Source organism: Sylvia atricapilla, chromosome 19 (assembly GCF_009819655.1).
Source record: "Sylvia atricapilla isolate bSylAtr1 chromosome 19, bSylAtr1.pri, whole genome shotgun sequence".
NCBI lineage: Eukaryota > Metazoa > Chordata > Aves > Passeriformes > Sylviidae > Sylvia > Sylvia atricapilla.
This window is the reverse complement of record NC_089158.1, coordinates 7,639,891-7,698,064: the sequence shown is the minus strand read 5'-3', so window position 1 is coordinate 7,698,064 and position 58,174 is coordinate 7,639,891. Positions and strand designations below refer to the sequence as shown.

Sequence of the window (58,174 nt, the reverse complement as noted above, 5' to 3'; positions counted from 1 at the left end):
CCTCTTGTCAGGTGCAGAGGCAGGAGCTGATGGGGTGATGCGATGGCAGGGGGCTCTGACATCATGGGGGGCCAAAGCAGGTGGAGACAGGTGGCTGGGGAAGAGCACAAACCTGGGAATCTCTGCTGTTCTCAGCAAGACAAAATTCTGCAATTGAATCCAGTGAAGGCGACTGAGGTGCTGCAGAGACAGGAGGAGGAGGAGGCAGTGGGGACTTCTCAGGCTCCTGCCACGAATATTTGGGATCAGCTTGGGGACCATCCAAGAGAAAGAACCTCCATAATCGTGGGGAAGAGGCAGAGAAAAGCACCTGGTCCCTCCATCAGGACCAGAGGGTGGCTGGCACTGAGCTGAGCCTCAGAGCATCCTGCTGCAGCCTCCCCCTGCAAAGCTGCACACACGGGGTCCTGTTACTGCCAGGGAGCTCCAGGGAAAAGCTAACCCCAGGGAGAAGGCGAGGAAAAGGCTCTGTCCTTAGGAAGGGGAAAGGAGGGCACTGGGCAGGCGATGCCAGGGTTGTGTTGTCACTGTGCCTGAACCACTCCCAGGGTCTGCCACGTGCAGGAGTTGGTTTGGAGAGCCCAGACTCCGTGTTTTCCTCTTGGAACAAAGCCCTGCACGAGCAGTAGGATCCTTCAGCAATATTAGCTGCTGCACTCTTTCAGGTCAGTGAGTATTTTATTGCATCTCTGGAAGGCCACACGCTTGGGGTGTGTCACATCCACCAAACTGCCATTGCCAAAGGGAGTTTGAGGATAAAACCATCACCAGCATCCCTCAGGCCGGTGGGTTCCACTGGGAATACCCACAGGGAGCTGGGCAGTGTTCCAGCAGCCCATTGCTCCCAGCAGTGCCCAGGTTTGGATGTGGGCTGAGCTCATGGATCAGTCTCAGCTGGGAGATTCCTCCAGGGTCAGGAAAACCAAAGGGGAACCTGCCCTGGGGATGGAGCAAGCTGGAGGTGGGGTAAAAAAACCCCTAGAGAGCAGCTTTGGATGCTGAGTGATGAGAAGATCATAAAATATTCCTGGGCAATTTGATGCCAAGTTCTGAGTCAAAGGAGAAAACCAAGAATTTGGGTTTGCAGGAGTGGGAATGCACGAAATCCCCGAAGGATCGACACAGGGAATAATCCAGGTTGGTGGTGGAGGGAAGCAGGTGAGCACACCTGAGCACTGCACTGAAAACCCACGGGTGATTTGGCTCCTGGCTGCTGCTGGCTCTGTTTATCCCCCAGACTTGGCAGGCACAGGACACTTCCCAAATGTTGGGGTTGATGAAAGTTGTGGCTGGCCAGCTGCCAGGTCTCGAGGCTATCAACTGCCTCCCAAACTGTGGATGCTAATTAGCACTCGCCTTCTGTAAAAATTTCTGTTGCAAAGTCTGGGGAATCCGTGTTTGTACAGCCCCTGGCACGGCCAGACCGTGCTCACCGTGGACGTCTTGTACATCAGTGCAGTACAGAAATACATTATAAAAACATTTTTCTCCTTCACAGAATCCTGATCTTCCTGGAATTGCTCTTAGAATAAACAAGCCTCGTGTTAAAATAAAAAAAAAAAAAAAAACAAGCTCTGTACAAGGCAGCCCAAGCATTTGCTACGTCCTTGTTATAACATTGTTTTTCCTTGCTCCTTATCCTGAGCTCAGCTCCGGGAGAATGGTTTTGACACCTCCCTGGGAAGCGAGGAGGATGTTTATTGCAGTACCTGAGGCCAGGCGTTGAAACCAAAATGAATGGGCCAAGCAGAGAACCTCCATCGTTCATATTTCTGAGCGAGGATGCTGTGACAAATTGCCAGATGATGACGTTTGACCTGCACAAGTAATAAAAAGCTCAAATTGGTTGAGTTTGTTTTTGGGTTTTTTTTTAAAGCACAGCCCTTCAATATCTTCTGCACGTGGTTCAAGCAACCTTGAAGAAAAACTCGACAGCAACCACGACACAGGTCAGTATTAAGTGATTTGATATAATAATTAAATAGTAATAATCTTAAGTATACTCCTTCAAGATGAATTGTGGTTTTTTCTCCTCACCTTCATTTCTTGTCATCACGGTGAGTGCTTCTCCTTTCAGATCTCTGCTCAGGCTTTTGAACTGCGTGTAAAGTGTGCTGGAACTGCTGGCGGTGATCAGTTTATTTGGGGAGCAATTAATTAAATGCAACTGTTTCCCTGTGTATAGATTAAAGGAGTGCTACGAGCGATACCATCTCAAATCGAGCAGATGTGCTATAAAAACACTGATTATTCTCATCAGCTGAGAGGGACAGAAAAGTATCAATAGGCTGGGATTGCTGACGGGAAAAATTAAGTTAGTTCTTGGGAATGAGTTTCAGTGCCAGGGAAATGAGTGCTGCAGGACGAAAGCCACACGTCCCCATGGACAGGGACAACCCAGGGGCCTGCAGAGGGGTCTCTGCTGCCTGAGGATTTGACAGCTTGGGTGGCAAAGGCCAAGGATGGTGGCAGGGGACTCAGCAGAGCCTCCTGAGACACACTGAGCACCCTCTGTGCCCAGGGAAGCTCTGCAGGGAGCCCGGGGATTGCAGAGCTCAGGGGGAGCTGGGACAGTCTGTGCTCCCGTGTCACACCAGCTTGGGGCTGGGGGAAAACCTCCATGGCTCCTGTGGAGGTATTTCTGCAGGTTGCCCACTTGCCAGAGGGGTAATGCTCCTCCAGAATTCAGGTTTTGTCCCAAAATTTTGCTTTTCCAGCTCTGAAGGGTCACCACTGCCCCAGCAGTAAGGAAATTTTGTGAATCGCTGCTGCTGAAAATCAGCACTTTGGGGAAAAGCTGTGGACAAGGACTCTAAGCTGAGGTTGTGCTGGAACGGATTTGGGAAGAGCAGAGACATTCCCTGTTCTGTTCATGAAACCAAAACCAGCTGAAACCTCAGCACAGCTCCTGAAAAACGGAGCAGGGGACAAACTCCTGTCACCTATAAAACGCCCTGGGGGCCGTGTGGGATCAAACAGGGGGTGCTGTGGGGTTTGCCTCGGCTTTTCCCTGCACTGGCCATGGGCAGGGGGATTCTTTTCCTGTGCCAGCGCTGGGGGTGAAGCTCTCTTGTCCAAACCAGCTTCCCCTGGCTCTGCGGTGGGTGACACGGCTCTGTAGGGGGGTAATCCTGGTACAGAGGGGGTGACCCCACTGTGTGAAGGGGTGATTTGGGTATAGAGGGGGTGACCCCATTCTGCTGGGGGATAATATTGGTATAGAAGGAGTGACCCCACTCTGGTGGGGGGTGATTTGGGTAGAAAGGGGCTGACCCGGCTCTGTTGGGGGGTGATTCGGATACAGAGGGGCTGACCCGCCTCTGTACGGGGCTGGTCCGGGTCCGTAGCGGGATGACCCATCTTTCTTTTGGGGCAACCCAGTTCAGGGGACAATCCCCCATCTCCCAGCGCCTCTCTGCCTCTCCTGGATACCCGGACCAGCCCCTCACGCCGGGCCGGAGCCCTGCCGCCGCATCCCGGGCTGGGCGGGGGGAACGGAGCCGCATCCCCCCGGTGGTGCAGCATCCCTCCAGTGGTGCCGCATCCCCCCGGCGGTGCCGCATCCCCCCGGTGGTGCAGCATCCCCCCGGCGGTGCCACATCTCTCCGGTGGTGCAGCATCCCCCCGGCGGTGCCGCATCCCCCCGGCGGTGCCGCATCCCCCCGGTGGTGCAGCATCCCTCCGGCGGTGCCACATCTCTCCGGCGGTGCAGCATCCCCCCGGCGGTGCCGCATCCCCCCGGCGGTGCCGCATCCCGGGCTGGGCGGGGGGCGGCGGGTTTGGCGCTGCCCGTGCGGGGCCGCTGCGGGGTTTCGGGGGCCGCCGCTCGGTTCGGCCCCGCTCCCGGGCCGTCATTGGCGGCCCCGGCGGCGCTGGGAGCGGGGCGGGGAGGCGGGAGCGGCCCCCGCAGAGCCGCCGGCCCGGCCATGTGCCGACAGGGGTGGCTGCTGCCGGCTGCCTGCTCCGCGCCCGCCGCTGCCGCCCGCCTCCTCAGCTTCCTTTCTACCGCTTATTTTTAATTTTTAATACATTTTTTTTGGTTGGTTGACCGTTATTTAATTTTTAAGATTTTTTTAAAAAATTTATTGGTTTATTAATTCTTTTATTTTATTTTGGTATTGATGCTCTCCGAGAGGGAGACTTCGGGAGACGCGGTCCTCACCTGAGCGAGCCGGCCCCATTCCCCCGTTTGAAGGTAAGCGGAACGGGAGAAGGCACCGGCGCGGGGGCTCCGCGGGACCCCCCCGGCTCTGCCCGGGCCCTTTCTCCCCGTCTCTCCCAGCGCTGGGGTCTCTCGAGGTGTTTTTTCCCCCGTTTGCTTCTCTCCCGCCCCCGCCGCCCGCTTCCCGGCGCATCCGAAAGTGCCCGGGGCCGGTGCTCCGGGGGAACCGGCAGCGGAGCCCGAAGCCCGGGGGATGCCTGCGAGGAGGGCAGCGGGCACAGGAGAGCCCCGGAGTGGGGCTGGGAGGGGATCTGGAGGCAGGGTGAGGAGGGACGTGGAGAACTGCCCGGCATCTGCTCCCCCGCTGCCTGCCCAGAGGGACCGGGCAAGTCCCGCACCTCAGAAAATGGAAAATACCGGGATGCTCCAGGCTCGGTTTTCCCTCATCCTACAGCATCTTCAGCTCTAAAGCCTGTGAAGGGTGTCATGAAAGCACCTTTCAGGGACGGAGTGGGAAAGCTGCCCCCATCCCATGCCTTTCCTGGGCGTGCGGGTCGTGTCCTTCTCTCCCCCTGGGACACCTCGGTCCCCTCTGTGCGCCCCGTGTGGGACTGAGACCGGCCTCTCTTCATTGTCTGCACAGCTCACCTGGAGCCGTGTGATTCACTTTGTTCCCATCTCACGTGCTGGCCCCAAAGGACATCAGAATGCCCCTCTCCATCCCAAGGAGTTTGTAGGACAGCCCAACCCTGGGTTAGGTGCCCAACCATCCCACCACACTCACAATCAGTGGTGATGGAGAGGGAGCCAGGACAGAACGCGAGGAAGGTGACGGCACAGTCACCTGTGGGTTGTTTTTGTCACTCTGAATCCAGCAGCCATCAAGGTCTGCCGCTCTCAGAGCCACATGGATGCTGTTGAGCACATTAAAGGTAGCCTGAGGGCTCCGGGGGGCTGTGGGAGGGAGAGAGAAATCCCCCCAGGGAAGATGGCTTTTCATTTCCCCATATCGACCGCTTTCAGACAGGATTATTTATATTTGACATAACAGATCACCAAACTTGGGAGGCAGTGGGGGTGTGCTCATACTCATTAAGGTAGACAGCTTGCTGGCAGAATAAATTCAAGGTAAGAGAAGACGGCACTTTGAGGCTCAACAGATTGTCTTCCAGCCTGAAACGAGCAGCGAAATCAGCATAAAACCTAGATGGGAAAACTCTGCACTTCAGTCTGTCGTGATGTATGGCTGTCATTTTAGGGAACCTGGTGGGTTATCCCGATTTTTAGAGTGCAGATGGTGCTCCTGGGTGACTTCATTTGAGCAAAAGGACCCAGTAGGATGGGATTTTTAGTCATCACATCTTGTCTTCGCTGAGGAAGCATCTAAATTATAGCCGTGAGGGAAAGCAGTTGACATGAATTGTGCATGAAGTGAGTGCCTGAACTATCCCACACCTGTGTGAGGCTCCTGCCCCATTGCAACGGCTTGGGAATAACTGGAGGTGGTTTGCAGTCTCTGGGGTTGATTTTCTTCTTGCCTGAAACGAGCAGAAAAGGTGCATTAGGGGCTGTCAGTTGGTGAAAAGGGATTTTAAACACCTTAAAGACCGTGCAGCTGTAATTAGAAGTGTAACCTCCTTCCTGTGCGTGTCAGGATTTCTGTGCAGAACGATGACAGGACCTCTTAAGGAATGGTGCTGGTGCTCAGGAGAGATAAAGAACTTCAACAAAATCCCCTGCAAAGCTGCTGATGTTGATTTATCACCCCGCAGTACATTGGTTCTCATTCAGAAAGGATGTGGGGATTTGAGGAGCAGGAAGGAAACAGCATTTGCTCCTTTCTGGTTTATTGCCAGCGGGCACAGATTACAAACACAGGCAGCTCTGAAATACCTGTGCCTACCTGGGCACAAGGAGCTGCTGAACGTCCCCAGTGCTGTGGCTCCTGGCTGTGTCCTCGCTGTGGCCATCGCTGTTTTCCAGCAAAGCCTGGCAGATGGGTCAGGCTGTCACATCTCCTGACCCTTCTCCGTTGAACCTGTGGCAGCCCCTAAACCCTCGTGGAGGTGACAGGAGAGCCAAGCCCGAAGGCTGGACTCAGGGGCTTTGTTCTCTGAGGAGAATGTGTTCAGCAGTGGGGAAGGGACAGAGCCACTGCTCATGGTTTATTGACCCAAACATTTCTAAATGTTTCCCATTCTGAAGCTAAAACACACCCCTGACCCTACAGCCATTCCTCACCACCCCTTTAGGATCTTTAAAAGTTTTGCTGGGTGCCAGACTCAAAGAGATAAAGGTGCTCAGTTCCCTCAGGCATGTCTTTGCTGCATCCTCACAGCCTGGCAGAGTCTGTGCCACCGACCTTTGGGATGTCAGGACGTGTCCTCAGCGCCCACCACGTGGGGCAAGGAGGGGTTTTGCAGCTGGCTGAGCTCCAGGGGATTTTTGCCTGACTCAGAGTTTTCCCTCTGGCTGCGCAGTGCTGGTGGAAGGAGCAGGGCTGGCTGTGTCCCTTGTCACTCGGCCTGTTCCCGTACCTGCCTGTGGTGTTGTCATGGATATGGACAAGGACATGGCCAGGAAAGAGGTGCTGCATGCTGGCAGGGCTCCTGCAGCCACGGCTGGTGATGCAACTTGTGACATTGAGGAGGTGCAGGGAAGGGATGCAGCAGAGGTGGCAGCTCTTGGGGTTGAACTTGTGGCTCATTCCCCGTCTAAATTGCGTTTTCTCCCAGGTCAGAGTGTTTTCTCCTCCTCTCCTTGGGATCTCTTAGGGCAGGGTTGGCTCCCCCTTTGCCTGAGCAAACAGCCTTTATCCCAGCAGTGCAGATGGGCAGAGGGGTGACAGGGAGGTGGGTGATGGACTTTGATCCCTCCAGACCTTTCAGCCACATTCAGCTCACAGCCAGGGCCAACCCGACAGGACTGGGACCTCTGGAACCTGCTCGAGCAGCCCTGGGCAGAGAGCAGCTGGAAAGGTTGGAGAACGAAATTAAAGGTCAGAACAATACTTGGAAATATCCCTGGACCTCTTTGTCCCTGGAAAGGCTAATAACAGCCTTGACCCGCTAATGGCAGCTCAGGGCAGGAGGACCAGGCTCCATGGAGATGTGGTTCCCGAGGTGTCAGAGGCATCACTGAGGGGGACAGGACTTGGCTTAGGCCAGAACAACAATGATGGTGATTTTACCCCATCCTGTGTGTCCAAGAGTACAGAATTCTCTCTGGAGCTGAGCATCAGCAGGGACAGTGCTGGGTCCAGCACCTCCCTCAGCGTGAGCTCCCCTTGGCAGGACAAGGAGCGGAGACAGGACATGAGGCAGGAGCTGGTGAGTTCTGTCACCCTCTCACTTCAGACAGAGTTTTCTCCTGCTCGTTGAGCAATCCCCTGTGATGGCTCAGAGCTGACAGTGAACTCCACTCCTCACAGTGCAGAGGCATCACAGGGCAGCTCAGCCCCTCTCACCCTCTCCAGTGCTTCTCCCTCATCTCCCTCCTGCAGGACAAAACCACCTACAGCCACAAAAAAAAAAAAAAAACACCCTCATTGTGGATCTTGTGAGTGTGCTGAGCTTCTCTGGGCAGCAACACTGATGTTTTCCTGAGCTGGAAGCTGGAAAACACGTGCCCTTGCCCACCTGTCCATGAGCTGGAGGAGGGAGAGATGCAGCTCCCACACGGGACTCAGTGGAAGGTACACGCGGCTCTGCTGCCCTGGGAAATAACTCTCTGCTCCACAGCTTTTATCAAGGAGATGGAAACTTGTCATATTCTTTTTGCAACAATATCTGACATTATCCAAGCAATTTGCCTTTGGTGTGTTTCCAGAAATAGTTAGGCCTACGGTAGGCAGGGGTGACATCTGGATGCATTACTGTTGAGTTCAGAAACATTCAGTAAACAAGACAGGATCCATTGTTTAAAGGTTATTTCAAAAGGCTCCCAGCGACTTATCTGGCCGTGCATTGGTGAAAGCTTTAATGGCACTGTGGTAATTGCCTTTACTGAGGGATGTTTTCAGAGGGAACTTACCAAAAACCCAAAAGTAAGGCTCAGCCTGTCCTGGCCAGGTGAGGGACCTGATCCAACCTGAAAATGTGAGGGAGTTTGATTTTACTTTAGTGCTGGTGGGATCAAACCTGGGAACTGGCTGAAGGAAGAGCAGGCACAGACCGGGGATTCAGGGCAGCTCATCAGCACTCAACAACAAAAAAAGGTCTCAGATCAGCACAACAGGGCAGCAGGATTCACATCAGCAGAGAGGGCGAGAGAAAGAGCCCTCCCCGAAGCACTGAGGAGAAAATAAATGTCATTAGCCGTGGATAAAGCAGCACCTGAGCCGAGGGTGGGAGGATGTGCAGGGAGAGGGGCTGCCACGCTCCGAGGGCTCCGCGGGGACACAGCAGGACGGAGCCCACGCCTCCACTCAGCACATCCCAGAGCACTGAACAGCCTCTCCATGGGAAAAAGGAGAAGTGGATTCCTGGCAGGAGCCGAGGGCCAGCTGTCCTGCCCTCCCCTGGCCCAGGTGACAGGGATGCTGCTCACACCGAGGGAGGGACGAGTTGTCACTCGCACATCTGCCCCAGCTCCTGGCAGGAGCCACTGCTGGCTGCTCTCCTCAACCCCAGGGCAGGCAGAACTCCTGCTCACTGTTCATTTCCTGCCCCTCAGAGAGGAAATCATGTCGTGGGCTCACAGATCTTTGTGTTTTTCTCTGAGGGGCAGTGAGGGTGAGTGAATTCCACTCAGTGGAGCCCTGGGGCCGAGCAGAGGGCTCTGCCTGCAGCAGGACCATCCTGTCCCGCTGCCACCAGCTCTCCTCTGCCTCAGCTGGTGCTGCTGTGAGGCTGTGTCAGTGCTGCACGGTGTCTCGGTGCTGGTTTGGAGCTGCTCAGACCCCACACCCCCAGCCTGCTGCCCATCCTTCTCTTTTCCCTTCTGTTCACCCACTGGTGCTTCAGCCCTGCCCTCCTGCTCCACAGCCCCGTCCTCTTCTTCTCCGTCCCTTTCCAAGACAACAAAGTCCTGAGGTGGTGAGATAAACCATGGGAAACTGCCTGGAAAAAAAGGCTTTGGTGGAAAAATGTTGGGTTGTTTTTTTTTTTTTTTCCTTCTGAATTCTGCTGAAGTCCAGCTTAGGCTCTGTCAAGGCTGGCTGGCCTCTCCTGGAGAGGGGATAAAGGAGATGATCTTGCTCAGCGGGGCACTGAGCCCTGGGCACCACCAGCTTTAGGGCTGCCTCTGAGGCCACGGCGGGCTTCGCTCTAGGAACGAGCTCACGGCAGCTCTGAGCTGCAGAAGCCCATAAGCTCATTACACTGGGGGAGCTGCAGGTGGTGAGCAGGGCACAGAGCAGGGATTGCCTCCCCTTCCTTCCCATCTCAGCGAACCGGGAGGAAAAGCTCTGTTGGTCGTGGTTTTTTATCCTGTGCAGAGCTGTCCCCTCGTTCCTGAGCTGCCTGAAAGGGCTGGACCACGATGGGCACGAGTGGCCTCCTGTGGCACTGTCCCCACGGAGCTGGCGCCAGGCAAAGCCAGCTCCTCTCTTTACTCACGGCGTGTTTGGGATGAAAGGGAAAAATTCAGCGGTAGAAACGCCAGAAAAGTGGCTGTCGGAGTGAGGGGAAACCCCCAAATTTCTGCTCCTCAGGGCATCACCTCAGCCTTGGGATGGATTCCTCCTCTCCCCAACCTCTGCCCAGCTCGGGTCACTTCAGCTGAACGGGATCAAAACGCCTCGAGGTTCAGAAAGGTTCACAGGCAGTGATCACAGCGGAGGGATGTCGTGGACTAGGTTGTAAAAGATGACACAGAGGCTCCGTTGGGGCTGGAATTTGCCGTGGTGCTGCGGGAGCGTGCCGGGAGCGAGGGGGATTTCACAGGGAAGCGTCAGACGAGTCCCCGGAGCGGCTGCAAAAAATCACAGCTCTGCTGAAGCATCACTCACAGGCACGGCTTCCTGCGAGAAAAATAACTTACCTAGAGATAGCTTTGCTCATTTCCCTTCCAAATATTCCACCTTCGCGCTTTTTTGGTGGGGGGTGTTTGGGTTGTTTTTTGCCTGGGAAATGCTGGGGTATTTTCCGAGGTGACCGGCAGGGACGGTGCGATCCCAGCACAGAGCTCCTGCTTGGAAACCCGCGGCTGCTTCCAGATTTAGGTTTTTTTCCTCCCGATTTAGGCAAAGGGAGTTGCTCGGGCTTTGCCGTGCGATTTGCATCTGGATTCCCTGCGCTCCCTGCGCGGGGTTTTAAATGATTTTAGATTTTTAGATTTTTAGATCCATCGTGGATCTTCCTGCCTGAGCTTTTGGCAAACCATTCGCTCTCTCCTTTACCTGCTGCCTGCCTTCTCGGCCAGGTGGCAGCGTGCTCCAGGGAGGCTGTTCCCTGGTGGGTTCCTGCATCATCCCTGCAGGCAGCGATGCTCCTCCTGCATCCCGCACCGCGCCGCTCTCGGCTTCACGGGAGCGACAGAGGAAAAACGAGTGGCAGAGAGAAATAGGAGGCATTTTGTGGCGCTCCAAACTGTTCCCTTGGAAGGGAATTACATTGTGGAGGTGTCCCGGCTGTGGGAGGGGGGCTGAGGAGATGCACGGCCTCGCTGTCGGGGATCTCTCCCCATCTTCTCCGCGGGTGCGAGCCGGGGTTTGCGGGGATGCGGGAAGGGGAAGGAGGTGTCTCGGCCTGGTTGGTGTTGCCTGCTGGGAGGCTAAGCCCTGGGAAGATTAGCGCTGGGATCTGGGGGAAAATAGCTCTGCTGAGAGAGTGGGAGTGGAGCTGCGAGGGGAAGGATAAATGAGCGCTGATTTGCGTTTGTTGTCGGGAAAATTTAGTGGGTTTATTGTTATGTTGCACAAAGGAGCAACTGGGGTAATAATTCGAACTTCTGGCTGTCCCACGGGCTTCTTGTGTGACTTTCTCCTTGTGCAAACAGCGACAGGCACGGAGCTGCCCCTGCCTGTGGCTGCAGCTCTGCCAGGAGCCTCACTTCCACATCCAAATGCCTTAAAATGCTTGAAAGGTTTTTCCCCGGAGCCCTCCAGGTGATGTCTCCCATCCAGCTGTCACCAAAGCCATTTTCTGAGTGACTCAGTGGCAGAGTTCAGGTGCACTCAGAGCAGGGAATGTGCTCCTGGCTGGGGGATGGACTTGGTGGCCTTTAAAGGTCCCTTCCCAGCCAAACCAGGCTGTGATTCCGAGGGCAGCTCAGGTCTCCAGCACTGGAATCACTGAGCTCAGGCAGCAGCTCTCAGGTCTCTGCTCTTTGCAGGGGAGCAGAGCATGGTGGGCACCTGTGGCTGCCCAGAGAAGCTGTGGCTGCCCCTGGATGTCTCCAAGGCCGGTTTGGATGGGGCTTGGAGCACGCTGGGATGGTGGAAGGTGTCCCTGCCCATGGCAGGGAGTGGACTGAGAGGGGTTTTAAGGTCCCTCCCAGTCCAGACCAGTCTGGGATTGTGGGCTCCTGTGATTCCCCATGACCAGCACTGGATGTGGCATCCCACAGTCAGGCCCAACCCCCTGAAATAAAGACAAGCACAACGAACATTAGACAGTTCCAGATGATTTTTTTTTTCTTTCTGATTTGCAACACTTCAGCTTCGCTGTTTTCTCGAGAGTTATTCCTGATTCTCACAGAAGCTCGTGGGAGCAGATTCAGCCCACAGAAAGTGGAATTTTTCTTAGTTGCACTTATTTTCCTTTGTGTTTCTGACACCACATCTTTGTTTATGTTGTATTTTCGAAGAAAACAACGCAGGTTACTGAAAACACAAAACAGTGATAGCGATTTCTGAGAAAACAAGTCCTGATCTTACCTGGTTTCTAGGTCCTGTTATAAATATTGCCTATTGCTGAATGTTCAAATTGGCAGGCAAAGGGTTAGTCTTTAAAACACTGTCTGAGTCGATTGGTAGTAAATATAAAGTGTGAAGGTTGCTGGGCTGTGGCAGAACTGTTGGCTGCAGAGCATTAGAGCTGCTCAGCCCCAGGGATGCATTAAACTGGCACAGGCTGCTGCTGGAGTTTCGCTCAAAAAGAGAAGATTTCCCCAAAATTAATACAGGTTTGCCAGGGCCTGAAATGAAAAGAGCTTTGTTTGATTGGGCTGTTAACACCACCTCGTAACCCAAATATCACAGGCTTGTGCCATTCCATGATCATCCCAATGAAACCATCCAGGAGCAGCACTGAAGCATCCTGGGCTCCTGGCAGAAATTCCTGGGCTCCCACACGCTCCATTCTCTCCTCTGTCAAGCCCAGGAGCAGTGGCAGCCAGGCTGGAAGGTATTTTTTTTACCAGGCCCATGGTTTGGGACAGCAGTGGATGTAGTCCTGATTCCCAGAGGAGATTTCTGCTCTGGTGACCTTTTCCAAAGGGGCATCTCCCACAGGAACAACTCCATGACACATTTGGGGGGGCTCTTCTGTGCCAAGGAGCACTCCCAGGCACTGAGCAGGGAAGATGCTCACGTTTTTACAGCTCTGGATTCTGTAAGACTCAAACTTCAGCTCTGTGTCTGCTTTCCATTGAGGCAGGATGGAAATGAAGGGCTCCATGGGGGGGGTGGTGCCAGGAGAGCTCAGAAATTCAGCGTCGGTTCAGTGAAGGTTTTGCTAATTTGATTCTGGGCTCCCAGTCCATCCCAGTCCACCCCAGTCCATCCCAGTCCATCCAGTCCATCCCAGTCCAGCTCAGCAAACCAGCAGTTGTGCTAATTTGGTTCTGGGCTCCCAGTCCAGCACACTAACCCTGCTATTTAACAGCAGAACCTTCCTGCTTCCCAAGGAGCTCCAACAATCGTGTCCAGGCAAAGTTTACTCACGGTGCCAGGGGAGAAAGCTGAAATCCAGCTGGGACTTGGGGCTGCTGTGTCAGCCTCCTCCTGCTTTCCAGGATTGATGGAAGCGTTTCTGTGGGCTCATCCCTGGGGGATTCAGGGCCCTGACCCCTCCTGGCTGCTGTGGGTGCCTTCAGACGGGCTCAGGGTGGGATTCAGAGGCTTGGCTTTCTGTGAGAAGAGCCCTGGCATTTTCCGGTCCTTTGAGGTGACGCCAGTCAGGCACCATTTAATCAAGAAAGGTGATGCCTTAAGTTTGAGCTTTCGTGGCTTTTCAGGTTCTGTGCTGCCCAGGGGTGTGCAGTTCTGAGCCTCACACTCAGTGTCAGTCCGTTCCCTTCACAGAGTAGGGAGACAAAACAAATCCTTTTCCTGCTGGAGGAAGGACAAAGGTCACAAGTTTTCAGGCCCAAAAGCACAAATGAGGGTGGCTGAAGAGAGAAAACAAGAAAGATGGGACTTTCTTGGGCAATTGGACAATTAAACTCTAATATGTAAATGGACCAAAACTTATAAAAGTGTGAGACCTCGTGACCGTTTCTCCATTTTGTGACAATTTTATGACCATTTTGAATCCACCTTGGGTGTAGCCCTGGCCAGGCTCTTGTCCTGCCCAAGGTGTGTCCTTAAAGGCCTTTCAATAAATATTTACTTCATTCTCCAGCTCTGTGCAGTGTCTGTTCCGGGTTTTCCAGCTGCAGCCTGCTCAGGAAGCACCAGCACTGAGCAGAAGCTTTTGATCACATCCATCCTTCCCACCTCACCTGCCTCAGTTTCCCACATTTTGGCGCCTGTTGCGGCGTTCCTCTGGCTGCTGGGCACGGCGAGGAGGTGGCAGAGGAGGACCAGGAGCCTTTGCCTCGCTCTCAAGGGCCTCTCCAGCATCAAGGAGTCATTTCAAAGGCAGGGCTGGCGTCGTCCCCGTGCTGACGAGAGGCAAGAAGATCCCTCACACGTGTTCTGCTTTGGGGAAGATGCTGTCCCTGGGAACAGTCGATATTTCAAACATTTGATCCCGGCAGTTCCCAGCCCACGTGGGCTTGAGCAGAGCAATTTGTGTGAAGGGTTTGGGGTTTTTTTTCTGTTTCTTTATTCTCCTAATGAGGGTTTTCAGCTGAGCTGTGTGAGTTCCTTTATCTTTTTTCTGCTCTTTCACTTACGATTTTTGTTGTTGTGGGGTAGTTGTCTTGTTGTTTTGTTGTTTTGGGTTTTTTTTCCTCTGAGTTAAATCTTTCCCTCTCTCATCTCCCAGGAAAAGCTATAACAAAACTAAGGTGAGGAGAAAAGGGAAAATTTACTGGAACTGGTTCATGGTGAGTTGCCAAGAATCTGAAAATTACCCTCTCAGACGGTCTGTATTAATTCCCTGATGCAGCAATGATAAATCCTTATTAAAGAGGATAACACAAGGAGATTTCACTGCCTGTAGAGAAACTCCAGGGTGCAAACAATGAGGAAGCCCATCTCCCTCTTGTTCATGAGCCCTGGAAGTGTCCAAGGGGAGGTCAGAGCAACCTGAGACAGTGAAAGTTGTTCCCCTTCCACTGTGAAAGGTGGAATGAGGTGAAATTTAAGGTCACTCCAACCCAGCCCGGGCTGGAATTCTGTGATTCTGTGATCACTTTGCAGATGCACGTGTGACAGTGCTGACAGCAGCCCTAAGGGGGTGACATTACACTGAACAAAGGACACGGAGGGGACACCGGGCAGGTCCCAGGTGCTGTGGGCAGTATCTCAGCGCTGGCAGCAGCCCTGACCCTCTGCACTTCGCTGAGCTCCAGCCCTGGGAGCACCAGGCAGACAGGAATTTAAATGCAGCAGGTTTTGGCCCCAGCCCGTGTCCAGCAGCCTGAAGATTCATCTCACTCACCGTGTGATGAGTGAGGGGCTCCTTTCCTCCCCACCCCAAGTGCAGCTCATACCCCAGCCCCAGTGTGCCGAACTCAGGTCCTTAACATTTATGTGTTATTTCCAAGATCCCTGAGCTCCTTCTCTCTCCTCCTCTTCTTTATTCATGCACCACGCTGCCTTGCTGGGCTGGAGTGGGAAAAAACCACTCTGCTTGTGCCTCATTACAGGGCTTGAGCCGGAGCGATGTAAAGCTGTAGCTATGGAAACTCCCAACCCCTTTTTTCTGGTGGATTTTTTTTTTTTTTATGAGAGCACCAACGTATGTCTGTTTGGAGATCCCAGGCAGGGCTGCCTGCAGCACCCAGGGAGTCCCCTGGTGTCACAGCAGCAGCAGGAGCTGGAAGCACAAACCCAGGTGTGTGTCCCCAGGGCAGAGGAGGGGGACTGAGGAGGATAAAAAAAGTGGGTTGTACGGAAAGCCAGAGCCCAGGACAGCTCAGGGATGCTGGGGGGACAGTGTGACACTGATGGAGATGTCACCAGCTGCCAGACACGTACCCACAGCTGGCAGGGGTGGGCAGGGACAGAGGGCTGCTGCTCCGTGTGTTGGTGGCCGTCCCTGGAGCTCTCAGGTCGCTATATTTTATTTTAAAAGAGCTCCCTGGATCCCAGGCTGGACTCCTCAGCAGGATGGGGAAGCTCCCAAAGGCTTCAATCTGCTGAGGATCTTCCCATCGCAGGGAGAGCCGTGTTCACACCCCCCTTGGAAATGCAGAGCTGTTGGATTTCCTGCTTACTGCCGCTGTTCACTGTGCCCTTCCTCCCCAGCCTGATCGATGGCTCAGCAGCAGCCGGGGATCGATGGCTCCTTCCCCTCCTGGGACATCCGTGGGGCTCATCCTCATCAAACGCTGCTGTAGGGCTGCCTGGAGCACGGAGCTGCCCCCAGCTCGCTGCTCTCCCCGTTCCTGGCCAGGGGGAACCCACCTCATCTGCAAATGGGCTGGGATTTGGTGGGTTTCAGGCAAGCTGGCTGCAAAAGCGGAACTTCTCTGTCTGGAAAATGGGTGTTGGAGTAACAACATTTTCCCTGGCAGAGCCAGAGATCCTGGATGAGGCAGACGTTCTGGATGAGGCAGAGATCCTGGATGAGGCAGAGGTCCTGGATGAGGCAGAGCTCCTGGGACAAACCAGAGCTCCTGGGCTGAGGCAGGGCTGTATCCCAGCTGTATCCCACCTGAAGGCTGTTGGCACTCTGTGGCCAGGAAGGGTTTTCTCTCTGTGGCTTTGGAGCTGCCTGAAGCAGAAGCCAAAAGGTGCAAAGATGAGCTCTGAAGCACGCAGGGCTTCTGTTAGCACAGGCCTGGGTGACAGCAGAGGTGACTCAGCCCCTGATTTCCCATGAGGATGATTCCCCAGTGATTCTCCATTCTGCCATGGCAGTGCCCAGAGCTACCAATCCCAGGAGCTAAAGCAGCCACTGGCAGGAGTCACAGGGAGAGCTGCTGCCATCAGAGGGTACCAGGACCTTGCTGTCCCTCTGTGCAGCGTCCCTGGCCTGTGAACCCTTGTCCCCAGGATGCTTGTGGGTGGCAGTGCTGATCCCATCCCAGCTGCAGCGCTGATGTCCCAGGAGCAGGAGGCAGCTCCCAGCCAGGGCTGTCACCAGCTCAGAGCTCACCTCAGCTGACTCTGTGTGAGTGTTTTCCCATCCTCGTGGCCCAGCAGTGCTGTCTGAGCCATGAAACCCCGTTCCCGAGGCATTTCTTGGGAGCTGGGACAGCAGGAATGTTGGAGTGAGCCGTAGGTGTCAGACACCAGCTCCCACAGAGCTCCTGGAGCAGCACCTTCGGGTGCTCAGCATGAGGAGCTTTCAAAAATCCCTGTAAACGGAGCAATTCTGGAAAGAGTCGCTCTTTCAGAAGAACAAATTCCTTTTTTCCCCACTCTTGGTGCACCGGTTCAGCAGCGTTTTCTGACAATTAAGGCTTTTTGATCTCCCTGACGGTGCCTTTCCAGGGGACTGCAGTGAGCTCTGCTGGGAGATGGTGGGGAGGCAGCTCTGCCTGCTCGGTGAATGCAGCAGGAAAAAATCCTCATCACGAATAAGGTTTATATATTATATTAATAACTTATATTATTAATTACTATTATTTAAAAGTTCTCAACGAACTTTTCAGCTTGGCCAAGGGACGTTTCCAGCCTGTAAAACTGCCCTGCTGGGAGGAGAGCCCGGGCTGGGCAGTGGGTGCTCCCCATCCCCAGGCCTTTTCCCAGCTCAGCTCTGATTGCAGCCCCTTATCTCAATCTGCTAATTCCCACATCTGCCCTCTCTAATGTTTGATATCACAAGCTGCCTAAGCCATAACTCAAGGGGTGATTAAATGATGCAGGGTGCAAAGACAGCACATCTTTCTTTTATCTTTTTTTCTCTCTTTTTTTTTTTTTCTTTTTTTCGGGAGTTTAGGCTGCTTATGTGTGTTTGGGATTATGGCCTGCTTCCCAGATGATGGATGGAAATAATTCCTGGTGCTTAAGCAGAGTGGGATGGTTTGGGCAGTGAAAGGTGGCACTGGGGAGGGTAAAACCTTCTGGAGTGGTTTGACAGCAGCTCTGAAATCAAGACAGAGCCTGGCTGGTTGTGGAATCACCTTGTGGCAAGTCCATGGCTGCTGCACCGGCTCCTTGGGCCTGGATTTTTGGATTTACCTGTCCTGGATTAATGCCAGTGTAGGGCTGGTGTGCAGGTGGGCAGCTCACCAGCACCCCTCTCAATGTCACCAACACCCCCGTGGATCCTTTCAGGATGTGGCTGCTCATTTTCAGAGGGGCAGAGCAGGGTGGGCACTCCATCCATGCTGAAATGTCCACAGTCACCTTCTCCAGTCACTTTGGGATGAGGACAGCAGCACCTTCGGGATGGCCCCTGCAGGGGACATTCCCAAGGACAGCATTCAGGTGATTCAGCCATTCCCCCTCGATCCCTCCGCAGCAGCTCAGCCTCTCTCCATGGAGCATCTGCAGCCATTGAAATTCCTGCCTGGCATCGTGCTTAGTAAGCCTTCACCGCGCTTTGATGAGCTGTGCAAATATTATTTCTGTGAGGCGTGATTAGCTTGTGCTAAATGCCATTAGTGCCTCATTAGTGCAGAGCACACATTCCCTGGATGGGCAACCCCTGGATGCAGGGAAACCTTCCTAAGCGCGCTGGAAACTCACACTCAGAACTCATCTCTGCTTTAAAAACTGGTGCGACAGGATCCCTGATTCTGCCATGAGCTTCTGCTGTCTTCAAGCTTCAGGAAACCCCACAGTTTGGAGACAGAAGGAGCAGTTCAGTGTGACCCATTTCCCACCCCAGCTCTGGGGGAGATTTTCTGGCTGCAAAGGGCTGAGCTGAGAAGGGGCAGAAAGGAGAGGAACAGTCCCAGGTCCCTCCAACCCTCTGGAGGAGTTTATTGTGAGTTCTAACTGGTGCAGACATGAGGGATACATCCCTGAATCAGCCCAGAGCTCACCTGTGTGGTCCTGATGTCCCTCCAGCCTTGGCTCTCCCTGTCAGAGCACTCAAACCTTTCCTGGCCACGGTGTTGTCCTGCCCTCAGCCATTCCCAGGTGTCCCCTGAGCCCTGCCCACGCCTGGGGGTGGCTGGGACCCTGTTCTGCAGAGCTGAGCACTGTTCCAGCAATGTCCTGCCTGGTAAATAATTTATCAGGAGCTGGGGGTGATTTCCCTTTCCAGTGTGTGGTTTCTCCTCTGGACGTCAGTGGGAGCTGAAGCATCAGGGGCTGTCTCTGGTGGGACATCAGGGGCTTGGGGAGGGGTTGGTGGGGGACTCACAGGAGTCTGAGCCGTGGGTCACCCCTGTACCAGTGACAGTGACCTCTGCAGTTTGCCTTAAGTCAGGCAAGGGCTCTAAGGCCACCAGAAGGGGACAAGTGGATGAAGGATATTTTGTTCTCTGCCCTGTTTGCTGTTAAAAGCCCATGACGGTGGTACAGACATCCCCCAGCTGGTGGAGCCCTCTCTGATGTGCCACAGGCTGCCAAAATTCCTTCTTTTTCCAGGGACCATCAACAGTGGTGCCTTTCAGGGCAGGGAAAGCCCCTCCTGAGTGCAGGAGCTGCTCTGCCAAGGGCACAGTCTGAGCAGGGATGGGATGAGCACAGTCCTGCTGGATGCAGGGGGGAATACGGCCCTCTGGGATCTCTGAGCCATCTCCAGCACCCAGGAGTGCTGTGGATGAGCCTGGGAATTTGTGAGCAGCCCTCTCCCAGCAGGACACAACAGAGAGAGAAGTGCCCTCCACTCATAAAATATTCAAAAAACCCTTTGGAGCCTGGAGAAGGGGTTTCCCATGGGAGCAGCACCGGTGCTGGGATGGGCAGGCACGGAATGATGTGTTCTCTTGTGTCGAGGAGTGCCTTGTCAAAGCCAGGGGTCTGCAGTGACTAGCCCCCATGTACCACCGTCCCCAGCCTGTTTAAATCCCTGCAGGAACACAGCCCCCAGGCCGGGATTGCTGCCGTGGGGAGGGGACAGGGAGCACTGTGGGGCTGCTGCAGGCCTCTGGTTAAAGTGTTTTTCATATGGGAAGCCACGTTCCTGCCTGTGTTTCTGGCAGCTGCCCTGTCCGCTGGCTCGGGCCACGCAAAGTCTCCTGCTGGCACCTTGCCCGGCCGTTCCCAGAGCCCAGCTCTTATTCATTGACTGGGTAGGATTACAGGAACTGGGGGAAATGCACGAGGAAGGCTGGATTTGCCACCAAACTGGTGCTGGCTCCTGGTTTATTTGTTGCTTCCCCACCTCCCAGGCCGGTGGCAGTGGCTTTCCTTAACACCCATCCTCTGGTGTCTGCCTTTGGGCAGAGCTGTGGCACTTAGGGAGCTCCAGGGTGGCAAGAGAGGAGTCTAAGCCAGGCTTATCCTGAACTTTACAGCAGCAAGGGCTCAGATCCAGTCTGCTCTGCCCTGGACAGTTAATTACATTGGGATTTCTTGTTATTCTGATTGAAGGTCCTGCATGCACCCGACTCAGGGACAGAAAAAGCAGCAAGGCCAAATGGCTCAGGGCAGTGGCATCTTGGACATCCAGCATCACTCCCATGCTCTCCTGTTTCCCTGGCATCTGTAGATGATCGGGAAGCATCCCTGAGCTCTTTTTGTTCCTTCTGAGGCAGGGCCTGATCAGCAGGGTCAGCCTCAGGGTTGGTGGCACACGGATGAGCTGGGAAGTGGCTGCACTGCCCACCCAGGGCAAGACCTGCAGGAGCTGCTCTCCCTGCAGCACACAGGCTCAGACTCGTGCTGTCCCCACACAGCTGCTCAAACACCCATTTCCCATGCAGAACTTCGAACTCCCCGACCTCATCGTGCCCCTGTTGAGGTGTGTCCTTTGTGCCTTTGCCCTGGAGTGACCCAAGGAGGAGGATGAGGGTCAGCCTGGGGGCTGTGCCAGGCTCTCTCCACCCTCAGGGGCCCTTCCCGGGTGCTGCAGGACACCCACGCCTGCAGCACTCGGTGCACAGACAACTTGTCCAAGCACAGAGCGCAGCCAGGGATGTGCTCGTGCAGAGCAGAGCCAAGACAGGCAGGGTGGTGTCACTTCAGGACACGGCACTGGCCTCCCCCTGCTCCCTGCCGAGGGTGGGATGGGTGTTTCTCCTTTTTTTCTCCTTTTTTTCTCCTTTTTTTCTCCTTTTTTCCTCCTCTCTTTTCTCCATCTCGGCCGTTTGGAAGCGTGGGGCAGAGCTGAGCCCCACTCCCCTGCACAAACCGTAAACGAGGGGCAGGATCTCACGGCCAGGTTTGAGCTGAGTGTCCCTGGAGCAGGGGATGGTCCTGCCTGTGTTTATCCCTGGGTGGTCATTCGGGTGGGGTCTCAGCTCCTGCCTGCTCCAGTGCTGGGCACCGGGGGGATCAATCTCTGTGTCTGTGCTGCCAGTTGGCATTTTGTACCCGGTCTGCCTGTTCTGTCTGGATCCCCAGCTCCTGGAGCCAGGGGAGCAAGGGCAATTCCCACATTTCCTGCAGAGGAAGCAGCTCCCAGGGCTGCTGGGGCATGCAGCAGCAGTACAGAGGGACAAGTTTTTGGGATACACACGATCTCCTTGTGCAGGCACAGCTTCAGCAGGACCAGCATTCCCTTTCCTTAACCACTCGCCATGGCAGCACTTCCAGCCGGTGCAAAACCTCTGGAGTGACTTTGTTGCCCTGCAGGTGGGAGTTGGGGTGGGATGGGACAGCTGAAAGCCTCATTTATTTCATTGTCCAGAAGATCATTCTTAATATCTGGGAGCCCTAGAAGTTTAACTGGATGCTTAGAGGAACCTTGGAGCAGTCTCCTTCTCCATCCCCAGGTCTCCTTCTCCCCCAGCTTCAGCAGGCAGGATCAGGCCAGTCCACATCCACCCTGTGGACCCGGAGCTGAGCTTTTCAGAGCCGGGTATTTGCTGGAGCCTGGGGCTGGGCTGAGCTCAGCTCCCCCAGCTGCTGGGAAGCCTTTCCTCCCACGCAGCCTCCCGAGAGGCAGCGGCTGCACGGAGCCAGGAGCAGCTGTGAGCAGCCTCTCCCCGCCCCGGGCACCCGCGGTGGTCCAGGGGCCGTGCTCAGGATGCTGGGGAGGTGGAAAGAGGAAGATTTCTCGTCCCCAAACCTTCTCTGTTGTTCGTGAGAAGCTTCTCCCAGCTCCTCATGGCAGCGCCCAAGGGAAGACAGGAGCAGAGGCTGAAGCAGACCCGGCCTTTAGTAAGAGTTCAGCCTCAAAATCCACATCCTCAGCCGCGGCAGGCAGGTGGCACAGGGTTGTGTGTAAAACCAAATAGCTCCTGCGGGACCTGCAGCTGGGAATTGTGAGATGGTTTTGGTTTGTGGCAGCACAGACCTGTCCTTTTCACTCTGAGAAAGGAGAAGCGTTGCATCGAGCCCTGCGTGCTCCCGGTGACCCCAGGGCCACCATCCCCTGTCACCCCACGGCACTGGGGACCACAGCGAAGGGCTGCTGGGCTGGGGGCAAACAGCCTGTGTGGAGTTAAACCCCCCTGCAGCCCCTTCCTGCTGTCTGACAGGGACGGATGATGCCCTGGGGGCTGAATTTGGGTGGGTCCAGACACCTTTGAGAGCTGGAGGGCTCCTAAACGTCTCCCGGGAGTGTCTCCCGTGCCTGCGCTCCTCAGACCCACAGACCTTCTCCAAGACCACAGCGGAGCTGCAAAGCACTTCCTTTTACCAGGATATTTATTGCTAAATATATGAATCTGGGAGCCTGTGGAGCGTGAAATTAGGAACAAATGTAAAAAGGAGGTCTAGACAGGAATTGTTCAGCTTATGGGCCTCCGCATGCTCTGCTTTCCTCCCCCTTTGCACGCTGGAAGGTTTAAAGCTTCCAGGTATGCGGCTTTAATCAGAGAAGTATGTTTGAGGAGGGGAAAAGGGAGAAATGCAAATGGTCCGGCTCCGGAGGGAGCAGTGGCTGCGATGCCACGTCTGGCTGGGCTCGGCTGGACTGGAACCACGGCAATCGGCTCAGTGCAACCCTGGTTTGTGCCCCGGGGCTTTAATTAATGGGTGGAAAAGCCGGAGAGTCCTCTCTGGCAGAGCTGTACCTGCCACCTCCCATCTCGTGCCGGGGGGAGATGCTGATGCTCCGTGATGGGTGCAGCGCCCATCCCCGAGAGCCTGCAGGGTCCAGTGGCCACTCCAGAGCCAGGTTCGTGTCCCAACCCTGCACTCCCTGCCCTCGGCCCCGGGACGGAGAGGGGACTGCAGACGGGAGCAGCGAAACACCCAGGGATGGGCATTTCCATCCAGCCAGGCGCCTCCATCCCTCTTCAAACATCCCTCTTCAAAGCAGCCCGAGTTTCTAAATCACCAATGCATGGCTTGCAAACCCTTCCCACGGCTGTGTTGCTTCCCCTGAGCCCCTTCGGAGAGTTTTTCCCCGAGGAATGAGGGCAGGATTTGGCCCGGCTCTTGCCCCGTGGCCGCGGGGTGCGAGAAGCCGCCGGGATCAATTCCCCTTCCCTTCTCCCGAGCTGCTCGGCAGCGACACAAAACGTGACGCTGCTTTATCCATTCAGCACTCACCCAACTTTAGCAGGACATTAAGCGCCTGAAAATAAGGCACGGGTTTGTTTTCTTTGGAAGGTGGGTTAAATCCCTGACAGATACAGTTGCTTTTCCTCGGGTGCTGAAGTAATTTTGGGGCTGGGGTGGCTGGTTTTTGGTTTAACCCGACGGCGAGAGCTGGGAGCCAGCTTTGTTAAAGCACTTGTGGACTAGGTGGTCAGGGTATGATTTCTCCCTGAATTTATATCGCTCCTCCTGTTCCCAGCCCCAACTAAAATGTTGCTGGAGCTTTATTTGTGCCAATTTTAGTGCCACTGTTTCGGAGCTGCTGGCAGCTGGGAGCAGGCAGGTCCCACGTCTCCCCAGCATCCTTCCTGGGGCAAAAGCTGTGTCTTACCCTGGGCTGGAGAGGAATTCGAGGCCTCCTATGGGTGTTTTAGGGAGGGATGCTGAAAGCAAGGCCCGTGCTGCTGTTACAGAGGTTGTGCTGTGCAACATCTGCCCTCTGGGTGAGCCCAGCAGGGACAGGGACAGGGACTTTCTGCTTCTCCCAGTGCTGTGACAGCTCCCAGGGGCATCCCAGAGAGGGAGAAGGGTGCTGGTAGTGCCCCAAAACCCAACCACGGTGGCCAAGCTGAGCCACAGCCTCTCTGTGATGTGCAGTGCCCTCTCTCCCAGCCACAGCTCACCTGGGGCTGCCAAACCTCATCCTGGGGTGCCCCACAGCCCCCCAACACGGTGGTTTGGCCATGGTGAAGTGGAAGATCCACTCTCAGGGAGGGCAGCACCCTGCTCCCTGCAGTCCTTAAAGGCTCACTCAGCATCTCCAGTTACTCCAAATTAAAACACCACGTTGTTTTCCTGGGGAAAATGGATTATAGGTTTGGAGGGGAAGGAGTGCAGCTCAGAAATCCTTATTGCAAGGCTCCTTCTGCCGTCACTGACGCTTTCTGCTGCCGGGTAGGAGGCAGGAGAGTGTCCTTAGTGCCTGGTGTTATTTCCCTTGGCTCCCCCTCCTGAGGGCAGGACAGACAGATGTGACCCCAGAGCTGCTTCTCACTCAATCTCTCACCCACTGTGTAAAGTCTTTTTTAACCCTTGCCACCTGCATTTCTGGGGGGGATGGAGACTCCTTGGTGACTTTCCACAAGTGCCCAGTCCAGGGCTCTGACCTGATTGTGCCCTCCAGAGCCCTCCTGGGTTTTAACCCACATCAAAAGGGGGGTAAGCAGAGAGCTGGGGGCCCTGCAGCCCAGCCCCTCAGCCCGTGCTTTCCCTTTTGCAGGCTGTTAATGGAGAGGAGGGCGGATGACAGCCGGGACCGTGGTCATCACAGGTGGAATATTAGCGACTGTCATTTTACTCTGTATCATCGCCGTCCTCTGCTACTGTAGGCTCCAGGTGAGGCCCGTGGGGCGCGGCAGAGGGGAGGGCTGCTGGGCTGGGAGCTTTGGGGGTGCCAGCTGAGCAATTCCCGTTTCAGTACTACTGCTGCAAGAAGGATGAATCCGAGGAGGACGAGGAGGAGCCCGACTTCGCCGTGCACTCGCACATCCCTCCGCTGCACTGCAACCGCAACGTAGTGCTGACCAACGGCCCTTCCCTCTACTCCTCGTCCCCTTTCGCCAAAAAACCAGCCCAGAGCAGGCCCAGCTGCCCCAGCTGCGCTCCCTACGAGCCCCCCACCTCCTTCCTGCAGGAGACCCCCACTTCTTTCCTCCAAGAGCCCGCCACCTCTTTCCTCCAAGACTCCCCCACTTCTTTCCTCCAAGAGCCCCCCACTTTCCTGCAGGAGCCGCCCACCTTCTTCCTGCAGGAGCCCCCCGAGGAGCTGCACAACGGTGGGGACAGGGTGAGCTACAAGACGGTGAGCCAGGAGGATCTGGCGTTGCCCGTGTCCAACCTGCAGGCGCTCAACCCCAACCGGCTCTCGGCCATGCGGGAAGCGTTCTCCCGCAGCCGCAGCATCAGCACCGATGTGTGAGGTGCCGCCTGCCCGGCCAGCCCCGAGTGTCCCCTCGCCTCACCGCGGGGCTCTGGACAGAGGGAAGGACTGGTTGGAATTCGTGGAGGAGTTTTGAAAAGGAGGAAAAAAAAAAAAAAAAGAAAAAAGTGAATGTATTTCTAGGGGCTGGTGGGATCAGAGCAGAGCAAGCCCAAAGGGGGTGCAGCTGGAACGGGAGGTTTGCCAGCGCTGAGCTGCTTGCTATTTGGTTTTTTTTTTCCTTTTGTAAAGAGGATTTTGATATTGAGCACCCTTTTGTACGGAGGAGTTGCCTCTCCTCACCAAGGGGATGCTGAGTGAATGCTGGGGCTCATGGGTGGCTGAAAATGCCTCGTGCTGCAGGTCAGCAGCGGCTGCTGGCGTGACCTGGGGGCCCCAGGATGCACTCACACCCCAAAATGTCCTGTAGAGAAGCCAAGCTGTCACTGCCCACCCTCCTGCCAGCCTGTGCCATGCTGCTCTCTGCAGCCACGGCAGTGTCTGTGAGTGTGGGTGAGCCCAGCCCTGCACTGGGCCCAGCCCAGCCCGCTCCTCCAGCCGGCCGGTAATTCCCGGGAGCCAGGCACAGTCCCCTCAGGGTCAGGATGGTGGCTGGGCCTGTCCCTGGAGCCCCCCAGAGTGGCCTCATGGAGCCCCTGAAGGGGCTGGGCTGGGGGTGCAAACCCACTGCATTACTTGGCTACAGGGAGAACACGCAGCATGCTTTGGGATGGAGGAATATCCCTCTGGATAATCAGCATCCAAGGAATGCCATACACAACTTCTGACCCAGGGCTCCGTGGCACGGGGGTCACCGTGTGTGTGCCCACCCCTTGCATGCACATTTTTATGTACATTTGTTTGTTCGGGAGGGTTTTTTTAAACAAAAAAATAAAATGAAAAAGACACTTCCCCCCCCCATCCGGGATAGTGTCAAAACACTTTTAAATTCAGTCCAAACCTCCAGTTTGCATTTTCCACGGAGGCATTTCCCATGGCTGGGCAGCCTGGCTGTGGCCCCAGCTCTGTCCCAGGCTGGATCCAGCAGGGACAGCCCTGGCAGAGCAGCAGGCACAGAGCTGGTCCCCAAGCGTGTCCCTCTGCACCAGATGTGCTGCAAAGGAACCCTTGGGGTTTTCTCAGAGATTCAGGAGAGGAATTGCAGCACTGAGGGATCTCCTGCTCCAGTTTCTCCTGGATGTCTCCGTTCCTCCCCTCCGACCTCACCACACTCCATGTGACAGAACACCCCGTTTCTCCTGGACTGGGCATTATTCAGGTTAAAAGCATCACCTGGGGATGGCTGCCGAGGATGGACTGGCTGCACAGAGACTCTGATGGCCTCAGCGCTGTGCTCCAGGGGGATTTTTCCTTTTCCAAGATGTTCTGGGTAGAAGCAGCCGTGGCTCCAGCCCCCTGGGCTCATGGACACTGTTTGCAGCCCAGCCGGGTACTTTACTTCGAACCACGAGGGCTTTTCATTCCCCAAAAAACCTTTTGAAGTACAAGTCAGTCTTTGCAAATGAGTATCTTCGACTTTCTGGGGTGGGTTGTGTTTTGGGGCTGGGGAGGGCTGGGGTTGGTTTCGTACGTGTTTAATATCCTGGACTGGGTCCCTGTGGTCCAGCACAATCCCTCTGCTCCAGAGGGCTGCAGCCACACAGACCCTGCTCCCAATGTACAGTTCTCACCGGGGTTTGTCTCCATGCCTTGAGTCCTTCTCTTCCCCTTTTTTCGTGATTTCTCCTGCCAGCCTTCCTTCCTTCCGTTTTGTTTTGTTTTGTTTTTTCCTTGTTTCTTTCCCTTGTAGCTTGGAAATTCAGCGAACGGTTGGCTTTCACTAACCCTCACCTGGTGATCTGTTGTACAGGACTTTGGGAGTCTCAGATTTGGGGAGGGGAAAAAGTCAAAAAAGAAAAAAAAATAAAAAGAAATAAACTACTTTGACACGAGTTTTGAGGGTCTTTTTTTGGGGGGTTGGGGGTTTATTTTTTGCTCCTGAATCTGCAAATTTGGGATGGTGTTTGCAAAGCTCTCAGGGACTCCCCACTGCTGAGGGAGTGATGCAGCAGCTCTTGGGGTGCACACAGAAGTTTGGGGGATGCTAAAGAGCCTTTGGCTCAGTGTCTGGGGGTCACACCAGTGAAAAAACAGAGCAATAACCCCTTGGGAGCTCAGAAAGGCCCTTTTCTTACTGGCACCATGTGAAATCTCTTTGCTCCCAAACCCCTGAGGAGTTTCAGGGCTGCAGCTTCTAAAGCCACAGAACCCCAAAGGGCCCCCAACAGTCGCAAAATTTCCCCCACTGCTGGGACTTTTCTGTCCAAGGAGCTGTGATTCTCCTGATTTAAATCTACTCTGCCTCCCCTGGGCACCAACAAATCCCCAGCCCCAATCCCAGTGTTCCCAGCACTCCACTACAAACTGGAGAATAAAACAAAATACCACCATAAATATGACAACTTTATTAAAATATACATATGAGTACAAATTAATGATTATATGGATAAAGTTCACTGTCTGTAAACAAATATATTAAAAAAGAGCACGTCTTTTTTGTGATATAAAGTGCAGTTATGTTTCCATATTATATACAATATGTCAGCATCGGGGCGGGGTTGTAAGGACTATGAAACTAACCTTTGATTATAAGATAAAATTCTCTGAAAAAGTATACACCTACATATTACAAAAAAAAAAAAAAAGGGAGGAGGGGGGTTGAGTTTATTTAACAGATGAGGATCAGCTTCCCACCACGTTAATTCAGTTAAGGAGAGCACGCAGGTCTCGGGATAAATCAGGAGAGAGGTGCCAACCCCATTTTGTAAGGGGAAACTTGCACTTCCCAGAGTTCACACCTTCCCCTCGCCAACCCCGACCTTGCACCGAGGGAGGAAGCCAAAGGACAAGACCTTGGGTGTAGCTGGAGTTTTGGACTGGGGGGGGGAATCAAATATACACGACTTTATGTACAGCTCTGATCCCGGCGGGCTCCCAACGTCCATCCCTCTGCTCGGGACCAGGAGAGGAGCTCTGCTTCCGTGGGGACACAAAAGCCAGGCCAAAATCCTTGTCAGCAGCGTGTGGGGACGTGTGGCTAAGTGTCAGGTGGAGCCCTGGCTGAGGCAGGAGGGTTGGGAGCCCAGCCCTAGGAGTGGGGCGCGCGGCAGGAGCGGCAGCAGGCTTTGCTGTAGTACCAGTGGCTGCACAGGTTCACCTTGATGGCCAAGGCACAGTTGGTTCCTGCCTGGTCCTGGCAGCTGTCGTCTACGGGAGAGAAAACACAAGGCATGGCACGGAAAAGGAAAAGAAAATAAACAGCTGTGAGCTCATGAGCTCATTTCCCTCCCCCTACGCAGCTCTAAACGCCACGGGATGAGCAACAGCATCATCCCAGCTGCGGCTGCCAGATCCCTGACAACCCCTGCAAAACACCGTGGAGCTTCTCCATAATTACCATTCATAATTATCATTCGTAATTCAGAAATATCAATGTCAACCTGGGCAAGGGCATGAGCAGGTTGATCTGTTCCTTCACACCTGGCCAGGCTTGGGGAGTCTCATTTGGTGCCAGCCCTGAAGCTCAATGTCTTTGCTGTAAAGCAGAGCTGCCCAGGCACTGATGGAGCCACCAGGGCACGGAGCTGTCCCCAAGCCAGCAGCTTCCCCTGGTAGGGATTCACAGTTTCTCTCCCTAGGAGGCTGTTTGAGAAAGGGAATGGGAATCCAGCAGTGTCACATCCAGAGTTAGGGCCAAGTGAGATGCTGGAGAAAGGGATGAGGCCAGAGGCTGCTTCAGGACTCTCCCAACTCCTTTCAGTGCAATGTTTTGCTTCAAACCCATAGGATTTATACTTTTTTGGGTATATATTGCTTAAAATCCACAGGAGCCATGAAACCAGGCTGCTCCCAGGACAAGGTGGCCACGAGGCAGGTCCCGAGCTCCATGCCCCATCCCAGATCCCAAGGGAATGGGCAGCCAAGAGCACCCAGAGCTGAGCCAGGAGCTGGCCCCAGATCTGTCTCCCATTTTCATGCTTTTCTCCCACCCTGTCCTCATTCCCAAATCCTATTAAAAGATTAGAACCACGTGTTTGCTAAAGATCACAGGGACTCTGAGCCAGCAGACGAGTCAGATAACGAGATAGTTACAAATCCCACAGGACACCCGAAGACCAAAAATCATTAAAATAATGGCACAGACAGAACTTCCTTGGCTCTAGCTGGAATCTGACAGAAGCAGCACCCAAATCAGCTCTCCAAAGGCCCCTTTTATCTTCAGGTCAGAGCATGATTCTCCTGAGCTCTGGTGTTAATTTATCTCCAGAAAGAGCCAGTGCACAGCCCCTCATTACTGGGGCACAGGGGCAGAGCTGTCCCCGTTCATCCTCCCTGGGATGGTTATCCAAACGGGGGCAGTGATAAGATGCTGGTGGTGCTGTTTGGAGAGATCCATGGCCAATCAAGGCTGTGGGGCTCACCTGGGGGCTCTGTGGGGCAGGGCTGCAGGTCACAGGTCTGTTTGCCCACGGGCTTCACCAGCGGGTCACAGCCCCGCACGATGTCCTTGCCTTGGTAGCACTTCACATCCCGCATCCTCACGCCGATCCCACAGGTCTTCGTGCACTAGGGGACAGAGAGACGGGCTGAGGTGAGACCCTGCCATCCCAGGGGACTGTGCTGAGCCAGAATCTGCTCGTTGGAGAGGTGAGGGCAGGAGGAGAATGTCACATCTCAGAGCCACACCGCTGTCCCCTTGCTCTGTCTTTGCTGCCAGCGCCATCAGCTTCTCCCCAGGGGCAGGTGGATGTGGTCCCATCCCCTGGCACTGGCATCCTCCCTCCTCCTGCTGCCCCTTACAAGGGACCACAAATGAGCTGGCCCAGTCCAGGTGATGCTCTGTAGGACATGGATGGCCGTGGAACCCCCCCAGAGCACCAGGAATGGGGTTGTGGGGTCTCTGTGCATCCATGGGGGGGTTGTGGAGCCACTGCTGGGCCCAGCCCTCACTGGGATTGCTGCCCTTTGGAGCTGGGATTACAGAAGGGGTGCTTTGGTCAATTATAGGGTTTGCAAGACTGAAAATGAAGTTCCTGGAGCTTAAATCAGGGAGGCTGCATCCAGGAAGCCCACACTCATTTGGCTTGGACTCCTGGCCAGTGAACCTCTGTCTGCCTTTTGGGTTGTGCAGGGTGATGGAGCATCCCATCACAGCATCCCCAAATTCTGCATCCTCGGGGCAGCCACCCTGTGGGGTCCATGCACACCTCCAGCACCAGGGAAAAAAAAATAAAGAAAAAAAATAAAATAAAGCTAGAGCTGGCCCCAAACAGCCCCTCTCAATCCTGTTCTCCCTGAGCACAGACAGCCCCAGCTGCACCATGGCAGGGCAGGATCTCCAGGGGGTTCCCTCAAGGACCATGTCCTTGGTGCAAAGGGATGGGGCAGTGCTGCAGGCAGTAGAGATATTAAAAAAGAAAGGCCTTACAAAATATGGTTTAGGCTCTGCTGTCTCTAGCTGAGCTAGATGTAGCTTGTAAGTTCCCATAAAGAAAAACTATAAGAATGAACACAACAGCCTTTTCTTAGAGAGACAAATAAGTTTGCACCTGCATAAGCAATGAATCTGCCCCGTGAGGATCAGTGAAGAAAATACATAAACATATCTAGAGAGACAAAATTTAATGGGCATATACAACAGCCCTCACTGACCAACGAACTGAGTTTCATTGTGTTGCTGATCAATTAAGTTTTAACACAGTGCCTTCTGATATTTCCTAGAAATATGAGCTTTGTGAATAAAGAATTGGCTCTTCTGCATGAGAAAACTGAGTCCTGTCTGCTTATTTATTACAACATATCGGGATTATTGAAAAAGATGGGGCCACTAGAGGCATTTTAAAGCATGATTTATTGCTGCAGTTTCATCAAGGAGTGAGAACATCTTCACAGCATAAGATAGAGGCCAGTAGTCTCTGGTCAGTGGTCACAAGACCACAGTTCACAAGGGCATTTAAAGGTTAATTAGCCAATAAACCACTGCCACAAAGTTTGTTTATGTCTTCACACCAATCGCTAATTAAATGTCTTGCACCTTCTTGCTGCAATGTGGACTTTTTACCCAATTGTATAACCACACACAATTCTACATTACTACACCTTCAACTTCTTATTTAGTTTTATAACTAGTTCTCTATCTAAACCTCAAACTTCATACTCTTCTACTGTCTAACTCAACGTGCTTCTTTCTTAAACTACAAATCCACATCCTCGCTACAGGTCTCTTGAGTCTGGAAGCTTTTTCCACGGCCTCAAGCCAAACCTTGTGTTCGTTTCAAACCCAGAGCCTGCAGGCACAAGGATTTGAGAGCTTTCTGCGCCTCGATTTCCCATGACAGCAGGGCAGCACACCCTTGGGGCTCCCTCCCTGCTCACCTCAGACCAGGGTGTGGTGTACCACTTGAAGCAGGGCCGCTCGAAGCACGTGCTCTCCTCCACGGGCTTCTTGGCCACGTCACAGTCGGCGGCGTTGCGGGTCTTGATTTTACCATTGACAATCTCCAGGCAGAGCACGATCCTCTTCTTCACCCCCCGGCCACACGTGGTGTTGCACTGCGGGGTGACGAGCAGGGCCACCTGAGACCTGCAGCCACCCCACCCCGACCCCTCCGGGGGCACCCCAAAGCACGGGGCTTGCACTTACCCGCTCCCAGTCCTGTGCCAGCCAGTGTGAGGGGCAGTTCTTGTCCCCGCAGGGGTGGATGGCCAGGGGCTTGGTGTCCAGGTTGCACTGGGACTCGGGCACCACGCGCCCGTCGCTGGTTTTGCAGTACACGTGCCGGATCATCCTGCCCTGCCCGCAGCCGCCGCTGCACTGCAACCACAGCGGGCACTCAGCGCCAGAGGATCCAGCTCTCACCCATCCCACTGCAGGGACAGAGCCCCCACAGGGCTCAGCTGAGTCCCCAAAACCCGCTGTCCCCAGATTTCAGAGGGATTTTTGGGGCTTGGCTTAAAACAGCCGCGGGGAAGATCAGCAGATCCTTCCCTCGGCCGACAGAGATTTCGCCGTCATGAAATCCCAGACTGGTTTGGGTTGGGAGGGACCTTAAAAACAATCTTATTCCAACCCCCTGCCATGGGCAGGGACACCTTCCACTATCCCAGGTTGCTCCAAGCCCCATCCAACCCGGCCTTGGACCCTTGCAGCAGACTAGTCAGATAACAAGATAGTTACAAATCCTACAGGATGCTCAAAGACCGAATATAGATGGGGCAACCACAATTTCTCTATGTCAGGGCCACAGCCCCAACACCCAGCATCTCTCAGGGCTGGCAAAAAGGGAAGCAGCACGAGCAGGGAACCCCGGGGAGGCTCCCAAAGAGGCCAAGGCAAAGGGGACCAAAAAGTGGCTGCAAATATCCAGCCCTTGGTGCTCCCCGACGCTTCCCTGGTTGCTCTTGCAGAGACTCTCGGTGTTTCCTAGCACAGCTGCTGCCATGGAAACTACTTATTTTTAGCTGATGTGAATGTATCAAAAACCTGGGTAAAAATAGCTTGGGATGGAGGGGGTCTCTGGAGCAGGATTGTGCAGGAAGGGAAAAAGCCCGGGCTGGGGGGTGGGGAAAAAAAAAAAAAAAGAGAGAGAGAGAGAGCAAAAGACAGTAGAAAATAAGGAGGAAAGAAAATAGGGAAAGAGAGGAAAAGAGGAAAGAGAAAAGGGGAAAAAGAGAAAGGGAAAAATTAAAAAAAAAAAAAAAAAAAAAAAAAAAAAAAAAAAAAAAAAAAAGGAAAAATAGTTAAAAGGTTCAATTTCTGGGCATGGAGCATGAGCATTGCCAAGGAATGCTGTGCAGCAGACAGACAAGAGGATTTTGACACCCACGAAGGCTCTCAGCCAGGTCTCTCAGGGTTTAACCCCTGCTGTACCACATCCCCCACGAGGCAGGAGCCCGGGGGGAAGCAACAACATCCACTGAGGATGATGGATCAGCCCCAGAGCCTGAACCAGAGTGGCCAGGCAGGGTGACAGCTCTGGCAGAGGTGACACGGGGAGAGCCAAAGCCATGGAATTATTTGGAGGCCAGCTCCCAGCACAAGCTGCCTGCGGGTTTGTTGGAGCTGGGACGTGCCGGGGATGATGAGCTCAGGGACAGGGACAAGCCAGCCTGTTTTGGGGCACTCTGGCCATTCAGGCCACCTCGGGCTCTCACCGGTCCCCAGTCGGACACTGTCCACTGCCGGTCACACGGTGGCCCCGTGCAGTTCTTCTCGGCCAGGGGCCGGGCGCTGGCGTCGCAGAGCTTCTCCTCCTCGGAGCAGCGGATGTCCCTGGTGACCACGCTGCGCTCCCCGCAGCGAGCCGAGCACTGCGGGAGGGGACAGGGACACGGGTCACCCGCGGCTCCCAGTGCCTGCCGCCGTGGGGGTTTCCCCCTATGTTTTATATTAAAACTCTCAAAGCACGTACTGAAAATCCACGAATGATTTTTCCCCCCAAACCCCCTGAACAGCTTCGGCAGGAGGCGTCCTGCCCTGGAGCTGTGCTCTTCCAACAAGAGATGCCAAAGGGGGGAAACCCAAAGCTCCAGGAATGCCGGCTCGGAGCTGAGCAGTTTTAGCTGTCACTTGGAGACAGGGTGAGATCTCCCTCGCCTCCTTCCCAGGAACAGCCAGCTCCTTTCCACCTCTTTGGAGAATGTTTTTCACCCCTGACTGCACAACTGAGATTTTTATGCTGCGGATAAATTTGGCACCGAGCAGCCCAGTGACATTATTTAGAACTGGATTTGAGTTACTACAGTCTCACATACACATTACATTTGCTCCATGCATAACGTAAAGCAGGGAAAAGTGTCAACAGCACAGGGCCCAGACACAGCATGCCGAGATGTTAATCCTCAGAGCCCTGAAATGTGCTTTTTTCAATGCCTATTTCCCCAGCCAACTTGGCACCCCACCTCTGATGGGATCCAAAGGAGATTAGCTTTGCTGCTGGCTAAGAACAATCTACTCCAGCACTGTCTCAAGCAATCTGTCCCTGACAAATGCTGGAGGAGAATACAGATTTCTGTAAAATAAACCACTCCAGTTTGCTACACCGGACTAAATAACGCTCCAGCACGTGCTCAGGGAGCTCCTCCCTACCAGCTGGAAAAGTCAAAACATCCTGCACCACCAGGGAATGCACCAGCCCCTCCGCCAGCTCCAGGGAAATGATGCACACCAGCTTGCAGGGGAATGGAGACATTTAAATTATGACTAAGAAGAGTTTTTGGGAGCTTCCCAGGAGGAAGAGTCATATTCCTCGTGATGCAAACCATGGGGCAGGTTGGCACCCACGGACAGCTCGGCTCAGAGCTCATCTGCTCTCGCTTAGATGAGGTCTGTGCTTGATTTGGGAAGAGGCACCCCGAGGAAGCAGCACTGGTTGGGTTGTTTCCATGAGTTTGTGTTTGTAGGGGATGTCCTGGAGCATTGTCTGTGCTTGGGAAGGGGTTCAGGGGCACAAAGCCTCTCCACAGGTTTTCCCAAGCAAACCAGTGAGCTGGAACAGGGGCAGCACGGTGCTTCCCCAAACCATCTCCCAGTGGCTTCAGGGACTGGCTTAAGGCACAGCTAGGGAAAGGTTTCATCCTGCATGTGGTGCAGAGGAATTGGAGGTGAGGAAGAGACGTTTATAGAGATGTAATTAATTTGTAAATGACCAATGGCAGTGGCCTCCCATCTTAAACAGGAGGGCTTCATTTTAGGGGGAACAGCATTGCAGCACATTGATCAATACGTTCATTCAAGTGTGAGTCAGGATCACCTTCCTGGCACATTGGGTTTGAAGATGTTGCCAAGGAAATACTGATGGGGGGATCTGAGCCATGGGCTGCTGCCCTACCTGTGAGTGACCAGTGGCAGTGGCCTCCCATCCTAAACAGGAGCCAGGGCTTCATTTTAGGGGGAAAAGCATTGCTGCACATTGATCCACACGCAGTGACTGCAACCCGTGTATCTTGAGAGGCTCATGGCTGTGGGAGCCCTAAAATCCCCTCAGGGAAACTTCCAGGCTTTGCCCTGCAAGAATGTACTGCAGAGTTTCCCTGCCTAGGCTGAAAGAGAGGACTCCCCTCATGGTGCCCTGCAGAACTACTGCCAGTCTACCTTGGATTGCTTCTCCCATTGGCCAATTAACCCTGCCCACCCCAATTGTTCATCCCCTCTGCAGGTTGCTGCTCTTTTCCTTGCCCTTTTTACCATCCCTGTGCCCTCAGTCCATTGGTTCCTGACCCCTACTTTACCACTGAGCACCACAAGGTTGGGATCTTTTTGCCCCTGATCCCTTTGGCATGCAGGAATAAATATCACACTCTGCTGGAACATATCCTACAGAAGGCCTTTCCTGTCTTTCTGTGGGAACTGAGGGTCAGAACATGGGCTCTGAGGCTCCAGGCAGAAGCTTGAAGCCTGTGGGAAATCCAAGTACAGAACTCTGTCAGTCTGGCCTGGGAAATCATAAGGAGGAACCCAAAACAATCTTGTAGATACCGTCCTCCTGACACCTGGTGTTTTTCCAACTTGTTTACTGGTAGAGATATTTACAAAAACGTGGTGCCCTGCAAGACCAATCCTATTCATTGTACTGAAACACTGTATAAAAAGAACCTGTCTTTCAACAAACTTTGCTATAATGCCCTCTGAAGGAATCAGAGTTCTACGTGTCATTGCATGAGCCATCCTGAATTGTAATGATATCTTTGCTCTGCTGAGGGGTGTGTGTGTGCAAGGACTGGAAATGGCTGCTCCTGCACCCTACACTGAGCAGCTCCTGATGGAGACACCTCGAGAAGCCAGCAGCAATTCTCCATCCTGCCTCACTGATACAGCGGATGGACAAACTGGAAAAGGGGAGAGAAGCCCAGAGGTGCTGACCCTGCCAGCAGGACTCACCTCGGACCACTCAGACATCTCCCACTGGGGCCCACAGGCCGGGTTCTTGCAGACCTTGCGCTCGTCGGGCCGGGCGATGTCGGCGGACTCGCACAGGTCGCTGTACACGGAGCTGTCGAAGCCCGGCGAGATCATCTTCCAGCAGCGCACGATGCGGAACTGGTACCCCTCCCCACAGGTCCGTGAGCACTCGCTCCAGCTGCTCGTCTCCCACCTGGGCAGGGAACAGAGCCCAGAGCTGTCACACCGCACCTCCACGCCCTGTCACACGTTCCCGCGTTGTGTTGGTTTAGTACAGAGGGTAAAAAGGTAACAGGTAGCTAATGTTGAGATTGGTTTGGGATTTCACAGCCTCTGTTGTGTCCCAAGAGGTCTCAGACATCCAGGGCAGAGGAAGCACAGAGACCCAGGAGTGCCCTGTGCAGGTGGTGCCATGGCTGGCACTCTGTCAGCACAGAACTCATGGACGGCATCACAGTAGGCATCCTGACAGCTGGATTGGCTAATGAATTATAGGGATACACCTCTTGGTTAGGTTTAGGATTAGGTTTAAAATTAGGAGGAGGATGGAAAATTCTTTTTCTTCTTGTTTTAGGAAAGGTAATAAGACTGGTTCCTCTTTGCTGCATGGCTCCAGGCCACCAGGCCCCTGCTCGTCTCCCACCTGGGCAGGGAACAGAGCCCAGCACTGTCGCAGTTCACCTCCACACTCGAGCAGCGGTTCCCATGTTAGGAGAAGAGTTTAAGCTTCACTCTGAGCTTATAAGGAAGATGAACTAGAACCTTCTGTGCTCTCCTCACCATAACTAGCCTAGTGCTAGGACAAAAGCACTCATTGTTTCCTTTTACCTGGTCCTCAAGAAATTCAGGAAAATATATTTCTATTTTCTATTGGGCAGCTTGCCAAAAAACCATCCTAGATCGCTGGATACTTAAGAGAGAGCACGGAGATTCTCAAGGTATTTTAAGGGTGTCTCAGCAGGTGCAAGGGACCTTCCTGCACTGTGCACATTTTTATTTTGTTCTTTTGTATCATTTGTTATTTTCTCTTTAATTAAAACCTGTTTGTTTTTTAAGAACACACCCACTCATGCTATCTTGCTAATTATTTTTAAGCCTTTCCTGAGAGGTTGCTGGTCAACCCTCAGGGCGTGAAGTCGCTTTGTGGGGCTAAAACCACTCTGAAACCCACGCAGAAATCCATCAAATCACCCGCAGGAAAACGGGCTGCAGTGAGTGAGCTGCCAACACACACACGAGAGTTTTCCCAAGGGATGGGAAGCACCAGCATATGTTGGGCTCACCCCTCAGACCCCAGCTCCTGCCTGAAGCTGACAGCAGCTTGTCAGGAGGATGGGTGGCACGGCAGGGCCTGGCCCGGTGTCCTCGGTGACAAGCGAGCGTTTGTCACCGCGGGCTGTGACATTTCTCCATCGGGATCTCAGCCCGCGTTTGACCTTCCCTTTCTGCCTGCTCAGCTGAAGAACGGAGAGGACACGCCATCCATCCCCCTGCAGATGCCAGCAATAATGTCACACGGCGCTGCCCCAGCCCCGGTGGGACTCACGTTCGTGTCCCACCATCAGTCTGACTCTGCTGAGCACATGTGACAGGCTGGGGGAGCTGGGACCTGCTCCAAGCACTGCCTGTCCTTTACTGTCTCCTGCCACCTCTGTCCTGACGAGAGAGCAGCAGCTTGCAAGCCAAGGAAAAAATATAAAAGGTCAAGTTTTTTACAGTACAGGAATATTGTGGCAATTAAAGAACAAGCTCAAAATGTGAATGGATGAGAATTCCCAGCTCCTCTGGATGTGGGCAATCCCAGGTCCTCACTGCTGCTGTTCTCTGAGCAGGACAGCCCCAAATCTGGCTGCCCCCAGGTCTCACACCCCATTAGGGGGCTCCAGGAACAAGAAGCAGCCCTCGGGAGATGTCACACATTCAGAGATGTCATTTAGAGGCATCACCTGACTTTAGAAAGGAAACGAAACCAAGGTCTGCCTCATCCAGATCACACAGAATTAACATTTTTTCTCTGAAAAGCTTTGCCACCCCAAGCACCTTCCTGTCTGCCCAAGTGGCTGCCCCATGAGCTCCCAGCGCTGCCCAGTTGAAGTCACTGGTAAATCACAGAGCAGCTCTTCTCCCTCACAGTGCAAGCCCCTGAAGCTGGAAACAGCACAGCCACAAGGAGGGACAGCTTTAGGAAAACTAGAGGGAGAATCTAAGCACAAAAAGTACCCTAATGCTTCTTTTGAAAAACAACCATCAGAGATTCCAGCCCCTGTGGTGCCCTCAGGGTGGGTGCATTCCCTGCAGCAGCACCATTCACCTCCCGGCAGTTTTCTGGCCTCAGTTGCAGCCTGTCCTGGCTCTCTGCCCTAACATGAGAGTTTCCAGGAGATCTTCTACTCCGTGTCCTACCTGTCCTCCTTCACAGTCACCTGAGCACTCTCCAGGAGCCATCCCTGATGTCACTGGGCTCTTGCTTTGCCCTGTTCACACCATCCCAGGGTGTGGATTTACTCCTGCTTTTACTCCTCCCATAGTCTGACCATCGCAGCCACAGAATAAGATGCCCTGAGGTGGAAGGGACCCACAGGGCTCATTCAGTCCAGCCCAGACACCCCAATAATCCCACCCTGCGCTGGGAGCATTGTCCAAACCCTCCTGGAGCTCTGGCAGCCTCGGGGCTGTGCCCATTCCCTGGGGAGCCTGGGCAGTGCCCAGCACCCTCTGGGAGGAAAACCTTTCCCTGATATCCAACCCAACCCTCCCTGACACAGCTCCAGCCATTCCCTGGGTCCTGACATTGGTCACTGGAGGGAAGAGATCAGTGCTGCCCCTCTGTGACCCCTTGAGAGGAACTTGTAGGGTGCCATGAAATCTTTCCTCAGTCTTCGTCAGGCTGAACAAGCCAAGTGACCTCAGCTGCTCGTTGTATGCCCCCTGTCCACCCTTCACCACCTTCACAGCTTTCCTTTATGACTTTCTCCTATGGTGACACCCAAAACTTCATGCAGGAGAGGCTGGTCCAGCACAGACCAGAGTGGGACAATCCCCTCCTTCTGCCAGACACGGATCTGTCCTGCGCAAACCCTCTGTGAGTTGCAATCCTCCCAACCTCCACACCAGCACTGGAGTTGTCCAGAGCTGGACAGCCTGGCTCCGGACAGCCTGGCTCCAGACTGTGCTCACTGTTTGGGTTAAGAGCCACATCAGAAGGAAAACTTTCCAAAGGATTTCCAGCACAAGTTGTACTCCACAGCAGCTCTTGCCCCAACACAAGCAAACCTCAGTGGTGTTTGGGCTGCTGAAGGGATCACAGGGTTTGGGTTTGTGGCACAGTTTGGAAGCCCGGCCCCTCCACCCAATTCACTCCCATGTTCTCCATGTGCCAGGCAGGGCAGGATGATCCTGCACTGCTGGGCTTACTGCGAGCAACAACTCTGCCAGGATTTATGCAAGTTTTAACCTGGCACCTTGAGCTAAAGCACTCAGGAGGGAATTCTTGCTGCTTCCCAGATGGAGTGAAGGGAGGAGGGCTGGGGGTGCTGCCCCTAAAAATCCACACCAACCCTCCCCTAAGGACAACCAGGGCAGAGAAAGCACAGAGACCCCAGGAGTGCCCTGTGCAGGCTGTACCTTGGCTGGCACTCTCTCCCAGCACAGAACTCATGGATGGGCTCAGGCCGGGTCATGGCATCACAGTAGGTATCGTCCACTTCGATCCCATCATAGCGAACACACATGGCATAGGTGGACATCACTCCTGGGCTCAGAGAGAACACACACACACAGCAGGGCGCTCGGTCAGTCGGACATCTAAACTCTTTGCTGCTGTTCTTGCTGGTTTTTTCTGGTTTTGGCTGCGTTTCTCAAAGCAGCGAGCTGGACTTTGTGTCCCGTGGGATGGGTGCTGCTGGCAGGGAATGTCACTGTGGCCACCCCACGGAGCTGAGCAGTGTGGTTGAGTTTGGCCAGCTCCGAGGAGGGCATGGCCAGCCCTGCCAGGGCTTGCCACCAAAACCAATATATGACTAACACATTTTTATAGGAAACAGGGCCACGAGTCTGCTCGGCAGCTCCCACCCTGCCAGCCTGGTGGGTGGAGGTGACACCAAAAGGTCCCCAGCCCACTCCATCCCCCCACTCACCCGGTGCTTTACACCCCCTTTGCACCAGGTGCTCCCCAGGTGCATCCAGACCTCCAGGGCAAGGCAGGGATCCTGGAGCTTTGGCAAGGAAGGCCCTGCCCCTCCTGCTCCCCCTCCAAAGCAGCGGCAGCCGGGGCTGTCAGAGCGAGACCTTTTCCCCCTGCAGCCTCCCGTGCCAGAGTAAATGTTGGGAAGTCCACTCTGGGACCTGGCTGGGGACCAGGAGGCTGCTCTGGCTACAGGTAACAAGAATTGCAGCTCTGGGGAACATATGGTTTACATGAAACTCCAAAAAGATCTACAGCTCTTGACATGGCCTTGCCTCTCTGCGATATGTCAGTGAGAAAAGGCAGCGAGGAAGGAGAAATTTGAGTTAAACCTCTCTTGGCTTGCTGCAAACCCAGGGCAGAGCAGGCTGGCCCAGCCAAGGGAGAAATTTGTTCAGAGGGGATCAAAGAAGTCAAAAATGTCCCAGAACATGTGGAAGATGGGATTCTGGGGAAAGGGATGGCTTGCAAAGCTCCTGCTGCAGGCATGAGGCTGCTGGACAAGAGCAAATGCTTAAAATGTTAAATCCTTGCATTTGATCTTTTCAGAAATGTCCCTGAGATGGTAAACTCCTCTCTCCCACTCCTTTCCCTCCTTTTAATTCCAGAAGCACTGCAGGATCTGGATAATTTCAGGGGCAGCACAGAGAAGTGCACAACCCACACGCCTGATTCATCCCAAGGGATCGACAGGACCCCCTAACCAAGGGCTGAGGGAGGAGATCAGGTGCCTTGAAGCTTTTCAGGGGGCAAAAAAGGGAGGAATTTATGCAAAAAAGAGGGAATTTCTGTCTGAAGAATAGAGGCTCAGTTTCAATATCCCTGGCATCTCTGTCACTGTTCCAGATTTACACCCTCGCAGCCGAGCTCAGGCTCCAGGGTAGAAGGAGTGGGAGAAGCAAAACATAATCAAAAAGCCAAATGCTATTGTGTTTCCTGCCAGAGCTGAACAATCTTTAAAATTTCTCTCTGCAGGGAAACAGCTGAGCTTTTCAAACCCCTGGAAGCTGTCAGAAAGGTGAGGGAGAGGGAAAAGGAGGCTCAGCGCAGGTTTGGGGATCCTGCTGAGCCCCAGGGGGGACACAAAGTGATGAGAAGTGAAGGCAGTGCTCAGAGCATCCCAAAAGGAAGGCGTTTGGGGGATTGATGGACACTCTGGGCACCAGCTCCTGGTCCTCAACACACCTGAGAGGTCGGTGGGTTTTGCATGCTCAGCCCCCAGCTCCTCTCCCCACCTTTCCCCCCGGGCACAGCAGAGCTGGGGTGGTGCTAAAGCAGAGCTCCCGAGATCCCCTAAACATCACCAGCTCCTTCCCATCCCTAACAGACATAAAATGGACTCACACACCAGGTGATTTCAGCAGGCTGTGCAGAATTTGGCTGCTCCTTATAACTACCTGTGGTGCATGTAGAGCTGCAGGGTTCATGGGAGGAAAGCTTCCACCTGTACATGTCAGCAGCACTCACACCTTGGCCCTTTCTTAACAACTTCAATCTGTTTCTAGCGATAAGCAAACCAAAAAAAAAAAAAAAAAAAAAAGGAAAAAAAAAAAAAAAAGAAAGAAAAAAAAGAGAAAAAAAGAAGAAAAAAAAATAAAAGAAAGAAACAAAACAAAACAAAAACAAAAGGCATTTACAAGGCGAGCGGTGACAGCCCACGACAGACACACACATCTGGCTGCAGTTCGGTTGGGTTTGGGTTTGGGAGGGGATGTGCTTGGTTTGGCTTTGGTTGGGTTTGGTTGTTCTGATTTTTTGGGAGGTTCGTTCGTTTGAATCAATTTTTTATTTGTTTTAGTTTCACAACATACCTGTCCTGAGCCCCAAGTAGAATCCCCAGCCCGGTTAGAGGCAGAGCTTCCACTGTCTAGAAATAGAGAGAATGGGATAAAAATACCCACAAGTAGAAACAGTTCAGAATTTAACAAAGTTTGCATTTTCTGCTCAAATACACCTGGCCCTCGGCACACAGTGACTAAAGGTGCAGTATCTCCTCCAGGGCTGGGCAAACCCACTCGTGCTGCTCAGTGCAGCAGAGATTTTTATTCTTTTTTTTTTTTTTCGGCTGCTCCAATCTCCAAAAGCCAGCACAGGAGTTTCTGAGCTCGTCCCTCTGCTTTTGCCACTCTGCTTTTTGGTGTGATTTATTTCGCTGGCTGTCGGGTGGGGAATTGGCATCTCTCAGATCCACACTGTGCTCAAACACAAAATGCCACGGGGAGAGGAGTAACAGAGTCAGCCTGGTGTGAGAAAAAGAACCCATTTATCCAAGCAAGAATTGCAGCTGCTCCCCATGCTGGGAGGAGGGGGAACACCTCAGGGATACTGCACCTTTACAACAAAAGGCTTCGGTTCTGTTCTCATACCTTTGTCCAAACCCTTGAAACAGCTACACTGGAATAGTGTACAAGGTTGGATCCTCACATCCAGTTGTCTCTGGCCTGGCAGGATATGCAGCTTGTATGATTTCTAGGCAGCAGAAGCTCTGAAATTGCCTTATTTAGTTGTTTGTAAGAAAAAGTTGAGGTCCAGCCTATCAAATCAACCTTTAAAAGGACACTGTTGAGAATCCAGCCGTTTCCTTTCCGACCCACCCTCCTTCCACCGCCAGCACTGAGCCTCCAGAAGGATTAAAAACAACAACAATCTCATTTTCCCTGTTGATTTTGCCTCTGTCAGTTTGGCAAATGGTCACTTCCTGCTCTTGAAATGGAACTGAAATGAATGTGACTTTTTTTTTTTTTTTTTTTTTTTTTTTTTTTTTTTTTTTGTGGAAAAATAACAAACTCTCAGCTCACTATAAATAGTGTTTTATCTGCCACAGCAGCTCTGCCTGGGGACCCACAGCAGCTCCTGATCCCTCCTGTGCCACCAGCTGCCACCCAGCCAGGAGAGGGCTCACAAATGACACTTGTCATTAAAACACAGTCAGCATCTGCTTTTTGTCATTTAATTCTCCTGGAAATATCACCCAGATATTCCTCCAGTTTATATCCCACCCTCCAAGGCATGAAAGTAAACACCAAGTTATCCTGTGGGCAGGAACTCCTCTGTCTTTAAAAGGAGAAAATGTTCAAAATAAGCTTTATCCCACATCTGAGGACAGTGAATCTTTCAACAGTGTCCCTTTAGTGTATGTGGTCCTAAATAAAGAGCTTCTATGCATGACAAGGTCCCAGGGACAAGACCTTTCCAGAGGAATCAGACATTTGGGCACAGGGCAGTGTTCAGCTCATTTCCAGCAAGGACAAAACTGTCACTTTGTTCTCCTCTAAACACAGACAGCAGCCCATTGTCCAACAAAACTGGGGGCATTTTCTCTTTTATGTTCTTTTTCCTTTTTATTAGGAGCTAAATAATAAAGCCACACATTTGCTTCCCGAGCTTTTAATCTGCTTTTCAAGCACGACACAGCACCAAACATTAGCATCAGTCCCTCACCATTAACTGAGTCCTGGGCTGCCCCTTTTCCCAAAACAGTTCCCATTGTAGAGGAATAACCCTGACAAATGCACACAAACACCACAGACCAACATCCACAGTCCCTGGCTCCAGTTTCTGTGGTTTATTTCTGGTTTTGTTTCTAAGCAAAGGGGAAAAACTCGTGGTTCCTGTTGCAGTCTCAGCCCTGGCTGCACACTGGGATAGAGGGTGTCTGCATCTGTCTCAGCACACCCCAGAATGGTTTTTAGCTGCTCCAGGAGAGGAAAAGCAGCACAAGAGCCACCAACCCATCCATCCCAGCTGGATTTGTTTGCAGAGAGGAAATAGGGCACCCCACACTGGTTACTCCTGTAACTGGGTACCTCCATCCACACTACAGAAATTCAGTAAGAAATAAACTCCTCCAGCTCTGACCAGCACTGTCCCACATGGACAGAGTGGCTCCAGAGAGCTCAGCTTCCCTTGTTTGTTCACTGACAAATGAACCAAAAGCCACAATCCATCCCACACTGATCTTGGGAAGGATTTGGGAGGTCTCAAGTCCAAGCTCCTGCCCCCAGAACTGGGCTGACCCCAGTAACAGACTGAGCCCACAGGGCCTTGCCCCTTCCCAAGGATGGGAATCCTTCACTCTGTCTCACTCCAGGACAAGAGATTTTCTTGTGTCCCATCCCTGTTTCCTCCAGCACAACTCTGGCTGTCCCCTCCAGCTCCCTCTCTCCTGGTGGGACAACTCCAGTCCCCAGACTCCAGCCCATGACAGAGCAAACCCCACACCCCACTGTCAGTGGGGCTTTATCCCACCGTGCTGCTGCCAGCAGGAGCATCACTCCTGACCCCAGGGGCTGAGCTGGAGCTCCTCACCCCTCACTCCCACCCTGGAGATGCAGCTTAGTGATCAGTGTTACAGCAGCAACTGGGCTTGAGGAAATAAATTAAAACTTGGGGGATGCAATAAAGGCCTGGGAACAACCAGCCTGTGCTGACACATCCCATCCCACCCTCTGGAAGTGAGGTGAAAGTTGTTTTGTTGCCTTCTTCTCCTCCTCCCTCTTGTTTTATTCTCCAGAGACAGCCCAGCTGTCCCCAGTCTGCCTGCGCTGGGTTCTCAGCTCCTCACCAGCAAAGGATGGAGCCAGAAAGGACCTGAGCACCTCTCAGTCTTTTGGCTGGTGCAAAACTAGTCTGGATATCAATGTTTTGATCTGAAAAGTTTGTACTTTGTTCCAGAGAAAGAGAGGGGGGAGAAGAGGGGACACTGTAGAACAAAACCGAGGGAAGAACAGGTGGGAAAGGATGTCAGTGCTGGGTGTCATTCCTGATTCCCTAAATCACTCTTATCAACAGATAGGCTGCCAGGGACAGTGCAAGGAGCATTTTAGCAGCCAAAAAAGCTGCACTGGAGCCACAGTGTTGTGTGTCTGTCCTGTAAAAGCCAAGCTGCTCTGAGGTCTAAAGCTCCCTGTTTTCAGGAGGGAGGAAAGCACTGCCCCCATTTCACAGCTGCTGGGGCAGAGTTTTGGGGTACTGGGTGGCAGCTGAGGGGACACAGGAGTGTGATGGGGCCCAGGGGAGCCCCAAGGGGCAGGGCAGACCCTTCCTTGCCCCAGGGCAGGGTAAGGCGAGCTGAAGGCGCTGCCCTCTCTGCCAGAGGACGGATGAAATGCTTGCTTTGGCAGCTGAAGGCAGCTCTCCCAAGCCAAGCCACGAGGAGAGACGATAGATTCAAGCCCTTGGCAAGGTTTTCATGTTCTTATCATTAAGAAGTTTGTTGATCCATTTGGCTGCATGGCCATTTTCTTTAGCACGAGTGTCTTTAGCATAACGTAGTGGAAGTTGTGGGTAAATCCAGCTAACTCAGAGGGAGCATCTGCTCAGGGCTTTGCGCCTCCTCAAGCTCAGCATCTTCTCCCGTGTTTTACAGGTCCAGGAGGAGGCTGACAGGAGCCTGGGGTGCCGTGGGGATGCACAGTGGGGCCCAAATCCACAGCCTGGCTCTGGGACCTGGGTATTCCCAAGGCCCCAGTTTCAGCTCAAGCTGCCCAGGCAGTGCTTTGTGTGTGGCTGACAATGAAGGAGGGTGAACTGGGGGGCTAATTGGAGGGCTAATTGCTGCTGTGAGTACTGGCCCCATCTCAGCCCACTCTGGGAATGAGTCCTGGGTTGGGAATCAAGGCTGTTCCCCAGAGAGCCCTGGGCCATCTCAATATCTGACAGATACAGGTTGGGGATCAGCACTGACTCCAAGACTTCCTTCCACCCTTCCCCAGAGCAAAATCTGCTGCTAAAGCTACCTTAAGCCTTTCTTTACCTCCCCGCTTCCACTCCAACCAGCCAACTAAAGGAGTCCTGTGATGGTCCCAGCACCAATCCATGAGCTGCTACTGCAGAGCTCTGGATATTCCTGTCCAAGCTGTGGCTCCCTGAGCTGCTTCTGCAGCTGCTGAGGCAACAAATCCAGGCTGTTCCTGCAGGACCTACAGTGGAGCTCCCAGTGGCAGAGCCACACCTGGGAGCTGCTGGAAGCATATTCCTGCCAATCCAAGTGAGGAGGATCATGGGTGGCACTCAACAGGGTGGGTGAAAAGGGGCCAGGACCAACTTCTGCTGCATCAGAACTCGGAGGAAGGGGCTGGGGAATGAGAGCAGGACGTCAAGAGAAGGCAAAAGGAAGAGGCTTCTTCATGGCCACAGCTGTGACAAGAAGCTGTGACAGCAGAGAGCAAGGCCTCGGCTGATGAACATCACCATGGACTTCCCAACGTGCCCACCGAGGGGGACATGGAGTTTTCCTCTTGCTTAAACGCTCTCCTGACTTCCTGCTCCCAAACCTCTGGCATTTCCTTCCAAATTAACCCCCAACAGAACGTTTCCACCATCCCACCCTCACTTACCTCCTGCTTCCAAAGAGATGGAAACCATGCATTGAGCACAGGGCTATTACGGGTTGAGAACCAGCAATAAATGGAGTTCAGTGTAATTAAAGGCACGTCTCCTACCTGGCTTTGTGGGTCCTGTTCCCTGGAGGGCTGCTCATGGTGACGGTGGCGTTTGAGAAGGGTGTCTCTGCAGAGCTGTTGGTGCCTTTGCTCAGCTCCATGTAGGTGCCGTTGACCGAGTAGGTGACGAGGCCGTCACTGTCCTCGTAGTCCACGTAGAGGCTGTCCACGGGTGTCCCCAGGGAGTTGATCGGGTCCCCCTGGGCGAAGATGCTGTTCACGGTCACGTTGAGCAGCAGCTCCTTGGAGTCCGAGGCTTTGCCCAGCAGCTTGTCCGTGATGGCGTTCTCCAGAAGGAACTCCCTGGAGCTGAGCCCGGGCTCTCTGTCGTCATGGTCTGTCTGGTAAGTAGACCTGGTTACGTTTGAATCTAGATTGGAGCCAACAGGGGGGAAACCACAGTGACAACCACAAAGTGCACGGAGCCTGGCAGGGAAAAGCAGCCCGGAGCAGCGGGGACGGAGCCTGAGCAGCCACTGAGGGGAGAGAGGCAGGGGCTGGGGAGGGGGAATCTCATGGGTGTGCACCTTAAAGGGGGGACTTATCTCACTATGGTGTGGCCAGAGGGGAGCTCAGCACCCGCCAGCACTGCCCGAAGCAATAGCAGAGGTGAAAGGAAGGTGTCCTCCTGCCCCCACAGCCCATGCAGCCATGCTGGGAAAGGCACCCCAGGCACTTTGGGGGTGGGATGCCCAAGGGACTCAAATGGGGAGGAGCTGCTGGGGGCTTTGGAGGGGTGGGAAGTGACGGGAGATGTTGTGATGGGGGGTTTTGTGCACCCAGGGCTCCCTCCTGTCCTTGGCATGAGGCAAAGCACAGCAGGGCACCAGCAGGAACATCTCACCCAGTGTCCAACCCCCACACGCCCCCACCAGAAACCAGAATCTGAAGGGCAAAGAGGATTTGTGAGCGGAGATGTTTTAAAGAACTTTCCGAGGTTTCCAAAACACAAACCAGCAGAACCACCAGAGGTAGAAACAGAGCATTTCTCAACAAGAGCTCTGAGAAGCAGAACAGTGAGGCCCAAGTCTCCTCCTTACCTTGGGGTTGTTTGCCCTTCAGTTTTGGCTCACAGTCAATTGTTTCTGCTCTTTCATAGACCTCATTGGTTTCCTGACCTTTGCTCAAGTTTAAATCTTCCTCCGTGTCCTGCCTTCCAAACACCTGGTTCTCCAAGTCTATCCTTTCCCTGGAGATTTTCCCAAAATAGGTTGCATTGTGCTGGATAAAGCCCAATGGCACGTCTCCATCGAACTCCCGGCTCTCCTCGCTCTCCGACTCTGAGAAGGTGTAGTAGATGGGCTGCAGATTTTTTGAGTGTGGCTTCCTCAGGAGAGTGTATTCAAACGTGATGGATGGGTTCTTGCCATTTTGATTCCAGACCTAGCAAAGAAATCAAGTTGTTAGCTGGTGCAGGGAGTTCATGGCACGCAAAGCATGGGATTCATCTTAGACCTGACAGTTGGGGAGCACGTATTTTGCTGTTTCCAGCCTGTTTTCCTTCATAGCTGAAACTCAGCACCATTTTCCAAGGGTTATTTGGCAGCGTTGCCGTGGGGATTAACCCCAGCTCAGGAGCCACAGGTCACACGCTTCCTCCTCAGCCACTGAGTGACCACAGGCTTGGGGCAGCCACGTCACAAGAGCATCACTTGCAAAGCCACTTTCTGTGGCTTTCTGAGGAGCACACCCTCCCCTGCAGCTGCTACACCCCACTGGGGCTGGGGACTCCCAGCTGAGACAACCTCATAGTGATCTAATGCTTTTTAAGCACCCAAGCAACCATCCCTTCCCCTTCCAGAGGAGCCTGGGGCTGCATGGAAGATGTCAGGAGTTGGAGCCTGGCTGGCTGCCCAGAAGAAAATTAAGGGACTTTTCTCCAAATACCTGGTTTTACATGGTTTGCTTTCGAGAAAGAATCGGGGTTTAAGGTTTATGCACTTGTCTAAGCTCTCTGGCCCAGTTTCTTATTTTTGCTTTTCCTGCCAGGTAACTTGGATAGAAATGCCAAGGAGCAGAAGAGAAATCCCCTCACAGTGCCTGAGGCATCTTCTCCCCACAGAGAGGAGTTACCAAGCCCACACTCACCACCCACAGCCCTGCCTGAACCCAAGAGCACTGACACAAGTAAAATAGGGTTGGGTAAAGACCTGGGCAGAGTCACTGCTCCCTCTCCCCACCTCATGTGAAACCATGGCAGGACTCTGCTCCCAAGCTCATCCCTCCCTCAATTCAAGGTGGATTATCTCTTTCCAACCATGAAAACACGAGGAGTCAAAGCTCACCATTATGTTCAGCCCTTGATTTGTGGGTCCCTGGGCAACAATGTACTCGATGCCAGTCTCGTACACATCCATGGGCCGGCGGTACTTGAACACCGTGCCTGCAATGTTGAAGTTCTTTGGGCTGTCCACTTTATAGTTCCCATTGAAGAAATAGTACCCAGCTTCATCAGCCACAGCTTCAAAGGAGAGAGAACACAGTCACATGCGAGGGCAAAGCTCTGGATGCTGCCCCTGCTTTGTTCAGGGGGTAAAATCAGAGTGTCACAGCAATAACATGATGTTCTCCTACATGGCAATGCGTTGGTCACCTGTTTGCAACACACACCATGCAAAGGTGTGTTGCAGAGTTCTGGGTGTCCCTCCACATTGCAAACCCCTGGGTCTGTGGCTCACACTCACCCCTGGCTCCTGTCACCCCCTTGGCACCAGCCCAGCAGGAACACTGAACAGTCCCAGCTCTGCAGAGAGCACTGGCAGGTGGCCAAGGGCAGGAGCTGCCTCCCTGGGAGCTGATGTCCCCTGGGCCAGCAGTGGCCCAAGACAGGCCACCCCAAGCTAGCCCACATCAAGCCTTTTTCGTTCATAGAATCATCCTAGAATGGTTTGTATTGGAAGGGGCCTTGGAGCTCATCTCACTCCTGCCATGGGCATGACACCTTCCACTGGACCAAGCTGCTCAAAATCCCACCCAGCCTGGCCTTGGACACTCCCAGGGATGGGACAGCCACCTTCCAGAGGCTGTGAGCCTCTCAGACAGCAAATGTGCTTCTCTTTGGCAAGTCTGGATTTTCCCACACTGCTCCTGAGCAGCTCTGTCACCTCCCCCATGAGATGGCTGTGTGGTCACCAGCACTTCAGCAAGGCCACATGTGGGTCATGGTGCTGTTGTCCTCGCACATTCCCCAGGCAGGGGAGTGTTAAGGGGATCACAAGGGAGGTGAAGTCACTTTGGCCATCTGTGATCCAGCACCGGGGCATCTGTCACACCCCGCTGAAACCCCAATAACAAACATTCACCAACATTTCCTGCTCTAGAGCAGTCAAAGTGTTGACAAACACAGCCCAGGTGCTCGGAGCGCAGAGAGGAGCAACACCCTGGCTTGGAGAGCACGGTTTGGATTTACATTGCCTACGGATTTAACTCATGTCTGTAACAAACAGACTCGCTGATCCCTGTGAGTCCCTTCCAACTACTCAGGATATTCTGTGATTCTATGACAAAACCACATCCAGCTCTGCATTGGAAAAAGCATTAGGCAGCATAGGCATGCATCCTAGGGAAGCACCAAGAGGTTATACACACCCAGAACATCTGCAGACTTTTTCCGCTCCACTATCTGGATATCCCTGGCTCCGGCGGGAATGTGGGTCACCAGGGAATAGCCTACGGGAAACTACGGATTAATGAAAGGATCCTCGTAACCAGTGATCTGAGCAAAAACCCTCCTCAGGCAGGGCTGCGCTCCATCCAACACCCTGGCCTGGACCCACACTTTTAGTGAGCTGTGGGTTAAAAACCCCAACCCTTCGTGTTTCAGCCTGCAAACAGGAGCTTATTGGTGATCCAAAAGAAAAATGTGTGAGTTGTGTGTCCTGGTTTGTGGAGGAAAAACACATCCAAGGGGGGAAAGGAGGCAATTCTTACACGTACAAATATCATGTTTGTCTAAAATGCTGTAAGAAAATGCATCTGCAGGTGGTTTTATCAGCTAGATAAGCTGTTGTGTGGTTCAGTATTGATCCCTGCATTAGCCAGCGTTCCCAAAACCCCAGCAGGAGATGGGAGCTGGTTTTTCCTCTGAGTCCTCTTTGCTTAGCACCAGACAAGAAATGGGACAGGACAGGTCCTCCCACCAGCACTGAAGTTCCTGCAGTTTGCTCCATCTCAGAGAGCATTAATCACAATGCCTGAATTAGATTGTTATATTTAGGACATGTAGGTTCGGCTGCTTTACATCACACCGATTTTTGAAATCCTGGTCTTTCAAGACATTGTTGCTTCCTGTTATTACAGATAGTTTATTTCTAGTCTTACTGGGTCATGAGTGTCCTGTTTTTGGCTAAATGATTAAAAAAGACTAAAATAGATACCAGCCTCTTGCATAACCCTTTTGCACCACTCATCATCAGAGACCTCTGCTGTCTGACAAACACCACGCAAATCTCCTGGTTTGTTTGTTTGGTTGTTTTTTTTTAAAGAAGGTTTTCTCTGCCCAAATTCACAAGTGGCATTAACACTCCTAGAACATGTGGGAAGAACCGAAGCTGGGTAGTTGGAAAAATCTTAAAGTGATTTAGAGAAAAAAAAAAAAGAGTTCTTTTTAAACCCAGCCCTCTCAACTCAAGCCCTTTGGGTCCCCAAAGCCTTACCAAGATGAGAATTTCCTTTCCGGTAACTGCCGGTTACGTGGGTGCAGCTGCTCCCATCTCCTTGGCAAACTCCACATTTATCCAAGGTGTGGGTGGAAAAGAGAATGCCATCGCAGCCAATGGGCTAAAAAATGCACAGACAGAGCGCTGAGGGTCAGGCCAACGTCGCACCCACTGCGATTCTCTGCATGCTACTAACAGTATTTTTGCTATAATGTTTAACAACCTCACATTTTCCAGACACGCAAACCCCTCGGAAATCCGTGTATTTGCAGGATGTTCCATCCCTGGCCTGAACCATTAACTGTCTCTGACCATCCACGGTGGTGCAATGAAGGTCACAGGGCTTGCTAGAAATGTGAACATAGTCATCTAAGGGGAAAGGATATAAAGAGAGATTCAAAAACAGTAGAAACACCACAACTTCCATCCTACCCAAGCCAGCGAACCTCTGCCAAGCTAAACAACAGCAGCACGACTGCAGAGCAGTGAGAGTTCAGCAGTTGCCATCTCCTGTGTTTCAGGATAGACAGGAGATGGCACTTGGGCAGTGTGGCAGCCTTTGCACAGCCTGGCACGAGGAGGTGCCCCAGGGATGCCAGGGACACCCCCAGCACCAGCCCAGGGCAGGCACTGAGGCAGCAGCACTGCTTTGTGCAAGGGCATTACACAAAAACGTGCATGTCCACATGGCAACACATCATACCTGAGTTAAATTCACAGGTATATCGTTGGAAATACACATGTAAGACTATATTCAAAACCATAGCAACTCAGAGCATTTTATAATCTGTAATTTTTCCATAAATATTCACCCAGGATGGACTTAATTCACACTTTGCTTTCTGCAGACAACAACTGGCTGGCAGCACCCACCAGCAGAGTAATCCCACATTTTATAATATCCACAGCAAGCAGATGACAAACTCGTATTTTTGCATCAGAACCCCGATGCCAAGTGTTTGTCTCCACCAACTCCTGAGCAATCAGAGACCCACTGTCCTGCACACCAAAGCAAGGCAGCATCAGTGTCAAAATATTCTGCTGCAAATCCCCCAGGAATGCCTGCTTAAACACAGAACAATTCCTGCAAGGTCTCTGGGGAGTCAGCTCGGACAGTAAATGTGTTTAAGGAAATTGTCACCTTCAAGGGACAAAAGCCACCGAGGAGAAACAGCTCATGGACTAAACTCTATCTCTCTGGCCCAGCCAAGAGGGAGAGGCAGGGGTTTGGTACACAGGGAAATTGGTTTGATGAAGATAATTGGTTTGGGGATGTACAGAGAACCCTAAAACAAAGCTGCAGTAGATCCCATCTCTATTTTTAGTCACCCAAATGAGAATTTGAACAACCTGAGCTCAGAAGCCTCCTCAGGAGAAAGGTACTGGCTCAAAAGCTCATCCGTGGATTGTTTAATGCTTAATTTTGATGCGAGTTCAGTGCCTAAAAGTTCAATAAAATCTCAGTTTCTGAATCCCAAGTTGTTTCTGCAGTCCTTGCTCACCCCAGATGACTAAAGTGACGGGCTGCATCTCGGGTGACATTTGACAGAGCACACAGAGACCAAAAATCACTGAAAACAGCACAGCCAGCAGTGGCCCTGGCTTAAAGGACACTTGTCTGGGTGAGCCCGACTGTCCCTGCCAGCACAGCCCATCACCCCCTGCTCTCACATCCTCCTGCAGCCTCTGGACCCTGGGAGCCGAGACCAACACAGGCTACAGACACGAATTCATGTTGTTATTTAATTTTCAAGCTACCCTGTAGCTGCCAAACAAGCCTTTGAACTCGGCAGACAGCTGATTGTGCCTCCCGAAAAACCACTTTAAAACAGCAGAGGAGGAGCCTTCCTGCGGGCTGTAGCATCATAACTATCAAAATATTTGGCTGAGCATTATGAAACACACAAAGAATGTCTTGTTACCAGGATATAAAGGTTTCCATTGATACGTTCTGCCATTGTACACATGGGAGTTAAATGATGAACACTGCTCCTCTCGAAAGCTCCTTCCGTTCACAGGGCACTCCTAGAATGGGATACATTAACATCCTGAGGGAAACAAAGTGCGGGGAAAGGTTTCTGGCACATCACCACCAGCTGCAAGGAGTGTTTCCATCACCTTCCCCAGCCAGGGCCACATCCTCCTCCTCCTCCTTCCCCCACTGCAGGAACCCCCCGGGAATTGTTGCCAGAGCCACTCTCTGGTTTTTATGGATAAAATTCCCAAAGCCCAGACATTGGTGATGGGAATCAAAGAAGGGAACCCCCAGCTGCTTGGAGGGGGTGACAGATACAGGAGAAATGGTGTCCCCTCTCCAAGGCACCCAGAAATGCCATACATGGCTTTCCACACCGAGTGTTCCCAACAAGACAAAGGATATCCTTACCTGGACTTTGCAGAGCTGGTATCTTTTGGATGTTCCAGTGCAAGTTTTATTGGCCAGCCCACTCACTGACTTCCTTCTGGATAAAGAAATGGTGTGGTTAGACTGGGGGCAGAAATCATTTTCCCTTGTTTCAATATATTTCCTCTCTGCCTCTGTAAGGTCAGTGTCCACACAGCAGGGCCACACAGAGATCTGCCAGTCTCCCTGGAGCTGGTAGCAGAAGTCTCTGTGGGTTTGTCACCTGCACCATCAACTATCCCAGGAGGTATCATGGGATGAGGGCCTGGGGACAAGGTTTATGAAGTGGCTTTTGGCAACCACTGCACAGAGAGGGCAGAGCCAGGCGCCAGCAGATGGAATCAGTGGGTCCCCAACCAGCCCTGCACCCAGGGATCCCCACTGCTGTGCCCCAAAGCCTGGAGACCAGGCTCAGCCTGTGCCTGCTGCCCCTCTGCACTGACCCCTGATGGAGAAACTGCAGGGCCAGCACAGGAACCCCTCAGATGGTGCTGCTGGCAGGGATGTCCAAAGCTCAGGAATAACCTCCTGCTCAAGCAGGGTTTGCCAGACACATTCCCACCAGTGCCAGACACATTCCCACCAGTGCCAGACACATTCCCACCAGTGCTTTTCACCAGTGCTGACCCTTCTGGGTCAGCCAAACCTCCTCAGACCACGGGTGACCCCTGGCCAGCCCGTGGGTGCTGTACCTCTGCCTCAGGCAGTGCCTCTCCTGGGATTTGACACCTCCCCCACAGGTCCTGGTGCACGCTGTCCACTTGGTCCACTCTCCCCACCAGTAAGCAGTGACATCTGAGCCCTCCTCCAGGCTGTTGGACGTCTGTGTCAGGTCCTGCTCGGAGCACGGGGGAGGGAAGAGAAGCAGGAGTCACATCCAAACCCCAGAGCCAGTGTGGGGACACTGAGGGCACCCCTCCTCTCCCAGCCTGCCCCTCTCGACCCAGGCATTGCCTCCTCCAGCTGAGGTCAAGCCTGAGGTTTCCATCCCTGCATTCTTGCAATTGTGTTTTCATTACAAAATTGGAATGAAGTGGCAATATTTGGGATTCCTCAGGAAAGGAAACTCTCATTGTTTCGCTCAGTTGGCAAAACTGAGCTCCCAAACAACCCTAAACTCTCCGAGACTTTTGGTGCTCTCTGACTCTTGCTCCACAGAGAATTCAGGGAGCTGCAGAGCCCAGCTGCAGCTGAAAGCTCCAACAAACCCTTCCAAAACCCCTCTGCAGCAGGAGGGGTGGTCAGTGGGTGCCAGCAGGGTGGAGGAGCCTGTGTGTCCTCTTTGCAAGCACAGGCTGGTCACTTCAGGAGGGTCCCTGACACCCCCAGCTCCCACCCACTGCTGTGACCATGCATCAGAGGGCAAAGGAACTGCAAAAATTCCATGGAAAAGTAAATGAAAGCTCCAGCCACTGCAGGCAACAAGGAGTGATGTTCATCCAAGAGCAGGGCATGGCCCTTCAGAGTCCTTGGAATGCTCTGTGGGCTCTCTTAGCCATGGAAGGTACAACTTAGGTTAAGCCCAGACTAAAGAGTGAAGGCAAGTCAGAAGTCCTCACGATTTTTGGAGGCCTGGTGCAGGCACAGAGCAGCTCGGCAAGCCCAGGGGGTTCCCATCCCAGACACCAGAGCATTTTAAAGCCCAGAGATCCCCCCAAAACGTGATACCCTTACCTGAGCAATGACAAACACAAGGTTGCCCACAAGAAGAAGGGCCAGGGTCCCTTTCAGCTGCAAGTGAGCACTGCTGGAGATGCTGCTCCACCTCCACTTGGATATCTTCATCCTAGAAAGCAACCAAACACTGCACTGAGCACAACTCCCACCCAGGCCCACGACCAGCAGCAGCTTTGTCTGGGTTCCACAGCTCTGCTCCTGCATCCCCCCTCAGCTCAGTGACATCGACCACCAGCCACCACAGGCACTCGAGCCTGAAGTTTTACTTGATTAATAGAAGCATTAACGTGGTGCAGGTTCACTTCCCAGCTCGGTTTTTATCTGTCAAACCACAACTTTGCACTGGTTTCCAGTGGCTGCACCTGACACTGCTCCAAGGCTGCCTTGGAACAGAGCCTGGCTCACACCGAAGCGAGCTCTGCACAGCGAGTAGCCAGAAGTGCTCCTGGATCTATAAAAGCAGGGCATTTAAATATCCCCATTTACAGGACTGCTCCTGGAAGAACGAGATGAAAGGCTTCAAAAACAAAAAAACGCAATTAACAGCTATTATTCCTCCTTTTTTTTTTTTTTCTTTTTCTTTTTTTTTTTTTTTTTTTAATTTATTCCACTTCAGTTCCCCTCTTGGTTCCCAGGGAAGACGCCTGTTTTTACAGAAAAGACACGACCCACAATTAAAGAGCAGAAATGAAGTATCCCAAGTGTCAGCCTTTCATCTCTTTCTCCATCTGCCTCATGAAAGAGAATAACCCAGAATGGCATTTTCTTAAATAAAACCCAGCTCAAAACCACAATACGTTTTATTGTGAACCTCCCTGCAAGAGCCAGAAAGGAGCAGGTTTCAGGAAATCATGCTTCCAGGCAATCAAAGCAGCTCATGTCTGTCAGGAAAGAAAGAAAGAAAGAAAGAAAAAAAAATATCCTCCCCTAAGCTAATTTCCCTTGAAAAGCAGCTAGGCAGTATCTTTGGGAAGCAGGGGGGTGGGAGAGGTGCTGCTCCTGGGGAGAGAGGGCAGGACTGCAGACCTGCAATATAAAGAGCTTCTTTCCTACTCATTTTTGTTGGGTTTTCTGTTGGGTTTTTTTTTCCCTCCCTGCAAAGGGTTTTGCAGCGGTTTTGAAATCGCTGAATTGCCGGCGATACCAGCCCCGCTTTGCTGTCTGGCTTAGAAAAATTACCCGAGGGCTTCCAGGTCCCTAAATCCGCTCTGCAATCGCCCTGGGGGAGAGGTGCAGCATGCTGAAGAGACTTTCCAAGAGGCAGATCCATTGATTAATGGGAGCCCGGAGCGCTTGGCCGGGGATCCCGCGGACAGGTGGCTGAGCCTTGCCTTACACTTGGTTCTCATTAAGGCTCCCAGACACTCCTGACTCGAAGCCAATACCGGAGCGCGCTCCGAGTTTATCCTACAGGCGCTCGGGGCTGCCCGCTTAAATGAAGGGAAAATGAAGAAAGGGAGGAGGGATGTGGCCGAGCAGCATCGCGGAGCCGGTACCGGGGCCAGCCCCGCACGGGCGGCGGGAGGGCGATGTGGGGCGGGATGTGGGGCGGGATGCGGGACGGGGATGCCGGGATGAGATGCGGGCAGGGATGTGGGGCAGGGATGCCGGGATGAAATGCCGGGCGGGGATGCGGGGATGAGATGCCGGGCTGGGATGCGGGGATGAGATGCCGGGCGGGGATGCCGGGATGAGATGCCGGGCTGGGATGCGGGGATGAGATGCCGGGATGAGATGCGGGACGGGGATGCGGGGCTCCATCTCCACAGAGCGGGCAGCGGGGAAGGGTCCGGCGGGGCGCCACTCCTGCGGGGCCGGGATGGGACGGACAGGACAGGACGGGACAGGACGGGACGGGCCGTACCTGGCGGCGGCGGGGCCGGGCAGGACGATGCTCCGGGGCCGGACGGGAGCAGGCGGCGGCGGCGAGGAGCGGAGCGGAGCAGCGGCGGCCCCAGACGCTCCCTCCCTCCTTCTCCCTCTCCCGACTTCAAAGGGCAGCCAAAAGCGCCGGGGCTTCCAGCGAGGAGGAGCCGCCGCAGTGGCTCCCCCCAGCCCGCGCCGGCCGCTCTTATAGCGGCGACGGGGGGGGAGGCAGGGGGGAGAGCGGGCGGAATTCACACCTCTCGGCCCGGGATGCCCCCACCCCGGTTAACCCCTCGCCTCCCCCGGCGCCGGCCCGCGGCCGCCAGCCGGTTTCCTGAGGCGAGACCGGGGGGGCACAGGCGGGGGGAGCCCGCACCGCACGCATGCGTTCCCGCTGGTCCACGCCGGGAACCCCCCGGGAACCCCCGGGACGATGCTGCGCTCCCCCTCTCCTCCGGAGGATGCTCCTCTTTCCCCCCCGGGAGGATGCTCCGCATTCCCCCCGTCCCCGGGCACTCCCGGGAGGATGCTGCATTTCCCTACGCCCGGCACTCCCCGGGAGGATGCTGCATTTCCCTCCCCGGGCAGGTACCTGCTGCCTCTACCCCTCCGCCCACCCCATCATCACCAAAAAACTCCCGGTACTTCCAAGGGCGTTGTGCAGCCACATCCTGCCCCTGGGATGGCCGGGGGAATATAGATACGGTCTGCCAGGCTTTTAATTTCACTTGATGTTGGAAAATGAACCAAATCCTCAAGGTCCTGTGCTTTCGACGCCGTTTGGTAAAGCTCAGTGCCAGTCTAGCTGCTTGAAACAGTTTCTTGCCATGCAGAAAATGGGGTCAGAAAATTGGTTTGGGGCACGTCAAGAGCCATTTTGGATAGGGACAAACGCCCTGGCTCAGCGACATCCATGCACAGGTTGTGTCTGATCCGTGTTTGTGTGTCTGGGAGAAAAGCCTGTGGGGGAAGAAGGCCACAGCTACAGCGTGTGCAGCCTGTATTTGATGTATGACCCAGCTGTCTGTGCTCTGAGGTCTGTACGTGCCAAATGTGGGGACATCCATTCCTGTGCAT

The 58,174-nt window shown here is 53.5% G+C and overlaps 2 protein-coding genes across 2 annotated transcripts; one reads left to right on the top strand and one right to left on the bottom strand.

Annotated features, from left to right (window-relative positions):
* The first annotated feature begins 4,081 nt into the window (after positions 1-4,081).
* FAM163B (family with sequence similarity 163 member B) lies at positions 4,082-25,028 on the top strand. Its single transcript, XM_066333078.1, has 3 exons — positions 4,082-4,195; positions 24,208-24,323; positions 24,406-25,028. The coding sequence occupies exons 2-3, from the start codon at positions 24,231-24,233 to the stop codon at positions 24,904-24,906; spliced, it is 594 nt and encodes a 197-aa protein (XP_066189175.1). The 5' UTR covers positions 4,082-4,195; positions 24,208-24,230; the 3' UTR covers positions 24,907-25,028.
* A 2,818-nt stretch (positions 25,029-27,846) lies between these two features.
* On the bottom strand, positions 27,847-57,482 carry ADAMTSL2 (ADAMTS like 2). Its single transcript, XM_066332854.1, is given in 22 exon segments — positions 27,847-28,173; positions 29,388-29,532; positions 31,342-31,518; positions 31,610-31,780; positions 33,121-33,276; positions 35,846-36,059; positions 39,491-39,617; positions 41,447-41,550; positions 46,493-46,862; positions 47,533-47,875; positions 48,778-48,953; positions 50,081-50,161; positions 51,148-51,271; positions 51,374-51,519; positions 53,073-53,175; positions 53,537-53,612; positions 54,247-54,389; positions 55,229-55,340; positions 57,096-57,147; positions 57,150-57,216; positions 57,218-57,322; positions 57,324-57,482. Coding segments are annotated over 22 exon segments (3,270 nt in total). The 3' UTR covers positions 27,847-28,054.
* Positions 57,483-58,174: the final 692 nt, after the last annotated feature.

Coding starts and splice junctions, on each gene's coding strand:
- FAM163B (XM_066333078.1), top strand. CDS start 24,231: ATGACAGCCGGGACCGTGGTCATCACAGGTGGAATATTAGCGACTGTC. Junction 24,324..24,405: donor TCTGCTACTGTAGGCTCCAG/GTGAGGCCCGTG, acceptor TTCCCGTTTCAG/TACTACTGCTGCAAGAAGGA.